The sequence below is a fragment of the Cupressus sempervirens genome, chromosome 10, assembly GCF_028749045.1.
Source record: "Cupressus sempervirens isolate cs-2001-9-10 chromosome 10, ASM2874904v1, whole genome shotgun sequence".
Taxonomy (NCBI): domain Eukaryota; kingdom Viridiplantae; phylum Streptophyta; class Pinopsida; order Cupressales; family Cupressaceae; genus Cupressus; species Cupressus sempervirens.
Genome location: NC_143127.1, coordinates 828,408,317 through 828,480,405, shown reverse-complemented (window position 1 = coordinate 828,480,405; position 72,089 = coordinate 828,408,317). Strand labels below are relative to the sequence as shown.

The window sequence follows — 72,089 nt, the reverse complement described above, 5'->3', positions numbered from 1 at the left end:
TCCTTCTAAAAGCATGTTGTGGGAATAGGTTTCCAAGGTTTGGGCACCTCAAGGTGTTCACCTTGAAAGCATTCAAAGCCTTACCAAAGGCTATTTCTTTTTTCGCTTTGGCACTTCAGGCCAAGTTGAACATGTTTTTGTGCAAGGTCCCTGGACTATCAAGTCCTCCCTTCTAGTTTTTCAGCATTGGTCACATGATTTTTTTGTTTCTAATGATCACAAGCTTAAAGTGAATATTTGGGTAGAGTTCCCTAAGCTTCTCATCCCTTGTTGGTCTTTTTTGACATTCATTGTGCAAATTGTTGCAAGGTTGTTTGCCTTGAACCGAACAAGTTTTTCAATGGTCAGCCCCAATGTTGGGTTTACATTGAGGTTGACCTTTCTAGGGACCTCAAAGATTTAGTGGATATCCAAATAGGTTGTACCACCTTCACTAGGAATGTGCTTTACCTAAACCTTTTGAATACCTATTATCGGTGCCAGTCTATTGAGCATAAGATTAGGGATTGTCCTTTGTTGGACATCAATTGTCCACCCATCTTGGAAGCCAAGCCAACTACGACCACCAAGAAATATGAATGGACTATGGTGGTGAAAAAAGGAAATGGTTTGGTTGTGGATAAGGTGAGCTCTTTTCTTGTGGATAATAGTAGACCTAGCTGAAGCTTGATACCACCAAAGCCTTCACTCTCTTTGCTCCCTCTACCTCATGTTTCAAACCTTGGAGTGCAGGGGACAATAGGAATTCATACCCTTGGTCCTCGTCCTTTATGGATTTGAGCACCACAAGGGGCATCGATGATTGCATAGAAAACCCTACATTAGTCTCACAACCCAAATGGCCATTATGAGTTTCTTGACAATGGGGAGAAGATTCGGAGGGTCATTTCTCTTGATGACTCCGCATTTGATGCTCCCACATTTTTGCACAACATCTTCTCCTCTCTTGGAGACAAGGATGACATGAAAATGGTTTACCATGAATTTCCTCTCATGGAATGTGTGGGGGCTGATAGAACTCCCTAGAAAATATTTTGTTCGTGACACCAAGTGTCGGCTCGGTAATCTTGATGTGTTGTGTCTTCAAGAAGATAAAGTTGTTGGGATTATTCTCACCTTAACTTGCCATTTTATTTGGTCGAACAGTGTCATATTTTCTTCCTAGCATGACGCTGGACGAGGTGGAGTTGTTACTCTTATGTCCCCTTGTTTACTTTCTTTTGTTATTTCTCATGGTTTTGACTTGTTGCATAGGGTGGATTGGATTTTGTTGTATTTTCAAAATCATTCTTTTGGTATAGTTAACATTTATGCCCCTAAAGATGTTGTTGAATGCTCACACCTATGGAATTGGTTGGCAAATCATTTCCCACCTGCGACTTGGTTTTTTTGTGGGGACTTCAACATGGTTGAGTTGGCCACTAACAAGGAATGACTTCTACCTTTTTTATAGGTAGCTAACAAAAGAGAGGCTTGGTTTTACATGCAGAACAAGCTAGGTCTTTTTTATCCCAATGCTAGCCATTACCGCCCAGATGGGGTTTGGCATACATGGTCCAATTTTTGAGTCGGGTCTGATAGAGTCTTAAAGAGACTTGACAGGGATATGATTTATGCACAGTCCTTTTTTTCCTTTTCTCACAAGTATTCCCTACCTATCATCCCTTTTCCAAATGTGATGTTGTTAGATCATTCCCCCATTCCCTTTTCTATCACTTGGAAAATAGCTCAACCTTGTCCTTGTAAAATTGAGTTTTATCTCAATACTTCTTTGTTGTCCCATCCACCAACTATTACCCACATTCTTTAAGTCTAGAATCTTGAGCCTTGGCCCCATACCCAGGTTGGGTGGATTCAATGGTGGAATGACATCATCCTCCATACTAAGATTTCTTTACATTTATGGTAGACAGTTGGCTATGTACCACTGAAGATCTTATAAAGCCACAACTAAAAATTTGTGTACAACCTCAGAAGCCCTCACCATTAATCCATTTGACATGGATCTCTAGGTTTAGCTTGCCAATCTTTGGCACCAAAAATAGGTTGCAGACAGTTATGTTGCTAGAAAAGCTCAGATCAAGGCCCATCGCCATTGATTGGAGGTTGGCGATTAGGCTTCTAAATAATTTTATAATGTTGTGTGGGCTCGCCACTCTACAATTGGCATCAAACACATCAGAGAAGACCAACAAGTTCTTACTAACATGTCAAACATTCTCTAGGCATTTGTGCACCATTATGAGTAGGGTTTTGTGGCTCAAGAGCCTTGTGTTGTGCATGACAAGCTTTAGAAGTCTTCCTTGTTGTTACTCCCAATAGGCATGCTCCTAAGCAATATGTCTTTTGTGAGAAAAAGTTAACTCTTGCAGACCTAAAGGAAGTTGTTATCTCCATGGTTGATGACAAGGCCCCTGGTTGTGATGGTTTCCCTTGTGAATTCTATAAAATCCTATGGGATGATATTGGCTCTGGTTTGCTTTAGGTATGTCATGAAGTTTACAACTCTAATTCCTTAGGCAGCATTATTAAATAGGGTAATATTAAGTTCATACCTAAAGCTGGTGATCTCGAGGAAATTTGCAACTGGAGGCCCATCACTTTGTTGAATGTCTCCTACAAGATCATTGTCAAAGCTCTCTCTCTCTCTCTCTCTCTCTTAAAATTTGACACTTGCTCCCTCAGATTGTTCGACCTGAACAAATTGGTTTCATCAATATTTTTGGAATAACATTATTGTTGTTTGGGAAGGTATGGAATGGTCCCAACAATCCAAGCAACAACTGTTATTTCTCAAGATTGGTTTTTCCAAAGCTTATGACCAGATTGAATGGCCTTTCATCTTGGTCATGCTTCAAGCTCTAGGTTTTGGTCCAATCTTTTTGTAGTCTGTGCAGATTCTTTTTGGTGATGTCTCTACTTGTATCACCATCAATGGGTAGCAGTATGAAGCTTTTGGGCTCTTCAAATCTATTCGTCAAGGTTTCCCTCTTGCACCTTCTCTCTATGTGCTAGTGGCTGAACGTTTTGGCTATCTTCTTAAAATTGCCTTCTCTCGGGGTCTCGTGCATGGAATTTCTCTTCCAGAGTCCTCCACATAACTTGTAAATGGCCATTTTGAAGACGATTCCTTCCTTACTTTTGTGGAAGATGAGGACAATATTGCCAATGCCTTGTAATGCTTGGATAATTTTTTCCTTGCCTCTAGATCTATTATTCAATCGCACAAAACCCTTTGTTACAGACAATTATTCTTTCTAGGCCCTCAATGGCTACAACAATATGGGTGGAAATGGGTCCAACATGGAGAAATTTTTAAGTTTTTGGGCATTCCTTTTTCTTTTCAAGCCTCCCCTGTAGAGTTGTGGAATGTTGTTATCATGCGGACTGAAAAGAAGTTGGAATATTGGATCACTAAGCCACTCTCTCTTGCAGGAAAGTTTCAAATTTATTCTAAAGTGCTTGTTGCTATGCATGTGTACTACTATTCCTCTTAGGCCCCTTCCAAAGCTTCATACCTCAAGCTCAAGAATCTCCTTTGAGACTTTCTCTAGGCCTCAGATACTATGCATCATGGCTTTCACAGAGTGTCCTAGGATTATTACTAATTTTCTAAAGACTCTTGTGGGCTTGGGCTACTTTCCATTCGCAAGTAGGGAATTTCCCTCTATGTCAAATCAATCATTTGGGTACTCACTAACGATGAGGCCAAGAAACTTTTGTTATAGCATTGCATTTCTTCAAGCTTTCTGGTTAACTGGCCTTCCTGGAAGGGAATTGGCTTTTAGACCCTTCTTGCGACTCTTGAACCTATTCAGATTCAAGGGACTTTTGTTGTTAAGAGCATTTAGAAACCTAGGAAGCCATCAAACCATGGCTTCGTTGGATTGGTAATGGGTTTAGAGATGGACTCCCAATGAACCAGCAAAACCTTTGGTGGTCTCCCTTGTTTGCTACTCAAGGTATTCCTTTAGCTAAGATTCAAGGAGCCAGTGCTCTGCACTTATTTCAAAGGGGTATCAAAACTCCCAAATATTTATTTTCTAGGGTTACTATGAGCCTTTGCTCATGGGAGGACTTGTAGGTATAGTTCAAGCTTATCCGTTCAGATTAGTAGACAGTTGACCTTCTAGCTTCTGCAGTGCCTCCCAATTTGTTACACAAGCTTGGTATTTACTCATCTCACCAATGGTGGAAAGATTGGAAGTGGTATCATGCCACTCCTATGACCAGTTACAAGCCCAAGTTGGGGTATCGGTGGCTAGTGCCCCATCTTCCAATGGTTGATACTCTCAATCAGCGTTGGCATTTGTATTCTTCTCATAAGACTTAGAGTTTTGATTTTCTACTGTCGAGCATACCATTACGGAGCCAAAGATTGCTCACTTTTCTTTGTGTCTCATTTTCTAGGGCTTGCCATTGGGTCCTCTGCTCCAATATCTAGGAGTCTTGGATCCTAGATGCCCTTTTGTGGTCAGCCTGAAAGCTTACTGCATATTTTTTGGTTTTGCAGATGAGCTTAGAACTATTGGCTCTGGATCCATGATTCTTTGAAGCCTTATCCAGAGGCTTTCACTTGGCATATAGTTGTTCTGTGAGATCCGCCTAGACTTCCTTTTAAATATGCCCTGATTTGGCATGCTTTCAGAATGGAGATTTTGTTTACTATTTGGAAGGACCACAATGTTGTTTTATTCTCTCACAGCTTTCTTGATATACATGTTGTTATGTACTCTAAAGCACGTATCCATAATAATGCCATGATGTAGATTTAAGTACAATATGACAAAGTTGTGCTAGAGGTGGTTCACCTATAGGAGTTATTAGCTCATCGGGGAACCGCACCTTGTACGATTGTTCGTGTGCCTCCAAATGCTTTGTCTGGTGATTGCACTCCTCGTGATTGTTGATGAGGCTAGAGCAAATCTATAAGCCACTCGCACACTACCCCGATCATAGCCTCATCGCCACTCTCCCAGTGGTAGTTTTGGTGGTCATTGTCACTTGGCCTCACCTCCACAAAGGATGGGTTCAGGCTAGTTCATAGTGGCTCCTCCTATTGCCCCTGATGCAGGTTGGTCGTCTGCGCAACGAGACCCCAAATGGGCTTTCCCTCGATTGGACTTAGTCATTTCTCCGCTTAGGTCGGAGGGAGATAAAGATCTTGATATTGTTGTTGATGATGGTTGGGCTCCCCGTGAGCCAACCAGCAACCCCAAGGACTTCTGGTGTTCTAATGATAAAGACCCTCCTTCGGTTGGCATTGCTCTTGCAACCTGAGGGCTTTCTGCTTATTGCTTAATATATTTTTTGAGAATAATTGTTATTCTGCTCTTGTCTCATTGGAACTCGCGAGGTGATCTTGTATTCTCGAGCCCCTTTTTTGAATATGTATCTTTAAATTATAACTAATGAAAAAGATCTATTCATCAAAAAAAAATTGATAAAATCATTTCTTCTCTCTTAAAATCTCGATATAAAACTAATAAAGAAAACATAATAACTTGAAAATAAATAATCAATATAAAATCAAATTATACTTTAAAATTGTATAAATAAAACATTAATATCTTATACATACGATATTACAAAATCTATCAACATATCTTCTATGCATATATATATACTATTATATTCTCCAGAATAGTATAATACTACTTGTGCATAATTAAGTATGGTCTAAAACTCAACATAATGATACAAAATTTAACCAAAAACTCACGCACATATATTTTTCCTAGTAAAGACCTCACAATTTGTGACATGTTAGCCTTCATTGTTCCTTCCAACATCTTCACCACTTCAGTCATGCTCGCTCTCACTCTCGTCTTGAATGCACATCCCGGCTACCACAGCGGCCCTTCTCACCTCATCAATATAGTCTTTTGTAAACGCGTGTATTGGATAAGTCATGTTCTTTGCACCATTGTCTTTGCAGGCCTCCCAGATAACTCATTTATTCGTTGTTTTTTGTGGTGGAGGATCAGCCTTTTGCACTATTGTCTATTTCTTTTTTCCAAGAATTGACATAACGAATGAGGTCACTCTAGTGTCTTTTCTGAATATATTTCATTATTTGATTCTTATTATTAGTTCATGTCTCTTCGATTGGATTTATTTTATTTGATTAAATTAATTAATAAATGAAAATGAAGTTATTTTAGCTGTTGGTAGACTAAATATATTTTTATGCTTGATTATTTTAGCTCATATCTATAAGAGAATATTTATGCATTCTTTTGATGAGGGTTGTTTTATTTGACTAAGTCAATCAACCAATGAGAATGAAGTCATTCAAGTTGCTCTTTGTAGACTCAATACATTTCAATGCTCGACTCTTATTAGCTCATGCCTAAAGATGTTTATGCATCTTTTTCATGCAATGTTTTTAATTTAGCTAAGTCAATCAACCAAAGAGAATGAAGTCATTCTAGTTGTTTTTACTAGACTACATACCTTTGATGCTTAACACTTATTGGTTCATACCTACTACAAAATATCTAGGCATTCCTTTGATGCAAATATGTTTAGTTGACCAAGTTAGTCAAACAATAAACATAATTATGCAAATTTAATAATCAATATAATAGTTAACATTTAACATTTTTTTTAATGGTTTAAAATAAAAAAATTTCTCATTTCTCATTAGTTTGAACTAAAAGAAAAATCATTCTTTTCCAAAATAACATACTTACTTTGTAAGCAATAACAAAAAAAAAACATCAAAAACACTTCTCTCCCCTAGAAGTTCTAGTGATTCTATGTTGAAGAAGATAGGCAGCCAATATAACGTCCCACCTGAGAACTCATGAGAAAGTGAACTATCTAGATGTAAATTTGATGCATTTTTTAAGCATTGGGTATGCATAAAATGAACATGGAAGCAAGGTAACATACATGTAAATAATATCCTTATCACATTTTGGAATTAAAAATATTTTACCTGTCTAACTTTTTCAAGAGTTCTCATGGTGTGGTTACTGTTTACAATATCCATTTACACTACTCAGGTAGACTAAAATCCAAATTCAATAATGCAATAACAAAGTAATCAACATCTTAAAACCCAATTGATTTATATCATAGAATTTGATAGGGTTAAAAGTATTATACTATTTAACATAGTCATAATAATAATCATTACATACCTCACCATCACTTTTTTTGCATTTTGAGCACTATGTCCAACACGTGTAGCAACTCTCAATAAATAGGTTCAAAAGTTAGATGCATGATCATGATTAAAAACTCTTGTGATATCTTCTCTAAGTGAATCATTCTAGAGATTAAGTAATACAAGTACATGTAAATTAAAAGACAAACCCTAAGGGATTGGACCTAAGCCTCAAGGGCACATGATTGATAGCCTTGCCTATGTTCACGCTCAGAGACTTCATAGTTTGACTCTTATGACTTTAAACTATCTATCTATAAACAAATGAAAGATGATATAGAAATCTCATTCGAGATGTGACATAGAAGTTCATCAAAACAACCAACAAATTGCCACAATATAATAATGAAAAAACATCCAATACCAAAGGAAAATCTAACACAACATGAGGGAACTCAAGATACACATTGAAGGGTGTCATCATCATGATCGCAAACTAGCAACACCTTGTAGCCTCTCTTGACCTAGTACCTAGATGGACATCAAATGGAAATGACAACCTTAGAAGTCCTAGTTGTCATATTGCTAGATCAACACCCCATGGGTGGCCAAGCCTTCTCCACCCAATCTCATAAAAGAGTGCATGCATACTCTAAGCATGGGCGAGGCACCATTATCTTTTAATAATGTGAAATACCAAACCCAGCTAATTTTATAAAGTTATCACTCAATTATACAATCAACAATGTGTTATCTAGGAATAGCCATTTCGGGCTCCGACCCCCATTATGAGCCACATTTCACACTATGTTCCCAGGAAGCCCCTCCTAAACTCCAAAATAAAATCAAAAGAGTGAAGAAAATAAAAACAACCTCAAATGGAACCTTATAAAATTCTCATAGTTAAACGATCACAAAATGCTACATTTAGAGAATAGACACAAAGTCATCAAGGATTATATGATGAAAGAATAGAAAAGGGACAACCAATCTATCACTCTGAAAATCAAATGATAACTCTCTAGGCTCCTAAAAATAACCATGATTTCAGGCCTGCAACATTTATAAGTCCTCTTCAAGATCCATACTAATAAACTGATTACACTAGATCATCTTAATCATTTGAAATATAATCAAGGTCCAAAAATATCAATAATTAAGAGCACCACTTGTCAAAGAATATCAAGGGAACCATGCTTATAAATATCCATAATGTCAAGATGTAAAGAATCATAACAAGGACCCTCATGTGACCTCAATAACACACTTTGTTCCAAAGCATATAACAACGAATCTCCTCAAAATACATTAATTGAGATAATAAACCAAGTCCATAAGATAATGACATCAAACCAAGAGATAAACTTAAACAGAGGCAAAAATAAAATCACCCCTAACCCTCTAGTCGAATAAAGAAAAGAAAACCCCAAATATCGACCATTATCACTTAGTACCAAATATAAATACAGATAACATAATTTGGTTATCTGAAATGAACTCAATAATTATAATCATCAAAAACTAAACAAAAAATGCAACACACCAATAAGGAGAGAGAGATCACAAAAATAAATAATATAGTTCAATGACAACACCTTTTTCTTACTCAAACACATTACCATAGAGTTGTGTAATCATACTTGAACATTCATGAACACAAGGAACATTATACAAGTACTTTAACATGAATTCAAAATAATAACTAAGAGGACCCCTAAGGTCTCAACTACCTCACATGACACACAAGAATGAAGACTTTCAATAATGATAACGAATTACCCCACACAAGAACATCAACCAAGTTATTTCATTACTAACAAGCTACATTTTCATCATAATTATGATATCACTATAACCATTTATATCTTCTATAATGTTAAGAGGGTCACCCAGATTAAAATATTCAATCCTATCAAATATATTGACAATGTAATAACTAGAGTCAAGCATATCTTACATTGCACATAAGATTTTATCTAATTACACAAATCAATGCAACCATTCTTTTAAATTAACTTATATTTATTATTATAATAATGTATATATCTTATCAATGTATTTTTAAAAAAAAGAAATATATTTTTCCTAACAAAATTGTCCTAATGACTAACCATCTAATATTATAGAGCACATTCAAATCATATAATAATCATAATATCTTAACATAACGAAATATTTTTATTGTATCTTAAAACTTTTACTAAAGCCTATTCTTTATTCAGTAATAAAGCTAAAATGCAACCAATTATAAACTAAAATAGTTATAACAATTATAAAATTATTTTATGAGAATAAATTGTACTTGAAACACTAACAAATATTGAATATTAAATTATTTACGAGTTATCCTATTTCTTTACCATTATATTTAATTAATTATATTATCCAAGATTAAGAATATTAACTAATTAGTTTAACTATATATATTAAATTTATCAATATAAAAATTTATAAAAGAAAATTCTCATACTATAACACTTAACTAATTTAAAATCAAAAGAATTTATGCCCTTTATTTCCTTGACAACTAAAACTAAAATGGAAACTTTATATTTTGATTTATCCAAAACCAAACTTAAGCATGTATTCCTATTTAGAAACAAGGGCTCTAGCAAAGCTCAAGGCCATGCCTTTTGAAGGGGTGGAACTAACAAGAGAGGTAAATATGAAGAGTGGGAAATGTGGTTTGAATAGATTATATTATTTGTAAGAGAACAAACACAAGGCTATGTAGAAATTGTAAAAAGTGAAGAGGTATAAGCATTAAATGGTTAACATATTTTATATAATATTTCATGATATTGGCAACTATAGAACATCAAATTCTTCGTCATATAATACAAAAAGCTAAAAGACAAAGTTTTAAATTTCCAAATTCAATACTATAAGAGAGAGCAATGACCAAAAACTTAATTATTTTATGTATGTTATTTGTTCTAGGAGTTTGGTAGGGAATTCTTTATATTAATTAATAACATAATAGGTATCCATTCTATCCACAATCCACTCTATGTAGAATAGCATATTTATGAAATATTCACTTTGTAAGCTAGAAGTGGAGACAAGTACTTGTAATGTGAGGCTTTGCCAAAAGATTAAATTTGTATGTTCAACAAAACACTTTTACCAGTTTTTCTATATACCTTTCTCAAAATGTACAAAACTTTTATATGCATTATCTACAAGGGACTTGTATAAATATGTCCTTGTAATTTTTATTCCCTAAAACACTAGTATTATGATAAAATTCCTATTAATTACTTTTAGAAAACTTAGAACTTTCACCTTTTTACATGAATATAGCTAGCCCTATCACAAGATTTACTAGAAATAAATTGAATCTCAAAGAAATAGGCGTGTTTGATGTTGTCAAGTGTATTATTGTACTATCAATTATAGCACATTTTTATTGGTCATAATTCTCTTTGGCATGCACTAACAAAGTTGCACTTCTATTTTGTCTATGATTTGGTGGAAACCTTGATTTGAGTGGCATTTGATCGAAGAGAAAGCCTTTATCTTCAACAAGATTGGATGCTTGTTATTATTCAAATTACTTCACACTCCATTATTTAATCTTTTTATTAGTAATCCAAATTCTTATACATTAGTCTATGCAGATTGATATTAGTTTTTGTGCAACTACAAATTTTGTGTTTCTTAGTCCTTGGTGGGCTATTTCTATTTTATTTTCATGTCTCATTGTGCTTAGATAGGATTGAGATGTTGTGGTTTTTCTTTTTCATCTCCTCTCACATCGTGCGTTGGATGTAGAGTTAGAAAATTTCATCACAAGATGTGATTTTATGCTAAGATCTATAGTAATGTAACAAACTATTTCGTTGTTTTGAATTTAGAAAGTGACGATTAAAATATTGTAATTTGATGATGTCTTTTTTTTCATTAAAACTTAACAATGAACTTATTTTCCAATTATCTCTGGTGCACTTTTTGATTGAATATTTGTCTTTTTTAATCTCAATGAATCTATAAATAATTGCCAGATCTCTCATTAATTTTCTATCCACAATTGCCTCCTCTGTTGAATATAATGTAATGCATTGCTAGGACTCTAATCCTAAGACATGTTTCTTTGTTGGAATAGATGGATTCAACACTCCACATTTACAGTTAGTTTCAACCAAACTATAGTCCCAACTGTATCCTCCTAGAAATATGAATATTAGAAATCCACATCTTCTTGTGGACTGAGTCCTATGCCTCGTGTAACCATCCACTTGTTAAAAGCCTAGAACCTTCCTCTACTGGTTTAGTTGTTGAGAGCCCCTATAAATTAGAGGCAATACCATAGTCGATGTATCGTATCAAAGAGATTTATAAATCAATAAAATATGTCTTACTTTCTCAAATTTATTTATGTTTAATTCTCTCTCTATTGTTCTACATCTCTAATTTTCATCATGGTATCAAAGCATAGTTTGATTTATAAGATTGTGATATGGTTTCTTGCTCTGATATATATGACTATATCAGAGCATCTACGATTCACGTTTGTTTGTGTGAAGTTATGTTGTTGTTTTCTTCTTATAGGTTATTTTTTGATTGAGTAGCTTCAAATAAATCTCTGAGTATTTTGGAGAAAGCAAAATGAAATGAATGAAGTGTTTATCAGAATCATTAGAGCAAGTGTTTTACTGCCAAGTTGAAGAAAGATCATAAAAGCGTTGAACATTGTAGAAAGAAAGGATATTGTTGTTTGTATAGCTTTTTTAAATTAAAAAAATTCTTGGGTAGTTTGGGTTTTATGTTAGTTGTTAAATTTGTGGTCTTTTATGGGAGTTGAGTGTCTAGGTATAGAAAATAATTGGGAGATAGTATGTTAAAGTTTTTTCTATCACACAATAAAGATTTTCTGAAATGTATTTCTAATGTGGGATGTAAGTATGGATTGGCAATAAGTGGATGTGCCTTTCTAACTATGAAGGCTATGTTGTTGTCAAGATATAGTCATGAAATAGAAGAATGTTGAATCAAATATCCCTCAAGTGAGTATTGTACCTAATATATTGAAAGGAGTGCATTATCAGTATTGTACAACACTCTTAAATATGTTTTTTTCTTTATTGATCAACCATGTATCTGAAAAGAAATTCTTAGAGAACTCACAAGCACAGCAGCTAGGTACCCATGTGTCTCGGTAGATGGACCATTTTTCATATGGGCTCAATAATTATCATACATGAGAAAACTTTAGATTTTTTTCCCCATCAATGGAACAATTTTTTTGCAAAGTCTAGTAAAGGGTTTGTGGTAAGCCAAAAACTACTTGTTTAGGTGAGAAACCTAAAGTCTATTGAAGGGTTTGTGGTAAGAAAAAACCACTTGTTTAGGTGAAAAACCTAAAGTCTAGTAAAGGGTTTGAGGTAAGCCAAAACCACTTGTTTAGGTGAAAAACCTAAAAGTCTTGAAGGGTTTGTGGTAAGCCAAAACCACTTGGTTTGGTGAAAAACCTAAAGGAAAAGAAATTGTATTCGTTGGAGGGGAATCCCAAATGGTTATGGGTCACATCATTATAACATGAGGAACAAACTAATAGTGATAAGGGGAACATAAATCTTATGTTGTAAATGGGTACCTAAGAAGGCTTAATGTCAGAACCCATCATATTTGAATTATTTCATTGTAATAATTTCTCCCACAAATAAAGTCTTTTGTGGCAGAAATTAAGGGAGGGTGTTGGAATAGATGAATTCAACACTCTAGATTTGGAGTCAGTTTCAACCAAACTACAATGCCAGTTGTATCTCCTAGAAATCTAAATATTAGAAATCCACATCTTCATGTGGACTAAGTCCTATACCTTATGCAACCATCCACTTGTTAAAAGCCTAGAACCATCTAGTGGTTTAGTTACTGGGAACCCCTATAAATTAGAGGCAATGCCACAATCAATGTATTGTATCAAAGAGATTTATAGATCAGTGAAATATGTCTTACTTTCTCATTTTTATTTTTGTTTAATTCTCTTTCTATTGTTCTACATCTCTAATTTTCATCATTCTTCTTCCCCTTTAGATTCATTACTTCATGACACCAAATCATTTCCCTCCTCCCTACTCTATGAATTCTCCTGTCTATATTCGTTCTCTCTCACATTCGTCAGTCCACAATAAATTTGCCAATATTTTTCTTTTCAAGTATAGATTACAAAATAGGAACAGCCAAAATAAGGAATTGTATAAAATTGTATTAATATTTTATTTTATATATACATATTTTTTATAGAAACATTTCAGCATACATAAATATCATTATAAAATACTTCTAATAATTAACTAATTAATATCTATAAATACTTTCAAATGAACATAAGACCTTCATAAAGAACAAGCTTAACTGAATCCTCCTCGTGCTTAGTTAGACTTTGGGTTAAAGATCTTTTCTAGAAGAATGGAAAAGAAATCTCAACACCATGATGGAAGTGATTTAAGAAATTCCATGATAAATTTTAACATTTCCCCCCATATAGATTTGAACTGATCCAATTCAAAGTAATTTCCTCTACCTTTAACTAATTTCTTTCTTTCCTTTGTAGAAACCAGAAAGTTAATATAAAGACTAGTAAAACACAAATAATTATAAAGTATCAAAATGGGATGTAAAAATATATTTTATAATTTAATTTACTTAATTTATTCATAGCTAACAAACACTAGTAAAGAAGATTTACACAATAAGAATTGAGGAAAACTAACACTAAATTTGATTTGTAAGATAGGAGTAAAATGTACATTTTGTACTTTGGAATGTGCTTCTCTCATTGTCAAATGCATATATTTGACATAAATGTGCAGCAAATAACAACACGAACAACTGATCAATGTTTTTCCAACTAGAAAGCATGTAATCTACTAAATAGCAAAATGAGAAGTAATAGCTTAGAAAATATAAAAGTACTTCAAATGTTCCCCATAAATATGCTCACAGAGAAATATACAGATTCTATCTGAGTGTGTAAATAGATAGATAGATAGATAGATAGATAGATAAAGAAAGAAAGCATATATATATTTATAACATATTACATTTTCAGAATTTATGTAAACTTGTTTGAATAATTTATGGAATAAAATCTAAAGTGGCCAACAGAAGTCAATTGTTGACATTGTTAGAGTAATTATTTGTTTACACTTATTAATTAAATCACTTTGATTTAATTAAATAAGTTGCCTATTACTCTAGTTTTCTTAAGCTATATCTTAGGTACATATAATTAATATTTTATATTAATTATAATGTGCAACCTAGATTTTTTAGGCCTTAGATTTCCCTTTTTGGGTTTCGATCTCCTTTTATAAGGATTGATCTCTTTGTCATTTTATTAATTCAGTTTTGATTATAGCAATCTCTTTTTTTGCTCATCGAGAATGTCTCATCTATGGATTTGGCAATTCTTGCCTCGTAGCTTTTTGCTTTTCTTTCTGTTATAGGTGTTTGCATGCAGGTGATTCTTAGGAGCTGTGGGGTTGATCTTTCATCAACTTCAACATGGTATCAGAGCTCTAGATCTTCATGTCCCTATTCAATTTATGAAAAAAAATTCTTGGCTTTGAATTCTGTGCCTTTTTATTTTAGAGGGTTTCAATTTTTAGAGTTATTTTACATTGGATTGGGGGGGGGGGGGGGGGGGGGGGGGGGGGGCGGGGTCACTTTTTTCTGCGCATTTTGAGCCCAAATGGACCTCATCATTGGATTCGTAGCACCCAAAAACCCCTATTTCCATATAAAATTTGTCCAATTTGGACACAGTTGTAATCTGAGGCAAAAAAAATTTGCCCCCAAAATTGAGCATGCTTCCCAAGGAGAGATGATTTATTTTTTCCAAAAAAAAGGTATTAAAAACAAAAGTGCTTTATTGTTAAAAAAAAAGGGCATTTCATTGTTTTTAAAAAAGTTCTAAAAACAAATCAATCAAAAAAATCTCGTTTTCTTTTTTTCTTTTTTTAGAAAAAATGCATGCACTTTTGGCATTTAAAGTGATGACATCAACAGGGTACATTTGCACAGTACTGACATCAGCAAGGTACTGATCCAGGCAAGTACATCTAACAACAACATAGGTCGTGACATGAGCTGAAATTTGACGGCCTTCAAACTGTCACCTTTTTAAATTTTTTTGTCATAAAAAGCACTTGGCGGTATTTTAGTTGTAACTTGAGCATACGAACGTATTTTTTTGATCTGAAGAATGTGTTGAAAAGTTGGTTCCGAGATGGAGACATTGGTGTAGGTGTTTTTGGATTTTGACGCAGTTTGGTTTCTTAGAGGCAAAAATCTATGGAGGCAGGAATTTGCATGTAGGTGATTCTTGGGAGCTGTGGGTTGATCGTTCATCAACTTCAACAGACATTTGACTTGTCCTCAAGTGAAAGTGATGAATTCGATGGGAAAGTAGGTAGCACGATATGCAAGTTTTAGCACTAAGGTTGTTAGATTTTGTTTTGTCTGTTTATGATAATAACAAATCATAGGTGATTTGAATTGTTTATAATGGATTTACAATGTGATCTGAATTGTATATTTTGTAGTCCTTTTCAAAAGTCAAAACCAAGTCCCCATTAAGATATTGGATCTGAGATTTTTTAAATTATTAAATTTATTGATATCTTTTATTATAAACCCTACAAAATAACTAAGAACTAAAAAAATCAAAAAATAATAATAATATAAGATTGATTTATAAAATTTTGAAAAATTTACAAAATATATAGTTTAAACAATTCCTAGAACCTTTGATAGACAACCCAAACCATCCACAATCAATTATCTTCAAAAACCTTAAGAAATCAAACTACCCTAAAAAATCTAGCAAATATTGGAAACCCGTCTGCCCTCTCATCAAACACAACACTTTCACACTAGGATAAGGCAAGTGGTAAAGCCTCCATTTAAGTGTTTAAGAAAAAAACAACATTGTAATAAAAAAATATTTATCAAAGCATTTGTTTCCCTTTTTAACCTCTCCATATCTGCCGCTACTAAAAAAACTCAGTAAGGCTACTCAAAAGAGTGCTTAAATAGGCATTTTCTACTTGCTATTTTTGGAGGTGGACGCAGAGATCGTCTCCAACACCATTATGTTTAGGGTGTTGTTTCCTTGCATTGAATCCATAGAAGAGGAAGTTTGTGGGCCAGATTAGGGAAAATCAAATGTAAAGATTGTCACCTCTTTCCCTCTTTTTCCTACAGAAAGGAACTATAGGATAGTGTCATGAGATAAATTTCACACTAAAATAATCCACCTGTCACTAAATCATAACATGCTAGACAAAAATTTACAACCCAAAATAAAAATCGAGAAGCAATTATTAAAGGAAATGGTGGGTATAACCATATCATACTAAACTTACTATTCCCCTTTCATCTAGAACAAAGTGATATTATCTATAATAGAGAAAAAAAAATTGTAGATCTAATGAAATCTTAAGATAATTTATGTTAGAATTCCATAGGATTAGTTCAAATTGTAGCGACTAGTAATGATGTTAAAACCAACATCGGTAATCCCAAATATACAAGCCTAATATAGTATCATTTCAATCTCCATGGAGAATAAAATTAGAAACCAACACAAAATGTGAGTGAATCGCAAAACACAACCTAGAGAATGGCATTTGTCACTCACCCATCTATAGAAGGAGTAGTATACTCTATTACAAAAAGAAATCAAATGATCTTTGATCTAATTAAATCTTGAGACACTTGATCTTCTGATTCCTAGAGGATAAATTAATTCAAATGCAGTCCTCGTAAAGGATCTTTAGTCTAGTTGGATTCAATTTTCTAAGTATTTGAGCACTCAAGAATCTACAAGTGTATTAGTTTCCATACAAGAGACTGTTTGAAACCCAAAATTAATAGATACAAGAGCTTCAAACTGCACATTTTAGCATCAATTCCATAGCTTGCATTGCTTGATTCTGAGGAGGAAGCCCATATGAGCCTGAGGTTGACCCTACTCCCCTCCTATTTTCCATTCCCATTACCCATATGCTCTAATTACAACTATTTCTTCCTCCCATTCACATGTCAGTATCTTCACAAATCATGGCTAGAGCAAGTAGTTTGCACAAAACAACAAAAAGTAGAAGATAGTTGTTAGTCACATGACCCATCATTGACACCTATCCTTGCAGGTGAAGAGCTTTTCATAATGCCAACTACAAGCTACATATTTTTCATCAATTTTTTTATTGATAAAAGAAAATACTATTAGAAAAAATAGTGTAAACCTATTAGAAAATAGAAATAACACAATAAAAATCAACTAATATAAATAAAACTCAGAAAACCATAGCTTCAATTTTTTTACATAGATTTCAAAGACAAATTAATTGGAAGAAATATAGATGAAAACTGTAGTCTTTTGTAGGGACTTTTAATTACCATTCTCTTAAAAGAATTTCCAAAAGCAAACAATATATTCCTAAGAAAAGCAAATAAATAGCAAGGAAAATGCTTAAGCTAGGCTTCAAATCTGAAATGCTATGTATGTCATGATGGCTTCTCATTTAAGTGGAAAGTAAAGAACCGTCGTGTCAAAGAGAATCAAGGAAAATATGTTATGAAGATAAATAAAGGTGTGAATAGAAATGAATACTATCTTATGCTGAAAATAGTCTAAATTCAAAATGACTAAGCTTAGGTTTCGTTTGGTTCATGGAAGATGACGGGAATCGGCTTTTTCATAATCTAAATTTGAAAAAAATTGCACTGGTTTCAAAATTGGCAAAATGGAATTACAATACCAAACTTCTAATTGTGTCTCAAAACCAAATTATCAAACTTTCCACTAGCAACTAGGAATTGGAAATTAAAACCCGATTACACTTTTTTAGGAGTGTAAACATAATAGATTGGACTATTTTTTGGAGTCTACCTATGTATAAAAATTGATCTTCTCACTCACCTTCTGAGTGAAACAAATGGTTCAAGTAAAATTCCAAAAATAAGAATGAAGATTTGCAAAATCTTGATTTGGCTAAATCAAGATTTGTAAAAATCTTTATTTCTACAATTCCACAAACCAAATGAACCCCCATTTGATTGCAGGCATAAGAATTGAAAATAGGAATGTGCATGGGAATGAGGAATGGGAATGGAAAATGTGTACTCCAATCCCATTTGGTTCACCTGAAATTTGTTTTAGAATATGTTAATCCCTTGTGTAGTTGTACAAAATTGGAATTGAAATAAGGTTAAGTTTATAATTTTTGTTTTCCTCTAATTTTATTTGTTTTAGTTTATTATTTTTTTGGTTATTTTTTTCAATAATTGTAAAGAAGGATGTATATCTTTTTTTTTTAATTCATTGTAGTTAATGAGGAATTTAAATTATTTCAACTTTTTTACAATAATTAGATAACATCGTGAAAATATTGGTCATTTATATACAAAATCATAAAACAAATAGTCTCCACGACCATAATTAAGTTCAACAAAACAAAATCGACATGTCATTACTAAAATTTGTCCACCAGCAGGTATACAAAGTCATAATATAATTTTATATCTCCAATATTTGTCTTTTAACCATATTTATGCATTTGGTCCCAAACCACCATAACCAATACTGCACTTATAACAATTAGAACACAAATAACACATTGTTAAAACATGATTTCCACTTTTGCCGTGGAAGCAATCTCCTTGGCAACAGTATCTCAAACATTGCACAACTTACAACTGTTCCTTCCATCTTTTGTATAGTTAGATGTGGTTGACGTAAATTCATCATCTCTAGCCCACTGAAAGAAATTAACGCCATTGTCTCCCTACATTCTCAAATTAGTACTCGCCAGAATAATTAGTACATAAAAAATAATGGGGTGATCTTATTTATGACCCAACTAAACCTACCACTAAACTCTGCTATGAAATTTTAAAAAATTAGTAACAACCTTTCGACTATTTGGACGACAATAAAATTTATGCCCAAGATTACGCTCTATGCATGAGGTCTTCATTAATACAATGTCAATGCCACAATCACACAATGGAAAACCAAAACCGTCCCCCCTATATAAATAATGAACAAATATAATGAAAGCAAATGAATAATTACAAATTATAAACAAAGTTTCCTATTGCTCAATGTAAACATAACTCTAAAGCATGCTAAAAGCATTCACCAGAAAATAACTAATTATAATTCATTCTTCATATGCAAGAATAATGCTTGAATAATTAAAAAGACAAGAAGAAAATATTATAAGAGACAGTCCAAAATGCAACACAATAACCCATCATGGTCTTCTAACTTTTCAAGGAAATACAGCTAGCAATATGCAACAAGTAGATGATATTTCGCAATGAAATCCATTTCCATTGTTGATGAAATCTATTGTCATTGTTGATGAATGTATAACTAACATAGATATCATAAGTATTTACACCTAAAATTTCAAGAAATAATAAATATGAATCCTATGGATAGATTTATGATGAGGACTGTTTGCTTGGATCAAGTTTGTAAATTGTATTATATAATGGATGGATGATTGAGATTTGCTCATTGTAGAGGATTCAGCTGACATATATGTATTTGTATGGCAGAGAAAATTTGATTTCTTCTTGTCATTTGGCAATGGTAAGGTAGAAAATGTTGACAAGATTGAGAATACAGATGTTCACAAGATTCAACCATTTATCAAGATCATTATATCTTGATAAACATTGAAACAACTATTGCAACTAAGTCATAAAGCATAATTCAGTGGAACTATAAAGAATTCTGTAGTAGAAAATCACCCCATCTTCATAAAAACAGCAACAATTCATCCAAGTAAGGAATGAAGCAATTCATAAGATCATTTAGCACCTATATACAAGAAATTATTATAGATTTAATGAATGTATAAAACAAGGTATTTCTATAATAAGGGATTAAAACTAGATATTAATGTGGTATAATACTATACACAAACTACAAAGCCTCTAAAGTCATATATCTCAAGTCTTGATTGAAGCTGAAAACAGTGCCATTGAAGCTGAAGCAAACAAAACAAAAAACTGACAAGATTGAGAATATGGATGTTGACAAATTTGAACCACTCAACAAGATCATTATATCTGTAAACGTAGAAACAACTAATGCAAGTAAGTCATAAAATATAAGTCATCAAGATTACAGATCTGGCTTCAAAAATATTTTATGTTCAGAAATAGTCTCAAAAAAATTGCAAGTTCATAAAGATTGTAATATATCAGAGAGTTCCTCCAAACTTATACCTCCACTTCAGTCATCCCCACGAACCCCTAAGCTTTTGTAGGTTTAGAAGTAAAAAAGTAATACGCCATAATCAAAGCCTCCCTACTTTGAGGGCAGCATAAGCTATTGATATATCTTGCTTGACTTCCCTTTTATCAACATTGATATTGTGAGCCTTAGTCATGCCCCAATCTATATTTTGTATACTCTCACATATGACATCCAAACAAATAGCCATGCTTGGCTTCTTCCTTTTTTACCTCCTTGCTATTGGTGTAGAAATGTAGTAGAATTGTTTGATTGAAGGAACTTTTCATCAAATTCAAGAGTATAGAAGTCCCTGTCCATAGGCATATTGAAGCCCCCATCATCGTCAAAAGCAACAGCCTCTTCAAATAGTTGCCCATTTTTGGTCTCTATAGTTGTTGCTGCTGCATTTCCTTCAGCTATGTCATTCCCAAAAATCATTGCTAACTCATTGAAGTAGACGAACGGTTGCCTCTTGTACACTCTAGCAATTTTTAAGTAAGTGCTCTATATGATGGAAAATTAAGGAATTAGATGTCTTTCATTACAATTGATTGAGAAATAATTTACTGACATAAAAATATTGTTTAGAGAACATTACCTTGAACAACTCAACTCATACACTATCCTCGGCATCCACAAATTGAGTCATCTCATTCCATGCGAAATTGCTTATGTTTCACAACTCTTTCATAATTCTGCAAATTTGCTTCCACATTTTTAACTAGTTTTTAAAGTTATCAATTCCAAGATTCATATGCATATTTTCGTTGAACTTCTTTTGTATTGTTGTCCAAGCTTCTTGTCTAAAGCCCCCATCACCATTTCTTCCTAATTGAATCTGCTCAAAAAGAAAATCTAAAAAATTTCGTTCCATCTCTCTTGTCCACACCACTTTGGCATTTTTGGCCAAAGTAGCAACCGCAGTCACATGTACCTCCTCATCCATTCTTGTTAAGAGATTGGTGAATGATATTTGCAGCTACCAAAACTTCCAAAAAAAACAATCAGCATCTAACATAACTCTTTTAGCAACAATCACATCAGATATAATGGTTGACATAACAAACTATGGTGTCAGCAAAAGTTTTACAAAGCCTTCAGTTGAAACAAAACTTTCTCAGCTATCTAGGCATATACAAGAATCATCGTGCATATAAAGGAGTCATTATGGGTTCATGTTATGAATGTTAGATAATAAAATCAACAGACCAATGGTATATGAATTAGAAATTACCTCAAGTAATAAATCAGAAGAGTCACCATTTGAACCAAGAGTCAAAACATGCAATTCAGATGTATTATCACGTGAGTAAACAAGACAAATAATAACATTGATGCATTTGAGAAAAGACAACGATGGATATATTGTGTTTTCAGGCAAGTGACTATAATTAATCAAGGATCAAATGGGGAAGATAATGAAGTCAACAATCGCAAGATAGAAAAAGAATGTTGAGGTAACCTGAATAGATCAAGTGATAAGACAACTGGAAGTATATGACTCTAGTGTATTTGCATCACTGTTCCAACAACTGAGATCTAGTATTTACAGTGGCGAAGGACTGTAGAAAATAAAGGACTCCAAGTCAGCACTGAGTCGAGGAAATTTATATTCCAAGCAACAATAAAGGTCACTGATGAAAAATGGTACTGAAGAAGCCATATAGTGTTGAAACTATCTGATAGAGTACACTCAAAGTGTGTAGTAGACTCAGCTCTATAAGAATATTCAATAATATAGGGCACTTAAGATGAATTAGTGCTAGACAGGAAGACCAATGCTTTACCTCAACAAATCAAACATAATACCAAGCTAATTAGAGATTCAAGGCACACACAAATTGAAGTTCTACTGGGTGAAAGTGCTTGAATACCAAGCTAAGTAAATTCAGGGCACTTGTATTGAAGTTCTACTTCTGATGCTCATAACTATTCATTGTTAATAGAATTAATGACTGGTTCTGAAGAATCAGTAATCAATGAATTGATTCTTCAATGAATTTGTTGAATGCATTATTCATTCTTCACTCCCATGACGGAACAACCAATCCCATTTCTAGTACTGACGTGACATCATAGTAATTTATGCATGCTGATAGGAAAATTTTAAACATGTACCCTTATGGCCAGTTAAAAAGCAGTGGCAAGTTGAAGGTCATAATTAGACCATGGACTAAAAAATTGATATTTTGATAATCCTAACAACTTAATTCTAACCAGGCCACCTGTATCCCCACAATATTTGTAATTAGCAGCTTTCTGTTCGGATGAAGGTTTTAATTCTTAAATTTATTTCCTCGAGACTTATCTGCATGATTGTTATTGCCGCAAAAAATTTACTTTTATTCTGAAGTGATGCCCCTTCTAGACTATATCGGGCTGCTCGGTGATCAAGCTAAATCATCATGTGAAGTTCACCGTCGTTATGTGAGATATTAAGATATAGTTGTTCTGTCACTATTAGCTCCATATTAATAGTTGTTGCTGGCTCTGTTCATTTGATATTGTTCTTCCTTATCCAAACCACTACAATCTTGTATTAAAAAGACCATTCCTTATAATCTTCGCTTCATATAGAAATTGTTTGATGTTTTCACACTCATATCAGCGTTGGAGTGTTTGACTAGGTATAGGATTGCTTTACTTTTTCACATCAGGCTATTTCAGATGTCACATATAGATCCCCTCAGTTACGTTTATTTGATCATTAGCTCAGTGCTGAAGATTGTCTCTGGCTCTTCATGCTTTTCCCACTGAATATTCAATTCTCTACATTATATATATCACATTCTTGACCAATATATTAATGCATGACTCATCACTGTGATCTCTATTAGATGTCACTGCTGCTCCAAGTTGAATTTATTTCTTTGTTCATTTATCATTGCATAAATGATTTCTTCAAACGATTAATAGTTTACCAATGTGGACTCCAAACTGGGTCTTGCTGCTCCAAACAGTGACTTGTCAATGACATGTGCTTTCTTTTTCTAATCACGTCCTTCTCCTGGCGTGCTTATATAGGTTGGTATCTCCTATATAGTCATCTTTGTGCTTTCATGATGGTCTCCTAATCAATGGTATGCCACCTCTCATTGTAGATCCAAGACTCTCCCAAATATGGCTTCTTCTAATTATTTATATCCTTCCATCTAGTATGTATATCACAGACAGACAATTTGATTCCTATCTTCAGTACACTGGTTTTATTCATTCTCATCAAATCCTTCAAATTCTCAATAAAATGGTATCAAAGAAGTAACATAATGTTGAAAGTATCAAATAGAGTAGACTCAAAGTGTGCAGTAGACTCAGCTCTCTAAGCATATTCAATAACATACTGCACTTCAGATGAAGCCAGGAAGACCAATGCTTTACCTCAACAAATCAAACATACTACCAAGCTAAGTAGAGATTCAAGGCACACACAAATTGAAGTTCTATTGGGTGAAAGTGCTTGAATACCAAGCTAAATAAATTCAGGACACTTGTATAGAAGATCTACTTCTGATGCTCACAACTATTCATCATTAATAGAATTAATGACTGGTTCTGAACAATCAGTAATCAATGAATTGATCCTTCAATGAATATGTTGAATGCATTATTTATTCTTCACTCCCATGACGGAACAACCAATCCCATGTCTAGTACTGATGTGACATCATAGTAATTTATGCATGCTGTTAGGAAAAATTTAAACTTGTACCCTTATGGCCAGTTAAAAAGCAGTGGCAAATTGAAGGTCATAGTTAGACCGTGGACCCAAAAAATTGATAGTTTGATAATCCTAACAACTTAATTCTAACCAGGGCACCTATATCCCCATCTATTTAGAGTCATTCTCGTGCACCTTCTGATAATAATATCAAGCCATCAAACTTTTTATATATTGAACCCTGCAGCTGTTGAATAGTATGTTCATCTTAAGAAAGTTCTGTAAGTGTTTCCATGATCTTTGTACGCTGTCAATGAACTTCTACAAATGTCTATAGTTTCCATTTTACCTATGTGTTTGGGGATGAGGGAGGATAGGGATTATCATGAATTACATTATCTACTTTGCAAAGTAGCATGTATAACTGCTATGCAAACACTACTGCAAAAGCTGAGCACGACATGAATCAAGCTTTGAAAAGAGTGATCAGTCCCATTCTGATGATAACTGGAAAATGTTTCATACTGTGATCATCTGGGTCCTATTACAAACTCTGTATAACTGAATTACATTATCTACTTTGCAAAGTAGCATGTATAACTGCTATATAAACACTGCTCCAAAAGCTGAGCATGACATGAATCAAGCTTTGAAAAGAGTGATCAGTCCCATTCTGATGATAACTGGATAATGTTTCATACTGTGATCATCTGGGTCCTATTACAAACTCTGAATATGACATCATTATCTTAAATACATTATAAATCATCTGAAATATTCACCACTTTATAGTCATTGTAGACTATTTAATAGAAATACTGGAAGGAATTTTGATTAAATATCAATTATATAATAGGGGTTTTACAATTTTCACTCACCTATTCTAAAAACAGAAATGTAGATATATTTACATAAGTGATGATTATTGGTATTGTACAACAATATTGTTGTACAAATGGAAATAAAGATATAGTCAAAATAGAGCATAAAAGTTTTGATTTAATATAATGACAATATAATCATATCAAATATGAATTAATATACTAGGAGGAACCACAAGTGGATCTGCTCTAGACAGAGCTGAAGCAAGCACCTAACTATCTACTGCAAACCCTTTCCAACCAACAAGAATGTATTGAAACTTATAGTCGAACGAACAAACACCCAAGACATTTTGTGACAATTTGTCTTTTCTATCACAATATTTTTCTTAAATGTCCACATCGACAATAATTGGCATATGGGTTCCATCAATTGCACCAATACAATCCTATAACAAGCAATATTAATATCAAATATAAATTAATATAAATAACTCTCTAGCAATGAAATATATGCCACTAGGATATTTACCTTGAAATACAAATCAAAACAGTCCTTCCTAGCTATTTCTGGAGGAGTAGTTGCAATAGGCCGTAAAAGGTAATCGCTATGATAGCCTTTAGGACCTTGTGGAAGTGTCGACTCACTATCTCTTGAGTGACCAAAGTTATGGCCAAGGGTGTGGAGAAACATCACTAATTGTTCTTCCAATGTTATGTTTGTCGTATCTTGAATGCTCCCTTTTTGCCTTAGAATATTGGCCAAGCAAAAGAAGACTACTCTACTGATGCATATTTGGTCATGGAAATTTTTGTTATTGGAATGGATGATACGCTTATAAAAAAGACATGCAACTCTTTTTCGCTTACGCCTATGTCTTCTAGCCTCTTGTGAAGATGCTACTATGAATACTGCAAGTGTTGCAAGCAAAACAACAAGTATTCACATGATCTTAATCTTCCTAACTATGGCTCCATGAACCTCAATATCATCAATAGGATCCATTGAATAACCTACAACCACATAAAGGAGTTAATATTTGTTGAGGTTGGTTTTGTGCCAGTACGTAACATATAGCGATTAAATACTTGACATTGAATGTCAAACACTTAATCCCTCTCTTGAAAAGTAATACTCATGAAGACATGAGAAAATCTTCAATGTTCCTTACACTTGTGGATACTAACTCAGTTATATCAATGTGATTTGCTAATAATCATGTAAGCGGCCTTACATTGTTCATTCAAGGATAACTTGGACTTTTGGTATAATGGTGATTAATCTACCTTTGTGAAGTATATGAGCGCCAAATGATGTCGATGGTGGTGATGATGGGGTGTGTCTACCAAAGGTGTTTCCCTTTTCTAACTTTCTAAGAATGAACTCCAATTATTAAATTACTTGCTGCTCTATTCCTACTCCTATGAATGGAAAGAAAAGCAAATGGACGGGGATCGAATCTAATGAAAGCTTACTAGTGGCTCTACCTCCATACATGCAATGATTCAAGGGAAAAAGACTAGATTACCACGCAAGGCTTCCTAACAAGCCGCTAGGATGCTAGTGGCCTAGTAATAGATCCCTATCATACATCCACTAATATCACCATGCAACTATCCATCTACTCTTACTCTTACTTAACAACTTTTTTGAAATGAAATCTACTTTAACAACTTCAAAGAGTCTAACTTTAACTATTGGAAGTAGAAACCATGCAATAACACCAAGTGTTCTTAATCACCATGCAAGTCACAACAATGATAAAGAGAAGCAACTTTGGTATTATCTTAGCAACAATTTTCTTCAACCCTTTACAAATGAGAGCAAATGGCCTTATATAGAGGCCAAAATTACAACCAACGGTAGAGATTAAGAGGCAAAATCAAAGATCCAGATTGGATCTTAGAAACCTTAATTAAGATTGCCACCCCATTGGCCAATAAGAAGTTGCCACCTCATCAATGGACCAATGGAAAAAAAAAAGTGTCAACCAATGAGAAGGCACCAAAATGGTAGCCAATCAAAATTAGACACCTATACTACCCAAGAAGAAAGAGAATTTGCCACTTGGGCTTACGTCAAATGATCTTCTAATATCGCTCAACATGGTTGAAATGGAAGTGTCAATGCCTAGGTTGTGTTGTGCAATCTCATTCTGTATCTCTTAAAGTATCCTCAATCTAATAGTCAAGGAAAAAAACCAAAACTCCACCATACTCATTCCTCCTTCATCTACCAACTTGGCCCTTTCCAAATATTTCTCCGATAGCTCGATGAATGTCTGTAGCCTAGAAATGGCTAAGTACTTGACTAAAAGGAAATCCTTCCACTCACCTTCAAATGTTTTGAATTTATCTCTAATAGCCACTATTGACTTGAATTTCGAGACAAAGGAAGGCAAGAAATTTTGCCTATCTTGAATTGTATCATAGATCCAATTCTTGACTTCATGCAACTGAGCCAATATCTCTTTTGTATTGCTCCCACTATCTTAACGAAGGGCTGCCTTGTGCAACTATTAGATTGGCTAGCAATCTCTCCAATACCTATTTTCGGCCTCCAACTTTACAATCCTTTTATTTGCCTTCCTCAACCTTTCTCTATTTGAAACCATGCCTTCCTGGATCTCCTCACATTCCATGTCATTTGTGATTCTTCCCAAGTTATGCTCAAGTATCTCATACTCCTAAGCTACAATCTCATCTACTGCCTTACTAACCTTTGGTATAACAATCTAAACTTTTTGGTGACCGTCATTGTTGCTCCCGATTACCTTTGCCACCATTTTTGCAATTTGTTTCTATTTCTTGCTATCACCCTTTTCCACTAACCCTTGAATATCGTCAACTATTCGAGCAGTCACTACCTCGCCTCTTGGCATATGCATTTGCCTTAATCATAGCGGTGCAATGTATCTCCCCAAATCTAGATTCAGTTCGACTAGCAAAGCATCACCAATGGCCTTGGGCACCTGGCTTATTTCTTCAATATCAATTGGCCTATCTTCTTCTTCACTAGTGACTATTACATCACCTCCATGTTGGTTCTCCGAGAGAGGAGAGTACTTGGTACTGTCAATGTAACCACTTGATTCTGAATTAGAGCTCACCTCTACTACACCCCCTTGTCCACTTGTATTATCCTCTTGGCTTCTAGCCTTAATTATGCTCTCCCTACATTCTATTTCTTTGTTGGAGGCCCCTAGTGTTCTTTACTTTTCTCAACCTCCAAACTTCTCTTCTTGCTCTTAACTACTCTTTGTTGCTGACTACTGCCCTCACCTTTCTATTTGACTGACTCTACTGGACCTTCTTCCTCGAGTTTCATCTTCTCATAAGTAAGGCGTACCTTCTAACTTTTTAATTGCCTTAACTTCTCATTATAACATGAATCAGTGTTTAGATCAACTCCTTGTAACTACCTCTAAGGAAGGATCCTAATGATCATCCTAATCTACTGGACTCAACTCCATTCCATTCACTGTATCATAATCTCCTCTTAGCACATTTTCATCATCTTCCAGTTGATCGGGAATATCAAAGCCTCTCCATCTAATTGCCTTCATCATGCCCACTGACAATCTTGAGAAAGCTAGCTTTCTCACATGAAAGTCACCCTATGCATTGGCCCCAAAATCTTCTATAGCAGGAATATGTTTAAATATATTTCCATGAGATGCCTTGATAAGACCATTAGGATCAAATCCTTGTTTTGCTCCATACCATCCTAGATGATACCATTCTAACTCCTCCATGGCTGCAAAGGTGACAAGATTGGGGCTAGTATCATTGCCTATTCCAAATGAGAAGGTGATCCCTGTCTCACCTTTAAGTTTCATAATTTTGTCATATGCTCAAGTTGCCTAGCCAACTCCATCAAAACTACCTTGTCGTGTGGGTACCTTGGAAGTCTCTAAGGACAAATTATACTTCCTGCTACTCTAATATATTTGAATTGTGGAAATTGGATGAAGCAACTCCCATACTTCTTCACTTTTTCTTCCGCTTATGATGAGAGCCTCCTAGCAAGTGTCCCTTGTAATATCCTTATTATCTTCATGGCAAAGGCATCATAAAACATTTTATAATCTTTGGTGTTGTGCAAATGAAGTTGTAGATAGCACTCATGTACCAAACATTGCCCTGGCCCATTGCCAATCACTCCTAAGGCCTTAAGTCCAGGATTTTCATATAGTCTTGCAATCAAATAGAAAAGATAGGGCCCCATATAGAATTGCTTTTGATTTTGCACTATCCTAAGTTGCAACTCTAAATTTTCACTTATAATCCTAGCCCAATCAAATCTTCTCTTTCCATTTTCAATTTCATCAATAAAATAATACATCCAGTTCTCAAATTGCATACCTTGAATCATGCACATGATTCAACTAAGAAGCACAATTAGATCGCCATACTCTAATTTGAAATCTAACCTCGTGAGCTCTGACGCCTTGGTAACTCCCTTCTTTCCTTCGTGTAACCAATTCTGCTTTAGATGAATGAAATAAGCCTCATGAGTATTCTAAAATAACTTAACCGCTTGATCCATCATTATCACTGTCATGCTTTTATACTAAGAAATATTAAATGCTTCTTCGACCACTTGTCTGTTGATGTTGGCTAACTCTCTTCCCTTGATTGAAAATGATGGACTTAGTAACAATATCAAACTGGGATGCACACTCAATTACCAATTCTGGACAAGGTAAGGTAGGAGGAAAAGCTTGTGTGTACAATTCTGCTCTTGTAGATCTTTTTCACCATGGGGGAATGTCCTTTCTTCAATCTTTCCTTCAACTGTATCATGTTCATTGTACCGATATTGGTGTCACTTATTCACCTTACTTTCGAGAAGAAGGTGGTCTTAGGCATCATGTCTTCTTTGTCCTTTATGGTATTTGTTTCCTTTGGGTTCTTGCTTCAACTAACATCTACCATTCTGAACACTTATTTTTGCCCCCTTCGTTCTAAATGATATGGACTACACTTATCAATCTCCAACCTTCTTTCTATCGATAGAATCTAGCTTATTTTTGCCTCTCCAAGACCTATCTCTACACTTATCAATCTCCAACCTTCAACCTAGGTGTGGGACTACCACTTATTTCTGCCTCTTCGTTACCTTAGGATGGACTACACTTATATCTTCCAACTTCAATCCTAGGGTGGTCTAACTTATTTTTGCCTCTCCAGATGTCCTATCATAAAATCTACACTTGTATCTCCCAACTTTAGCCTATCAATGAAGTGGTGAATGATGAGTACAAGAAGAAAATAAGAGAAATGAACCAAGTAAGAACAAGGAATAGAATCTACCTTTAAACCAATCTTCACCTCTAAAACTGAGTAAAATTTTACCTTAAATCTGCCTTTACCAATAATCTAGCCCTCCTCAAATTCAGATTAGATTTTGGAAATTTCAACCTTCCTTGCAAATAATGATGCCCTAGCAAAAGTCAGAATTTTGACTTCCTTGAAATCGCCCACACATGCCAAAAAAAATCAGACCTTGGACCATATAGCCTCTTCACCAAATATAATCACCCAATTTGGAAATTCACTACCAAGAAAATGGAAAAATCTGCCTTAACAAAATTGCCCTAGTTGGAAAAAATTAGCATTGCACCAAAAATTGCCCTAGGGAAAAAATTCACCCAAGCAAGGAGAAGAAAATGCTGCCAAAAAAGGAGAAAATCTGCTCCAAGAAGAAATCACCCAAGCTAGAAATTGCCTTTAGAAGAAAATCACTCACCCAATGAGGAGGAAGAAGGAATGAGGAAATAAGAGTGGGGGGGAACTCCACTTATACCAAACCTTTTGCCTCTCCAAGTGGGCCAACTTGCATGGAGGGAAAACAAAATTAAATTAGCTCCTTTATTAATGACCCAAATTTAAATGCAACATTAAAACTACTTAGCCCATAGTGAAATTGGCCCATTTAATTGTCAGTTTTGATCAAAAATTGCAAAATAAAACAAAGTAAGTCTAAGAGATGTCAAAATTTTCATTTAATAGCATTTTGGCAATTAAAATATCATTAAAATTGAATTTAACTAGCTAAAATCGATTTTCAATTTCAATTTATCAATTTTCTTTAACATTTTTAAAAATCTTCTAGGCAATATTTCAACCAAATTAATACGATTCTACAATTTAATTCAGTTTTGATTTTGCAATAAAATTTCAAATTTTTCTAGCAATCAAAATTGATTTTCCAATTTCAATTTCACTATCAAAAAATTTCTCTTTTCACCCAAAAATTCAAGATTTTCCAAAACAATTAAATCTAAAATTCATTCTAAAAATGTTCAAGCTTAAACAATTATTTCAAATTTTCAAAAATTTGTCTAAGTCAAAAAATTTCCAAATTTATCCTATTGAATATTGTTCTAACCATCAGAAAAAAAAATGTTGTTTTTTGAAACTTGTTTGGCCTAATGATAAAATTACATGCTCTAGAAAATCAAGTTAACACTGGGTGAAAAACACAAATCACATCCCTCCTGGCCTAAAGGTGTCCAAGGTGTAAAAATTTTCAAATCGAAAACCTTTGGACAACTCTAAAAAATTTGTCAAGGCAACCGAAAAAAGGGGGTCCCCAAAATTTTGGGGCGGTGATGTGAAAACCTCACAACAATATTGAGCATAATCACTAAAAAAATGTAAATATAATTATTGGAGTTAATGTAGTACAACAACTATTATTGAAAATGGAAACACATGGATCTATTGGTATTTAAAACACTGATACAAAACAAATCCTACACATAGTGTGTTTGGTCATGGAGGATCTCGATGCTCACCTCTGTAAGCATCACGTAAATCCAATGAGTTCTCAATGTTCCATTTATTCTCATGAGATATGGATTCATTACTCACGATACATGGGTCAATGAGTTTGACTCAAAATATACACTGTTAAATTCTGATAACAATATCACAAAACCTATACATTTAGATATGCAGATTGTATATACAAATAACCAACTTCAACTCTATAACTTTTAGTTTGCCTCAGTGGATTCATAATAGAAATGTTGATCACCCCAGTTTTGTATTGTGATGTGGATCATAGAATATGTTGGAAACATTGACCACCCCAACTCTTTATATATATATATATATATATATATATATATATATATATATATATATATATATATATATATATATATATATATATATATATACTACCCTTAAAAATGAAACAGTCCATCAACCTTGTCACATGAAAAAAGAAAGACATTTACACAACATGAACAAGGATAAATAACAAGCCTACAAATTTATAATATTTGAAAACATACATTTCGTAACATGCTGAAAATTTACAAAGATATATCTATTGTAATAATATTGCACAGATTATGATTTAGGATTTTCTTTGCTTATTTTTGGAAATAGAGGGGTAAAATTTTATTGAGAGAGAAAAATATACAACAAGGAGAGCTCAACAAGGAGCTCTATCCTGAGCAACAAGTTCATCAAATTCTTGCACCATCTCAAAGGGAAGTTGCCCCCTATCCATAATATTCCAACCTGGAGCATGACTAGAAGCCCATTTGGCTAAACAATCAACAGCTCTATTCCATTCGTGAGGAATGTAAGTAAACCTAATGAACTCAAAAGAGGTACAAAAGAGAATAATTTGATTAACAATAGTGGCCAACTACCAACTAACATCCTCAAGATCCTACGAGGAAAGCAAGTTCACCACCACTTGGGAATTAGACTCACAGATAATCTTGCTCCATCCCCGCAAGCAACATTGTTCCACAACATATAAAATAGCCCGAGCCTCCATGAGATTGTTAGTGTAATCACCCTTATGTACTGAGAAAAAGAATTTAAAATCACCAAAACTACAATGAGCCACTCCCCCAATACCAGCAAGACCTGGATTCCCATGGGAAGAACCATTAGTGTTAATTTTAAGAACTCTATGAGGAGGAGTCCAATGCTCATCCCAATTCACCCAACCTTTCCTTTGATGCTGAGGCTACCTGATCACTCTTGGATACCTTTGAGCTGCAACCCCATCCTAAAGATGAAAATTGAGACAATTGCATATAGCAAGATCAACTGGATCTATACCCCCATCTAGTACACACTTTGCTTGAATAGTTTCCTGAAGAGAACATGTGAGATCTTCCACCAAAGATGCATAACACCAAGCCGAACATCTTGAAAGATTTGACGATTCCTCTTTAGCCAAATATGCCAGAGCATAAACGATGGGCCAACAATATAAGCAACATGGAGATGAGAAGACTTGGAGGGAGCACTACCCAAGCGGGCCCAGAACTCAAGCAAAGAGGAAGTATGCCTACAAGAGCAACCCCAAGCACTCCACCAAAGGTGCCATAGCTGATTAGAAAAGGAGCAATGGAAGAACAAATGGGAGATAGACTCCTCCCCATTACCACACAAAACACAATAAGAGGGGCCTTGAAATCCACATTTACAAAGATTATCCTATGTAAGATAGCGGTTGTGAGCCACTAGCCAGATGAAAAAATTGCGCTTCGACCAAGAAACTTTATTCCAGACTTGCTTCCACCAAGGAACTTCAACATCCCCAAATAATTGTCTAGCTATCTCTTGATACCCAGTAGAGACATGATATTTACCAGACAAGGTACCTCCCCAAGCCAAAACAGCTGGACCTAATGAAGAGGAACACTCTCTAGAGGCCAAAATTTGAAAAAGCTCCTGACAATCCATGTTTGTGCCTCCACAAGGCCAATTAGAAGAGTGCTTCCATCTGTAACCAACAACAAGTCCCAATTGATAAGGAGTCTTGTAATGAGCCACTTTATCTCATCCAATAGTATGAAAAGAATCATAGAGTCTAAAGATGAGGGTACATGGATAATATGGATGGGAATCCATCCCAAGCATCAAACCAAAACAAATCCTTAGAACCTCCCTTACATATCTAGAACAGACCTCTCTTGACTAACACAACACCAATCTTCAAAGTATGCCAGACCATTGAGCCATGACCTTCAAGAGGAAGTGCAAAAATAGAGCAACGATCAGCACCATGAAAATATTTATGGGTGATAATACGAGCCCAAAGTTGATGTTGTACAGAGCACCATTGCCAATAAAGCTTATCAACCAATGCTTGACTACTCAAGAGAGTTGATCGAAGACCAAGACCACCCTCCTTTTCAGGCCTACAAATAGTCTCCTAGCTAATCAAGCTCCATTTAGTGCTACGCAAATTACCAATCCAAAGGAATTGTCGAGAGAGAGCATCAAACTCCTTGAGAAAGAAAATAGGAGCAGCCTGAACCATGCTTCTATAAGTAGGAAGATAGATTAAAGAAGAGTAACCCGAGCAGTAGTAGAAAGCCATCTATGAGTCCAATGATTTACCTTATCTTGAAGTTTGGTAATCAATTTTTTCTAGAGGAGACGTGGCTGCCTAGAAACAACAATAGGGATGCCAAGATAAGTCAAAGGAAGCGACCCAGTCTGAAACCATAGGATACCAGCAATCCTATGCTAAATAGAATCAGGAGTGTTAAAAAGGTAAATGGAAGATTTGTGCTCATTAACTTTTTGGCCTAAAGTTGCCAAATAAATATCTAGAGTATGTCAAAAGGCTTCAGCTTCCTTGATCCTAGCAAGATCCACAAGAGCAAAATCATCAACAAATTGAAAGTGGGAAAGAGTAGGTAAACCATTACCCCATCGCTACCCCTGAATAGAATTCTGGAACACCTGATACTTAATAAATAAGCCCAAGCCCTCAGCCATTATTATGAATAGATATGGGGAGAGAGGGTCACCCTAGCAGAGGCCTCTAGAGGCATCAAATAGCTGAGAAGGTTGACCATTAAGAACAGAAAAAGAGGTAAAAGTAACACAACTCATAGTCCAACTCAACCAGTCAAAGCTATAGCCAAAGGTAAGAAAAATACTCCTTAGAAAACTCCATTTAACTCTATGGTAGGCCTTAGCCATATCCAACTTAACAAACATTACTCTCTCCCTTGAAGTAACCATAGAATGAATAGCCTTAGTAGCAATAACCACCCTATCCAAAATTTGTCTTCCAGCAACAAAACCACCTTGTACTTTTGAGATAATAATGGGGAGCCACTTTTTAATTATCTCAACAATCAACTTAGTAATAACTTTGTAAACCACATTACATAAGGCAATTGGTCTAAAAAACTCCAATTGATTAGCACCCTCTCGTTTTGGAATAAGAGTCAAGAAAGTAGAATTCAATGCCTTAAGCATATGCTTGCTAGAATAGGATTCCTTAACCACCTCTAACAAATCATAACTAATGATGTCCCAAAACTCTTGAAAGAACTCAACTAGAAAGCCATCAGGCCTAGGAGCCTTCCCCTTAGGCATGCCAAAGACCACCTCCTCCGGCTTTTCCAAAGATATTGGTCACATGAGATAATCATTCATTTCCTGAGTGATAAGGGAAGGAATACAAGACAAAATAATATTTTCTTCATTATCAACAGGAGGAGAGTCCTCAAAGAAGAGGGCAAAAAAGTACTGAGTAGCCTCCTGGAACAAAGCTGGTAAGGAAGTCAGTTAGATACCTTGAGAATTAACCAAAGAAGAGATATTGCTCGGATTCCAACAAGATTATACCATTTTATGAAAAAAGGTAGTGTTCCGATCACCATCTTGGAGCCAATCAACTCTAGGCTTTGCTTCCAAAAAAATTCCTCTCGAAGTTCCCATTCTTCTAGAGCTCTAGATGCAAGGGATTCAGCCCTTCCAAGATCCTCCAAGAAACCTTGATCTCTAATCTACCTTGTGATAACATCAAGATCTTCCTGAGCAAGCCTCTTCATAAAGTGAAGGTTCCCAAAACATTGTCTATTCCATATCTTGAGCTTCCTTTTAATCTATTGAAGCCTTTTAGAAAATGAGAACATAGCAGTACCATATGCAGGAGCGCCATCTTTCCACCAACATAAAAAAAATCACAAAGAGAGGAGTCACGAAGCCAAATTGATTGGAACTTAAAAGGAGGACGCTTTGGAATACAAGCCCCAATAGAAGAAAATTTGATTGGCCAATGATCAGAACCCCTCTAATCTAAGATTTTCAAAGAGAGAGTAAGGGTGCTGCTAACCCAGAAACAAGAAACAAGAAATCTGTCTAGCCATTCTGAGATAGCATCAACCCCAGTCCTTCGATTATTCAAAGTATAGAGACCATTAGAAGGCTTAATATCAAAGAGATACAAAAGTGATATGTGTTGCCGAAAAAGAGCAGAAGAAGGCCCCAATCTAGCCAAACCACCTTGCTTCTCCTCTAGACTTAAAATTGAATTGAAGTCCCCTGCTAACACCCAAGGATGAAAAGGGTGACAATTTCTAACATATTGGATATGACTCCAAAGTTTCTCCTTTCGCACAAAATAAATAGGCACATGCACATTAGTAATCATGATTACCTCTCTTGAGTCTAAAGCAGAAGCTACCATAGAGAGAGCTGAGCAAGAAGACACCCAGGCAAGGGGGGAAATTTTCTGTGGATCCCAAAAGATAGTTAAACCACCAGCACTGCCCATAGCCCCAACACATTAGCATTGCCCACGAGTCCAAATACTAGAGGCATGTTGGACTATAGACTCCTCAGAGAGCTTAGTCTCTTGGATACAAAAAATATCAGGAGAATGATCAACCACTATATTCTGAAAAGTCTTTTGTCTAGGGATGCTATTCAACCCTCTAACATTCCATGAGAGAATAATCATCATTGAGTAGAATGGGGAAAATGAGCATCCAATGGTTTCACTAACCTAGACTCTATCAGTATATCTCCTGTGAATTTAATCTTCTCTTGATCTATTTTGCACCCCCTCCTTAGAGGAGGAGTAAAGGAAACCCACTTAAAAGGTCTATGCATCAACCCTAAGGGGAGAGGAGACCCATTACCCTTACCTGTTGCTAGCACATCCTTAACCAAGTTGGCCAAAACAATGTCATTATCCTCTAACACCATAGGTATCACCAAAGCACACTAGTACATTTGGGCTCATTTTTCAACCATTATTGGTCGAAATTTCAACCCAGGTTGGTTGAAATTTGGACCAACCAATTGGTCAAAATTTTCGCGTCGAAATTTTGACCAACATACTGGTTGGTTGAAATTTTGACCAATCCATTGGTCAAAAAATTTCCAGAGCCCTAGTGCAATTTCCACCAAGCATTGGTCAAAATTTTGACCAATGCTTGGTCAAGTATTGGTCGAAATTTGGTTGAAAACCACCAGGCGTTGGTCGAAATTTCGACCAAAGCCTGGTGAAAAACACCCAGGCATTGGTCAAAATTTTGACCAATGATTGTGGAAAACACCCAGGCGTTGGTCGAAATTTCGACCAATGCTAGTAGAACACTACCAGGCATTGGTCAAAATTTCAACCAATGCTTGGGTGTAAATTTTTTTCGAGCATTCTATAAAACAATTCACATCACTTGCATATGATTTGACATTTTGCATGCATCTTGCACTCTCATCTGGCTGGTGATGGATTATAGAGAGTGATTTGAAACAATGATGCTAAAAAACACACACAATCAGATCCAAAATGAACTTGCATTACAAATGGATTGTGGAAATCTAATATTGTTAATTTTGCATGCATGTCTACTAGCACAATCACAACTTAAACATATATAAAAAAAAATTCAGGCATTCCATAAAACAGTTCACATGCCTTGCGTATGATTTGACATTTTGCATGCATCCTGCACTCTCATCCGGCTGGTGATGGATTATAGAGAGTGATCTGAAATGATGATGCTAAAAAACACACACAGTCCGATCCAAAACGAACTTGCATTACAAATGGATTGTGGAAATCTGATATTGTTAATTTTGCATGCATGTCTACCAGCACAATCACAACTTACATATATATATATATATATATATATATAAACACCAACAGTAACTAATCAAATCACTTTCCATACAAACAAAGACATGATTACCATCTGCCATAGGTAAAAGAAGGTCTGCATCCCGCTGGTTTATAGCCCTTGCTTCCTTTTCATCAAAAACTTCTTCAATCCCATTGTCAAAGGTGAAAGTAGCATTAGCATTTTCAGGGTCACTTCCCATGTATAGAAACAAATCAGGAAGATAAATCACAAGGCCTCTATTCTATGCAAAAGAAACTATAAACAAAAGATTAATATGTATTGTAGAGCATCACTGTTTCCCACATATAGATCTACAACTCACCTTAGTCTTTACTGATTTTTCCTTGAGCTGCCTGTTTAGAGACTTAACTATTTTTGGGACTTCTTGCTTCAACATCAACAATGGGCTACCAAGACACTGAATGATATAAGCCATTTTGAAGATTTATTATATTAGAAGACATGATAGTTGCATTTAGTTTAACGAACAGTTGCTATAAAATATTAACAAAAAAATGCCAATCTTCCATTACGATGATTCATGTGCTATGATTTTATTAGGCAGACCAGTAACCAAACAATTTGAGAAAAATAACTACGATATCCATGAACACTCCTTTCAATCATGACAAAAAAGCACTACATCTTCAAAGATTATTATAGAGAATGCAATTACAGAGAAAATGGGAAAACATCAAGCCATTCTCATTTGATTCTTCCTATTAGTGAAATGTGGAAGATCTAACACAACTTCCCACACGTTCACTATGACCAGTCAACTGATGATGTCATTTCCCATATCAAGCCTTGTTCATTGTTCCACAATGTCAACTCAAGACCAAATCATGAGCTAGTACCAATATCTTGTTGGTATAATAAAAGAAAATTCATATGATATAATTATACAAGCTTTATCACAAACTAAATGAATCATCTTTGCCAAGCTACTTAGAGTTCAAGAAACGAGTCTCCAAAACAATTTTTTTCAATTTTCAAGAAAGATCAAGATGGCTCTTGTCTCAATATCTACACTTTTACACTGCACCAAAAGTTTTACCTCAACATGGTTTTTGTCAATGGACCCTTGGTCTTCTAGTGAAGTTTAATTGTTCTAAATGAGCCCGCCAGGGATAAAGTCTTACCAACTGCAAAGCCCCAATTGTTCTAAATAAGCCTGCCAGGGATCAAGTCTCACTAAGTACAAAGCCCAAACATCACAATGGATGAGTCTAGGCTCACACCTCCGACAACTTTGATGGACTGGATAGCCATCAGCCCTTTGCTCTTAGCTAGAGAGGTTTCAGCCTAAAGGGCTCCTGCTCCCATATCAGGCAACTAAAAGTTCTTTGTGGATGATATCAAATCATAAATTGAAAATTTGTCTAAGTCAGTTTAAGGTTTTCTCCCACTAGTTACATATTAATAATTATCCCATTTTTCTAGAAAGGGGGAACCGACTAAGCTACAGAGAAATCTATATTGCCAATTTATAGATCTTATTAGAGCTTTATAAATGGTATCCACCTTATTCTTCTAGAGATTTTTACAATTGTCTTGATTTTGTATTATTCCTCTTGTATTGAGATGGCTATGAACTTTCCATAACATGTGCGTTAATGCAAATGGTTATTTTGATGTCAAAGCAGACAGATGGGGGTTTCCTCCTTTCATTCCCTTTTGTATATAATCCCAGTGAGCTAACATCATTATTTCTTGCTAGAGCTTTTGAAAAGGTAACCAAAGTATCAGCTTTATCAAGATTATACAAAGATTAATAATGTCATTAATTCTCTGTCATTTCATCTAATGTTCTCCACAACTTACAAAGGCCTCGATAACTAATAGCATAAAACTAGAGATAGCGTCAACAGACATTTCTCAGTAAATAGTACGTCTGTCTTTAAAATAACACAGTTGGAAGTCAAACTACCATGCACAAGGCAGCCAACAAACCTTTAATAGGATACCATCTCAAAAAAATCTGTAGCATTACAAAACATCCTGGCTACATATTTCATCAACTACTTGCCTTGAATGTCAGGCATCCCTTGATCCTTTAGTCACATTCCTAGTCTGGTAACTCGATGAAGGCATTGAACACATCCATCTGCAACAATATTAACAAGAGGTTGAAATCATAAAGTGCAAAATAATGGTATCATTCACCTGAACAAAAATGAAAGAAAAATGTTAATACTTTCACATTTTCTTTTCTCTTTGAACCTCTCTATCAGCCTTGGGCAAGCCTGCAAAACAGATTCCATGCAACCTTAGAACTCATTCGCATGCCAAATGAGACTATTAATCTCTCTGAGAAATTAATGAATGAAAAAGATTCACCTCAATACTATTAACATATTCACAAGGATATCACAAAATTGTTGCATTCAATAATTGAAGCAAAGAAAAATTTGGTGTATTGTGCAAGTCTAAATAATTCTATCATTTTATATTTATAAAAACACTTACTTGGAAAAATAACTAAGTGTTCTCCCCTTAGATTACTTCCCATTTAACAAACCAAGGAAAATGCAATAGATATATTTATCAACAAAGAAATAACATCAACGAGAGTAATCATGCCATCTCTTAGCATTCTCAGTATTGCCATTAGCACATAAAGAACTGGGCTACACTTCACAATGCCAAAACCTTGAGCAGAATTCACTGTGGGAAGAAGCAAGTTATGTTTCCTTGGCAGGTGTTAGCTAGCAATCATTTCATATAACATCTTATAAAAGAATTCCTAAAGCTAACCACATTTTGAAATGAGATAACAATTGATATATATCATTTCAAACTCAATTTATTCCTATTTGTGTGTAACATTAGCAGGTTAGTGTTATGCCAAGAGAATGGAATTTATGTATCCTCTTGACTCTAACAAAGAAAAAGGGCCATTCTTGTTACTCTTTGGAGGTAAACCATAAACTCTGAAGAGACACTAAGCCAAAATTATTGGGCACACAAAGGTCAAAAAAATGGCAAATGTATAGGAAAAATAGAGTCAACTTTTATGAAAATTATAAATATCTCCCAGCAACAATTGAGAAAGGTTCAAAGCACATGCCTCCTCACACAGCTTTAATAGCATTTATGGACGAGATGTTATCACAGCAGACAAACACTTAGCTGCTGCCCTCTGAACCTTCCAGTTGATATCCTCATCATCGCTATATTCATTAGCACTCTCTCTACATCAACAAAATAGTATTGACATGTTGGTAATAAAATTCATAATTACATGAAAATAAAAGACACCATTGTGCAAAAATTAAATTTTCTCAAGCAAATAATTCTCTTAAGCAATTTTAACATACTCATCCTCCTCCTCTCCATTACTCTCTTTTGTATCTTCTTCCATATTATCAGTGTAGTTTGGATCATAGCTTATGTACTCCAGAGCAAGTTCCAAAATCGTATCACAATAAACAGCCACATCTCTCACACAACATAGGACAAAACTCTCCAATGCCTGCAAATTGCATCTTTAAGGTGATTATTTACAGATTTTTGAATAATCAGGGTTTTCTATTTGAAGAATGAAATCTGAAGATGCATTTCACCAAAACATACATATACTTTCAATATAGATGATATGAACTTTTAAAATGGAACCAATAATGTTAACAAATAGTGTGAGATGAAAATACATAATTTCTCTACAACCAAACTCTTTTTAACACCTGCAAGCTATATTCTCTTAGCTCTTCATCAGCTTCATATGCACTATTATAATAGTTAATAAGCAAACTTTTGATATCACATTTGATATCAGGCAACTCTGTATAGTGCTGTAACCAAACTTATAATATTAGTGATGCATAAATATTTCCTAAGAAACCATTTGACATAAGGAAAAATGGAGTAAACCTAAATAAGATTTCCACAAAAATTCATATAGACAATATTTCATACAAAATATTCAATCTATATTAAAGCTCAAGTGTACTCCCAATGAATCACCTACCCAAAGTGTGTGCATATATAAACCAGCTTTCTCACACAACTGTGCTCTACGAGGATGGTCATAGTGACTAAAAATTCCATTTGCCAAGATAGCATCAACAACATTAGGGAAAGTGACCAAATTAATCTCAAGAACCTGCAAGGAAAATAAAATTAGAAAAGACAAAACCACAGTAATTTCTACAATCAACAATGTATAAATAGTTACATTTTCACTCTTTCCAGACTTTGCACATTAGTGTACTTTTAAACTAGGTTTAAAAGCTAGTTGATTCATGATCATATTAACAACTTGCCTTAGTTTGAAGATCCACATGTTCTGGCAAATTAGGCTTCAAAACATCCAACAAAAATGATGTTGCTTCACGGATCATATTACGCTGCATATAGATTTAAATTGGAAATAAAAGTACAGTAAGTTACAAAGAAGTTTCCTTATGGTCTCCACAGTCTACCAAACCTTTTAAACATTTTTGAACCATCTTGTAAGATACTATCACCCCAGCTAACACCTTTCAAGGCTAATTATCTTTTTGGATTGAATTGATGAATTTTGCAGGTGCCAAGCCTGGACACCACCATTAATGATGGCATTCATTGGGATGAGAGAATCACCCTCCAAATGAAATTTTGGAGTTCCTATCTTCTACCAAGCTTAACCACATGAAGAGCATACATTGCCTCAAAAATGTTATTAATCTCATCTATAATCCTCTTCACCCCATATAAAGAATATTGTCACTCTAATCCCAAGCAAGAAATATAATAACAGATGCCTTAGATGGCTTTTACAAGAGTTGTCTAAGTTTACCTTAATCCAACCTCCCAAGGGTCAATCCCATTTCACATCTACACTAGTTTGAGATGTTGGATTGACCCAGCTATGCCCAACAGTTAAGCAACTTATATAAAGAGATCAGCAAGTATACTATATGATCTCCTATAATTTATAGAGAAAAATTAAATAGAAAATTTATGAAATCAACAAGTAGAAGAAGATTTATGAAATCAACAATTGGCAGCCGTGGGTAAAATACTATTTGGAGATGTTTCGATGACTTGTAGATTCTACCCTTCATGATCAGACAACTGCCAAGTTATTGGAATAAGTACATGCAAATCTTTGGCCATATACAAGAATACACATTTATAAAATTCTAGTTTTTCACATGATATACAAAATTGTGTGTGTTTATGTTATTATATATATAAAACCTGGCACACATTTGAAACAGGAAAGCATTTGTCAGAAAGTAGCTCCCTACATGCTTGACAATTTAATTGTCAACCCTGTTCCTTGAGAGAGTTTACTGGACTGATATTCCAAGTTCATATTCCAAACAATAACCACATATCTCCTATAAAAATTCCCACCTTCAAAACTTTTACTATTATGCCACAAAAGAAAGGAATCCTGGATGTCAATTTAGAAGTCTCAAAAATAGCTTGCAATTAAAAGAAAAAAGTAATATCATGTGTAGTTCAACCATACCATAGATGGAGGATACGATGCCATTCAATTTTAGGTTCCTTTGGATAGGATGGAAAATGAATCCAAAATATGATGGCAAGCATCACCACAATCACACAAATTCTAAATTCAGCTCCCTTTGAAAGCCATTCAGCACTTACATTGAGTTCCTGTCATGATAATCAATTTCCACTCAAAGTAATTCATTAAACATGAAAACAAAATATTTCTCTTTGAGAGGGCATCATAGAAAAACATATCCAATCCATAAAAAGCTACCTTTACCAAAAATAATAATTCTTGCAACCCATCTTTTTCCTTGTAAGGAAGATTTCGTTCTGCTCGCTGCAAGGACCTTCCTAACATATCTAGTACTAACATGTCTATAACCAGATCATGCTCATCTACATTCTAGAAAGTGACTTCAATGATAATCTTTAGAAAAAATGATTACATATGCAGGAACACCATTTCCCTTTACATGCAACAACAAATTTGCACAAACAAATGTCTTTCCTTCCTACAATCTCACCTGATATATCATAAACTTGATCAACATCAGAGACACCTAATAACTGTCCTAGAAAAATATGGGCTCTAACATGATCAGAATCATTGAGTTCATCTCCATGTGTCATGACAACTATAGGTTTATCGTATGCACATCCACTCATGTTAAGAAAGAAATCAACAAGAATAAAAACATTGCAAGGTCATTAGCTGATAGTTAAAAATATTGTATCATTATCCATAGACAAGAAATTTGAAGCAAGCATGCATTCTAAACATGTAAGATAATAATTGTTGTTTTGTTTGAGTCTGCTTGCAGTGCTCCAGTATGTGACTACCCAGGAATCAAATGTATAGTTCTCAAGACAAATTTTAAAACTACAAGGCTGATTCCATAAGACACAAATATCCTCCTTTATTTTTTTGGCATTCACGAACTAGTATTAGATTTGTGTTGAAAGATGTTGAGTATCCTATTTGACTAATCTCAAACAAATATCGGTTTGTATAGAAAACTCTTAATTAATCAATGCTAGCCATGGTCAAGTTAAGAAATTTAGAATTCATTCAAAACATCATTGAAACCTGTTGATCATCAAATCCCTCAACTTATTATAGCAGTTGAAAGGGTTTTCAACAATTATTAATCTGATTTTTAAATCTGCAGCTACTCTAATTCTCAGTACAAAGTTACATGTAGTAATTACATAACATTTCATCCCATTACAGGCTTTGAATTAATAAACTCTCTGAATCAGCTGTAGACTTCACGCTGGCTGCATGTACAGACACCTCTGCTGATGGAGTGTGTCTGGAAAGGCAGCGACTATTCTACTCGCACTGGCATTTTGGTTTAGACTGTAACTCGCAACCAGAATTATTGCAAACCACCTCTGACTTTTAAACTGGTTCAGATAAAGCATCAGTTGCCCTTAAATTTGCACCCAGCCAAGTCATAAATGATGCGATGGATGTCCTTGAATTGCTGGAATAATTTAACCTGGAGTTCTGTCCAGAAGATGATCTCTCAAGGTTGTCTGAAAAAAACATACAATGCAATTTCTTGCAGAGAGGTGAAAAATCATAACAAGTTGATAGCATAGCATGCATGGCTCCTCAACCTCACTATTCCTTTATAAAAAATCTCCACACAGAAAAGTAGCTGACCCCTTCATTTTCTCTTGCCTTTGAACTTGCATTTATTTAATATTTACCCACTATTTAGCTAAATTGCCAACATGGCTAAGGAAAGATAAATAACATAAGTTGGGCCCACTGTTAGACATAAATGATAGTTAAAATAAAGATGCTGGGACTTAATATTTTTTGGGCTAATTATTAACTTATTTCATTTCACCCACTTTATTCTAATTATAGCCATGCCAGGCAGAAAGGGACATTGCAGTCCTCCCTAACTTGAATTGTGTCCCCAAGAAGCCACCAGGCAATCTGCTGCTCCACTCTTAAATGTCCAAACACCACAAATAATGAAGCAACATAATAGGGTATATAAATGACAATGGATCCAACAAACCACTATCCGGATTCCACACCAAAATATAGAGCTTGACATAATAGAGGAAGACGTTTGGGGACAATCACCCTGAAGTAACCAATGTCAATCAAAGAAAAACAAATACCCCTCAACATTCCCAAACTAAGTTGCTGATGTAGTCAATGCAAAATCCAAAAAGGTTTTATGTTTCCAACAAGGAAAGCCACTAGTCCATAAGGAATCAAAGAGAATGTAGTCGCTAATCAAAAAGGATGTTTTGTCTATATCAAGAAGAATAGGTGACAAACTAAAAAATGAGGTATGTATGCCATCACTGCTCCACACAGACAACTCTAGAGTGACTGGCCCACTAAACGAGTCATCAACCAAATTACTATCGCCATCATGAGAATGATCAACTATCTCAATTGGAAACTTTTGATTGGAAAATTCATATCACTCATCACCAAAAGAATGGTTAATATCACAAACATATTGAAGATGAAATTTGACATGTTGAGGCACAATTGTTGAACTGTCATTATTGGTAGCCTTCAACACAAATTGTTTACTTTCATGAGTAAATTTAAGCTCCATACCATTTATGTCCTCGATGCATCTTTCAATGGACTTCAATCATGGTACTCTCAATACTACTTTTGTTCAACCAAAACCAACCACATAGTACTCAACATCAAATGTATGATCGTCTAATTGTATGCCCAACCTTGGTTTTTTCCTTCTACAACCGATTTTGGATCCATTTGCTGACATGATGTTAAACCTAGGAAATGTTGTGACATTCTGCCACACACCGCCGATTCATGGGACCCCGCACTGAACGAAACACTCCATTGCATTTTCTCAAGCTATGTGTTCTTTTCAGTAGTGGATAGCTAGAATGGTATATCAAACATTCAGATACTAGAATTATTGGAGAATGGTATTTATCTAATAGACAACTAGCTATGAAGAAACTAAACCATTTTTATTGCTGCAAGTACAGCAAGGAGTTTATAATCTAGATAATATCAGTAGCCTCTTTCTCATTTCTAATATTGGCAAATGACAATTCCTCGATTGGGATACTAGTTAGTAGAATATCATAATCTTGTAAATACTTAAAATTATATATTATCAGGCTTGTAATATGGAAAGGAGTGACATTGCCTGCCATTTGGTGTGTCATTCCTCCTTGCAATCTAATAAAGTTTGTATCTCAGTTTAGTTCTCTATGCCTTGCAAGGCATGCTATAGTGAGAAAATGCAATTGTCAACGTTGGGATGTCAGCACATTATAGGAAAGTGGAGGCACATTATAGATTTCCAACCATTCTTTGAGAAGTTTCAATTATTTTTCAATTACAAACATCATAGATGTTACAAGAGAAACTTACCAATGATATATGCCTAAGTCACAATCCAGATTTACAGGCATAATAAAAGAGACCTTTGGGAATACCACAGACCTGCAGATTTTCCACCCCTCTTCATAAGAATTCCACCAACCAGAGTTGCCCAGTAGTCTCCAACAGTTGACCAAACAATGGTCTAAATGAATGGGAAAATTTTGTTAGTATCCCATGAAAATAAAGGCCAAATAACCACGTGCAAATCTACCTTTTACTTTGGCTCGCCAGTGTTGAGGACTGAAATCAAACATAGCCGAGATGTTAGAATTCACTCTATATCTATGGTTAGCCTTGAGGAATTATTTCCCTAAAACAATCTTAACAACATGAATCACCAACCATTGACTAGTCTTAAAATCTTCGAGCATCCTCTTTTTTGTCACCGCTCCAAAGAATGTCATCTGCCTCTTGCTATTGGTGAGTCTTAAAGGATCATCCATTGTGCCCAATTCCCCAGAGGTTCCATGTGATATATGGCAAGCAACTTGGGCCTTCATATAGCTATAGGCATTAATTCCACAACTGTTAATGTTGAACCACTTAATGCCTCCAATACCTATTCATTAAAGCTTTTGTCTCATCAAAACTTGCTCACAAATTTCCATGATGTCCTTGCCATCCTACACTTGCCCTTTTTAATGGACGTAAGCATCAAATCCCTACGTGCAAGCAAGAAGGGAATCACCTTCAAGATATATGTTTCTTACTTCCTCCTCAGGCAAATTGTGGAACCATGAGAGCCACTTGGAATTCAGCCTCATTGTTTGCCCTCTGGTTCAAGCACTTAGATTTTGGTGCAATAATCTTGCTTTAGAATATTTGATCATAGTTTGCAAATTATTTTTGACTGCTACCTACATTTGAAACCATAGGTATGCAGACTTGATGCACAATCTACATATAATGTCAAAATGCTACAAAGAAAATAACCAATAATTTAAAGAGGAGCTCCAAATTAAAGAAATCAAAGCAGGGATGGACTTGTGATATTGCTGCTCTTTTCTGTATGTTAGCACCAAATGGCTGGGCCCTTGAGAAAAACAAAATGGTGAAAATATGATTTCTGAGAAAATCCTAGCAACTCAAAAAACAAACCATCATACATCTCTGATTCAAAAGCTGAACCTGTAAGCTCACCACTAAGGCTGTTGGTTAGGTGGTGGTGGTGGTCCTGTAACCACTAAGGTTAAAACCGGAATTCTACATGCATAGATCGACCATTCTGACAGGGGAACAGATCAACCATTCGGCCCCCCTCTACTGTACTGTATATAGGATAGAGCCTCCAGTGCCAGATATTATGATATTACTAGACCATTGTGATTACATGCTTGTGCCTTCGCTGATCCAATATGCTCACAGGTCTAAACCTCAGTTTTGTTAAATAGAGACGAGGTCTCCCATTTATGGCCTTGTTGGTTCATGTATCCAGGTCAAAAGTGTTTCACGTGGGAACAAAGGGTATATCATGCTAGCATCACCAGTCATGTTTAAAAGTTTACAAGCCACTTATTAAAAAAAACATTAATTCTAAAAAAAAACCCAAGAGATTTGGACTTCTAGCAGTCTTGAATTTAAATTTTAAAATAATAGGGCATCAGATTGAATTGATTCACAAACAGCATTAAGTGATAAATGGATTAAAAAACACAACATAGTATGAGTATCAAATTACCTCCTTACTATGAGGATCTAGAGCATTTAGCATCTCCATCAATTCATCAGATATACCTCGTGCATTCTAAATCTCTGTCAAGCTGTAAAAAATGGTTTTTAGAAATGAGATAAACTCTTTTCCTTTGAAAGGAGGCTTCAATTTTCTCAACATCAAATGATCCTTCAATATAATTAAAAGCTCTTAAAACACTATATTGTTAAATGCACAACATTAATTTCAAATTTCAGTCTTCATCCATCAACGTTTCAATTGTACAAGCTGCAAGAAAGTAATAACTATTCTACTAGCATATAAAATAAGATAAGAAATCCTGCAACAAAGATTCAGCATTCAGGATACTAGAGATTTGTTATGCTTCCAGAAATGAGTCTGTGATGCTTCTAGAGATGAGTCAATTTTTCATTTTATTTTTGTTAATCAAAATGCTACTTTTAGTTCTAGATGGAACTTAAGGTGTATACAAGTCTCCTTATCTCATTGATATTCTTGATAAAATGGACACATGCATTAACATTTATGAATTGAACTGTGTTTTTGGAATAAGTGGCTAGGCACTTTGGATTTATTAATGTCATGATTGGCAATGATATTTCACTAAAGTGAAAGGTGTGGTAGGCATAAAATAGAAAACATGGGAAAAATAATCAAATAGCATGTTGACTAGAACTAAAGGCACCATTGTTAGAAGACAAAAATCAAAATATTGAAGATGCTAAAACCTCTCTTGACATGCAGACTCCTGTAAAATACCTAACTTAGACCAGAAACCTCAGAAGCCATAGATGCCTCAAGTTCAACTCCATCCTCAAAACCTAAAGGTACATGGCTTTGAGTTGAAAAAGAAGTTATTGGCTGCATCTGAGGCGGAGTAAATATTGGAGCAGAGCTCTCCAGACGTGGTGGATATTCTACTCCTACACATTGTGGTGAAGATAGGATGTCACATCTTGTTTGATTAAAACAGATATCATAGACAACACCAAACACCACTTGTACGCACACCATTCCAATGAGACATTTACACAACAATGATTAGCCTGTTGAGACAAGAAGAGCCAAAGAATGGAGATTACTGATGCAATCGTTGAAAATGTGCCTATTTTTGGAAAGTCATCAACCACCAATAATGGGAAGTAAATTGAATGTATTATGAACAATGTAGCATACACCACTCTATTCCCCAACCCTTGCCCAAAATATAGAAACCTGAGATGCTTTGCCTAGATCATTGTATAATTCCCATATCAATGCTCCAAGAAATCTTGAGATTTCTCTCAAGGGTAGCACCTAATTTCATTAGAGGTCAATTTATAACAAGGACTTGCAAAATGTACCACATATCCTAACATTCCATAACTGTGGCATTTATTATTCTCTGAATGTTCGCAAGCAATTTTCTGCTTGTGTTAGCCTGCACTACCAGCTCTCATAGTAACAAGCTTAAAAATTATTTGTAGATTTGAGAAAGGAGAAGTTTTGCCAAAGTTGGAAATTTCAAGGTGGTGAGAAAATATTTGAAGTTATATTAAATGCAAATCATGCATAATCACAGTAATACAATGTAAAATAATGTTAGTTCAATGACAAATGGTCATAGCTTTCAAATTTTGATATACCACATTATCATAAAAAATTAAAAGTGTTGCACTCTCTCAGGTTACCATACTCAAGGCCATAGAGCCACTGGGCTCTAAAATGACAAATAAAACTTCAAACTAAGAACATGCAGCATGATATTAATTACTAACTAATGTCATTATGCCAACATCACTGCTGCAATGCATACTGGAATAGTTTAACAATATACACTACTTCCAAATGGCATTTAAAGTATGCGAGGTAGAAAGAAAATCTAGGTAACAAAAATGAGGGTCAATATCAAGGTCAATGTTTTACCCTGCCATTTGGCAGAGTCAGTCAAATATATTTAACCTGCCCTTGAAAAACATGAGATTTGTTGAACATCCTTAAGATTCTTTTTTTTTTTTCCTTACCTGTAACTCGTGGTATGCAGAATAATATGGTGGATATCTTCCATTTGGCCCCCCCGAATGCTTCCTGCCATGTATCTAGCAGGACCAAGATCTTTTCTCTAACATCTAAATCAGGCTGCAAAATAAAATACAAATAAAACCCACATAAAGGACTGCTGGAAATACTGGCCCTATATGTTCCATTTTATACAAATCTGCTAACAAAAGAGGGAAGATTGAAAATATAATAGAGACCAACAGAAAATGTGATTACAAGACTCTTAAGATAACAAATGAACAACCTGTATCATCCTAGGATGATCTCGAGTATTATTTCCAGGCCAAGGAGTCCCATCTTGCATAATCTAGCCTTCTTCAGTAACCTTCTGAGCTTTTGCAACAAGTGTATTGACTCAAACCTTGAATTCTTCATATTCTCTCTGGAAATGATTAGTAAACATAAAGTCAGCATAGTTGTGCACTGAAAGAGGAGAAAGGCCAACATTGAAGCGACCTAAACTGGCTTTAATTTAACAATATGGTGCCTATTACCTTCATTGCTCTGCACTCTTTTACAATGCTGGGCTGCACTTTATCCTTCAAATAATCTATCTTTTGAGTGAAGTACCATTCTGGAGTCCAAGGTTCAATTTAACAAAAAGACACCCATTTCCTTGCAAATTCTAAAGTTTCAGAAAGAGCCTCAAAGGTCAACATTGCAGCTCCATCATCAGAGACATAACATGAAACTTTATCCACTTGATAATCCACAGAAAGAATCGACAAAATAGTATTTTCTATGACTAAAGGAGGCTCCTTTAAAGGGTCAACTATGCTCACAAATATATCGATGCCAGCTAACTAAGATATCTCCCCTTCTCTATCATGTCTGTTTTTACAAACGTGTAAGTTAAGCACTTGCATACAAACTCATAGAAACATGATTGTTGTTTTCAAAAAAAGATTACACTGGAAGTCCTGTAGAAAATTGAACAACACTAGCAACTTAGTGGGAAAATATATTATTGCACATGATAGCCTCACCTCAGACAAAGTCTTTCTAGATATTTTTCCCTGGTGATAGGTAGCCATTTAGGAAACTGATCAAGAATCCATGATATGGCAAACCAAATCTCACAGATCACTGAAATGAACCAGAGTGCATAAGCATTGCGAACAGGATTCAATATCCAGTAGCAGAAGAAAAAACACAACACCACAAGTCGTATGATAATGATCATCCTATCCGGATTAATCTTGGCAGAAGGGATAGGTATCTTTCTCGAGATAGGCTGTTGTGCTTCCTCTAGCATGGAAAAATCAACATGGAAATAAGATAAAAAGTTTAATAAAATGAAACAGGTGAGAAATGGCAAGCAGCCTGGCAAGAACTGCACCGCCACCGCCACACCCGTCTCCACGCACCCCCTATACAAAGACGCCCCTTTCTCAAAAACCTTCGCCTTTGCTTCCTCCAGCCTGTGAAACCTTTCCTCCATTTTCGCCCTCAGCAACAATGAAATGAGTTTTTCCCACCTTTTTTTAAATTTTAACATATGAAGCCTGTGTTGATCGAAATTTCAACCAAGACGGGCATGGATATTTAAAAAAAGATACTTTTTCTTGCATATTCTGACCAACCTAAAACATTTTAATAGATGGTCAAAAATTTTAATCTAAAAATGGGGTCAAATGTACTAGTGGCATTTGACACATGAGCTATAGGGACCTCACAGTTCTAATATGCTACAACTTGGGATGCCCCACTAGCATCAATAGGTACAAGTCCCTCATCTGGGCAAACTGGGTTAGAAGAGACAATAGGAGGAATACCCTCCTCTAGAACCATACTATCCAGTACCTCAAAGCAATTAAAATCTGAATCAGATATTCTATCTTTCAAAGGCCTCTTTTGACCATGCCCCTTAGCTCGTGGGTGAGCAGGGGTAAATCCATCCTTATCCTACATTTGAGCCTTTCTCTTTCCTGTAGCATCTTGCTAATTCTTCCCCTTGGTTGTATTATCCATCAAAGGTTGTCCTTTCCTTATATTAGCTGCCAAATCACCAGCATTGCTAGCAGTAGAACCATCCACTCCTTTAGAAGTCAAGTTACAAGGACACTAACGTTGTAAATGACCATACTCATGACAAATCCGACATCAGAAAGGGAGGGATTCATAATCTAAGTGCTACACCCAAGAAGAAAGCCCAAGACAACTTTCCAAAGAATCTAGTAATGGGTTATTCAAATTAATTTCAATACAAATTTTAGCATAAAAAAATAAGCTTTTTATCGAGGGATTGATGTGCAATTGCAATCAACTTTCCTAACAAAGTAGCAATTTGTCGGAGGATGTCTTGTCACTAGAACTCTAGGGGAAGGCGAGGCAAGCGAAGGGAGATCCTCAGCAGAACTAAATCTTGAATGCTAGGGTTTGACAAATAACCTCACATGGTTGTAGAAATAAGGGCCTCCTTCAAAAACACGATAACAATCAGACATGCAAGAGAATACAACAAAAAAATAGCTATTCTCTGTCAGCATGATCTCCATATCACCTTCCACCTGCCATGAGCGATGGATCCATGCCTCAAAAGCAAATAGGGAAATCCGAATTCCAAGAAATTTGCATATCAAAGCATGCTTGGTCCAATATTCAATGTCCTCCATCATAACCACTGGAGGAATGACCAGAACAGGGCAATCATGGCTACGCGGAAAACAACTATGAACTTTTTTCATCTTGAAGCTCTCCCCTGAATAAAATGATTCAGATCTCATTGCATGCACAATTGGAGAAGAAACATCTGTCCTCACCAACACAGAAGAAATCCCAAGCCCTGCCATGCTAACAATAAAAAACCCCAATCTAGAATTGTCTGCAAAAGATTTCCAAAAACCAAAACCCACACAAACTTTGTCCAGCAACCAGCAATCCACAAAGAACAGTGAAGAATATCAATAAAGGGCAAACAACAATCACAGGCTAGGGATTGTGCCCTAGCCCAGCCAATAGCCACCGCTTCTCATCACTCTCTGAAGTCCCTGAATAAGCTTTAATCTAATTTTATATGAAATATAGTTATATAAAACATTGACCACCCCAGCTCTTGATCATATTATCCAAACATCCATATTTGAATCTAAAAATCATATATACAAAATAATCCTAGCTAGTATATAGGAACACATACATCAAGAGGTAATAATGCTTGAAGTATAATTGGTTTGGGTCATTCTTCATCTATTATAGTCCATGATTTATAGTACCAACCATGTAGGAAGCATAATTGAGAACATGGGCATCTTAAAATTATATATCAATAGCCAAGTCCATGGTAGTTATATTAATCAAAGGAGGGGCTTCTATCCTATCTTTCTGTAGAATAGCACACACTTTATATATGGATGAAACAAATTTACATTATATGCAGGCTTATCCATATCTTCAAACACAAAGAAAACCATATCAATAAGGCCCAACAGAGGAGGTTTAGTTAGGGGAATTAAAGATAGGGTACACGGTGTTGAGCCCTAACTGATGCCTTCCTTGAGGAATGATCATCTAGCTGCTCAAGATTTCTACAGTAGGCAGCTTGTAGGCAGCTTGCTCAGCCTCCTTTTGATGTGAATTGATTTGGGCCACTATGAGATAAAGAGATCTCTCATCATTTCTATCGCGACGTTCTTGTAAAATCAGTTATCAGTGTCTTATTTTAAATAGGGTAACAGGCTATCTACTGTAAGTCTTTTTATGCATAGGACACTGGTGATTTGGCCTAAAACCTATGTAGAGAATGTATTAGTACATTTCACCAAAAACTAGCCTTTCAACATTTCACCCTTGATGCTTTGAGTTTGATTACATATAGTGTCCATGCATAATAAACTGCTCTATAATTCTCTTAATTTGTGATTGGGTTTGTGTTAGGTTGTCCAAAAATGGGCCTTCATGAGTTTTTTCTTTAGTCCTGGCTTGCCAGGCTGTGTTTCCTATTGATCAGATTCTTAAATGTTTTATACTAAGAATCAATACTCCTAGTTCTATATACTTTTATAAGGTTACCCTCATCTTGTCTACGCTAGCAAACATCCGTGGAATTTTTGGGTAATCCATTTTCAAAATGAATATGATAGGCAGATGGATATCAGTAAAATACACGGTTGTTATGTGAAGAAGGATAGAGCTTTGATGGTAATGTAGATAGCTTAGGGAGCTTTGATTTGTATGTCTAGTGTGGAGCGAAGCATATATGATTTTCATTTGTCCTTTTCTCCGCACTAAAATATTGTATCATGTCCTGTAGATTAGGATACACCAACAACACTCCCTTTCACTGAATTGACAAACTTTTACCCATTAAATAATGCATCTACTATTTTGTCATTTATGACATGTTTCTTTACCATGGTTGAAGACTTTCAGCTAATGTTTGCCACATTTTTTTATTGATTTCTTATTCCATCTATTGGGTTTGGGAATATAGTAGCCCAATAACTTAATGGGTGAAAACAAAATTGTTTAGATGATTTGTGAAAACTATTATGTTAACTTCAATATACTAACTTTTGTTTGCTAATTCTAATTTTATTTGTCTAAGCTTATTTGACACTGCTTATTCTAATTCTTGTTTGTTTTACATCTGCTTGTTTTTTAAAATAGAGAATTGAGAAAATTGAGAATAGTTTTTTTTATTAAATTTTCATTTGTCCCATGCACCTGTGCCTGATACTTCATCAAAACGTTGATGTGTGCATGCTTCACAAAGCATATAATTTTTGTACAGAACCTAGTAGAAGATTTTAAAACAAGCTTAATGCCCCGGATCAACTATTGCAATAAAATTGATATTCTGGTCAATAACATCCAAGTAGTGGATCAATTAAGCACACGAACATTTTATCAAAAGAAGGTTTTACCCTTGTGATGCCTTGCAATGCAATGAAATTTATGACAAATCACATGAGTTCATTTTCTTTGGTGTGCTCTTGTAATATTACACACTAGATTTTTTAAAGAAAAAACCAGTATTAAAAATATCCGAACCTGTCTAGCTCTAGCAGAAACAAAATAGGGCCCACTTGGTCATGTTATGAGCAAAAATTATATATTTTTCTCAAATAAAATTTGTGTTTACCACCTTCCTTGGCCCATTTAAGAAGCAAACAAGAGAACACAAGAATGAGAATCAAAAAATAAAAGCACTTTGCAGAGGGCATGAAACCGAAGATTGAAAAGGGCAGATGAGAAGAACAAGATGTGGTTTTGAAGGGCGGAAAAATGAAATGCTGGCAAAAATATATGTTTTGAGGAATCAGAAACTAGAAGCAGTGACCCAAGCATATGATTTGCACATCAGTGGATGTTGCAACTGGGAAATTGTCTCGAGTTATGCAAAGAAGGAAAAGGAAAAATGGAAGTTGTAAAAGGGTGTACTTGCAGCATCCCTTTGCCATTGAAAACACATGCCAAACACACACTTGGAATGGCTTTACTACCTCTAATTCTCCACCCAACGTTGGTTACAGGCAGAACACATATTTCTTTTCACTTCACTCTAACCCAAGAGAGAATAACTCTAACACATCTTTCTTTGGACGAGAACCCATCACGGGCGTAGTGTAGCCCATCCCAACGTGACCTCCTCTCACACACTGGGAGAAGATGCCCTTGCTCAAGCTGTGACAAGTGGACTATTGATTTGAGTATGGTCAATATGGGCCCTGCCTTTGCACACTGAGCATTTGGGGGAAATGCAGGAAATACAACCTATATTCTATATTCCCAAACAATGAAATACAATCTATATTTGGGGAAAATGGAGGAAAAAAAACATTGTGACATACCTTTCTCTAGGTGTAAGCAACAGACTATACTATCTTAGATCAACCGCTAAGCATATAATCCTACAACCGGAAGAAATATGGCAGAGATAAGGCAAAGATTAACAACCAAAGATTGAATAGGAAAAACAAAAAGATTCACCATGTACCAGAGGGAAATCACTACCAAGCAAAGAAATCGAAGACAATATGAAATCGCTCTCGTCAAACGCAGAGCAGTGCGAATCGCTGCACCTTAAATAATGAGCGGGAATTCAACTGTCGACCCCAAAACATACCCGCGCCTACCATGGACCTGAGGAAATCGTAAAATTTGATTGAGATTGAGAATAGGAAGGGGCCATTCCAAATACTAGTATTTTTGGGATTAGAGAAAAGTTCATTTTGGACTATAATGGGAATATGTAATCTTATTATCCATTCCAATTCCATCAACCAAAAAACAAAGAATAAAAATTGTATTCTAATTTTTTATTTCTATTCTCATGATATTCAAGCAACCAAATAGATCATTTTCTTTCTAAGTGTCTATAAACTAAATTATCCTAACAAAAGAGTAGTATGGGATATAAATAGGGGAAGACCATCGAGCCCTTCTAGACTTAGAGTTTGATTTGTCATTACATTCTCAAATTTAAAACTAAATGATCTGGTTATGAAATTAAATGTATTATTTTCAAGTTCAATAGAATGATCTAACAACCAATTTTGGGAAAAGATTGCTTAACCTGAAGCTTCCTTGTTCCAAATCTATTTGTATTGAAAACTTATTTATAGCGACGATGTTTTTCAAAGGATTGTGCTTGTTTGTTCATTCAAATAAGTAATGTGTTTACTTTAGAATATTGTGTGGATTACTTGAAGCTCAAATGATTTTCTAATGGACACTTGATGCTCTTTCTATAGGTGATTCTTTGTATGACTCTTGGTTTTTCTTTTTGAATATCATTGATCAATTGTTTCTTATGTAGTTCTGCCATCTGGCACACTCTTGTGGATAAATAGAATATTCATCTCCAACTGTGATGACACTGTAAACCTCAACAACCTCATGATGCCACATAATATATGAGTGAACACTGATAGCAGAAGACGTTGTTGATTATGATGTAGTATAAATGAAAAAACTCAATCGTCTTGACCATAAGCTAGCTTACCTTCTAGCATGGGTACTCTCTTCAGTTGTATTTGTCTCAATTGTCCATTATATTTGTGAATAATAGAGTGAATTCAACCTTAAATGCCACACTTATTAGGACAACTAAAATATTCAAGTCCGACATGGATGATATAATAAACCTCAAGAACATCAAGGACCTAAACACAAACACAATAATAATGAAAAGAATGTATCTTATCCCTTTTCTAATAGGTGTGTTAGGATGATTTCCTTTTTAGTAGCATCCTTTATTGTTTTTTTTTACAATATGAGAAATGCAAAATTTCCACCTTAACCCAGCTCGCCTCTTAACAAATGTACTCTTTTTGAGCTATACTTTGGTTGATTGTTTGTTCTATTTCCAATTAGCAGGCTAAAATCTTTGGGACTTACTATTGATAAGATTAAAAAAAGTCAACTCTCAATCCTCATAAACATGTTTATTTAATGCATTTCATTCTCACTTATTATTGGAATTTAGAAAAGCCTACAATCAATTGAAAAAACTTGAATGACTACTTAGTTTAATACTGATGGAATGAATTGGTAAGCCTCCAACTAGCTATATTTATCTTAATTTCATTAGTCTAACATAATTTATACATTGTATTTGGTGTCAAAAATAGGCTAAACCAAATAAAAGCTTTGTAGAGTTTCCAAATTCCTCATTTCACTAAAATTGTTACAAATATCTAATTAAAAATTTATTTTGTCATATGACATTGTTGGTCTTTTACTCACTAAAATTCTTTCAATTATCTAATAAGAATTTTATCTTGTAATATGACATTGTTGGTCTTTTACTTGATGGTGATAATGAAATGGTAAGAGTCAAAAGACTCCTTTTATGTTATTAAAATTATCCATCATATAGTTGTCACCTTCATAATGTCTTTTAGAAGGTGAAGGTTCTATTTAGGGCTATCAATTACAAAGACTTACAAGAATCTATTGTTTTCAAATAATCATTATTGATATGTGAAGACAAAATAGAAGGTTGCTAGTGAGCAATCTAAAGGAAGAAAATAAAAAGATACTGTTCAAGGCTAAAATAATCCAAGAAGAAAAAAATGTAAAGATGGTGCTCGAGCCCAAAGCCTATATTTTATAAATAAAATTTCAATAAATTATCTGTGTGACAAAAAAAAATTCAATTATTCATCATAGTGGTATATTTTAATAGATAAATTTGATTTTTATCATGGTAAAGGAAAAAGAAAAGGATGTTGGAAGAAAACTATACATTTCATGAAACTTGATCATTCAAAGTAATAAATTGAAAAAGAAAAAATCATAGAGTAGATTTGGAATTATGATGCAAAAATTGATATGTTATCAAATTTCTACTATTCATAATAATATCATTCATTTGTTTCTAGATTTTCATTGTCAATGTTTTGAATTATAATGTTTCATCTATCATCAAAATATTAAGTGTGAAAAATTAGAAAATAACAAGCTTTTGAATCCAAAAATATATTTTTTAAATTTTTTTCTAGTGTATAACAATGGATAAAAAATAGAAAATAACAAACTTTTGAATCTAATAATATAGATTTTTAAAAAATTATAGATCTAAATATATTATAGATCTGCACTCAAACCATAACGAAATCTCTTCCTATGTCTTTCTCATCCAACTTGTCTATATGAAACATCCTGTACAAAAATATTGAAGTAAGTATGAGAGTGGGAAATTGGTGAGGTTTGCCTTTGTTGGGATCTAAAATAAAATGGTTTACTCTTGTTAGGGATCTAATATATAACAGTTTACACTTGTCAAAGATTTTCAAGCAACTTTAAAATGTTGTAGCCTATCAATTATTGTCAAAAAAAAACTGTGCATTTCTGGTAAGATTTATGAAATGATTCAAAATTAGATCAAATGTGTCACATAATCAGAAATGTTTCACATCGGAAATCAAATAATTTTTATGTACTTTTATTTCATTTGAAGATGAAAACTAATTTTCCTCTATTCAAATCTACTTTCCATAACTTTCAACACAATTTATCTTAAATAAATTGTTATAGTTGTTATACTTTCTTTGATTAGATTAATTGTTATAGTTCTTTGATTAGATTTATTTTGTTATTATTGATTTATTTATATACTACCAATTAAGTTAAAACATAAGAAAAATTATATAAATTAGTGTAAGAATAATATTTTCAAAATAAATTATATCGAAAAAAAATGTATTTGAAAAAATTAAAAAGATATGTATTAAATCTTTATAAGATATTCTTTTCAAACTCAAATTAATTAACCAAGTATGAGATTTCTATTTCTAGAATTATGATATTTAATACATTAAAAATTAAAGTCATTAATATAAAATATAAAGAAATCTATGTTTCAAGCCACATAACATATTGAATTAATTTATTAAGATATTACATTTTTACTTTAATATGTTGATAATGTTTTCTTTTGTTGAATTATGATATTTACTACATTTTAAAAAATATATAATTATTGAAATAAAAAATAGGATGTCAAATCTAATTAATAAAAAAAATATGTAGCTACAAATCTAGGTAAAATTTATTGATTATTAATTTAGTAATCATAAATGATGATGGCTATCATGTTGTAACACCATTTATATATATACAATACACATCATTATTACAAATACATAGATATAATTAAATAAAATTATTATGCCCACAAAATAGTTATATAATATGTCAAATGTCACAAGGCTAGGGTCGTCCTTAAACATCACACACTGAGGAAGAAAATAAGGTTGAAAAAACAAGTCAACTTTGACTATTTAGCACTTTTAGCCTAGGAATCAAGTCCTAGTGTGTGATGTTTAAGTTGTCCACAAGGGTAGATATAGTTTTATAACACTAACTAATGATATTTTTATGTGTGTGTGTGTGTGAACATGCATATACAAGTATAGGTAGATATAGGATGGTATCCTTATATTAACACATTGAGAGTAAAGTTATTATTTCCAACAATTGGCTATTTTTGAATAATATCATTTCATGTCATCGGCCTCTTTATTTTTCCAGCAATCTATTTGATATTTTGTTTCTTTCTAAATTAGCCACATGTGCTATCGACCATTTTAGAGGCTCTTCAACATAACTCATGACGTTGCCACCTTTCTTATCTTGGTTGTAGTCAAGGATACTCGTGAGAGAGAGAAGACAATCTCTTTTATGTGATTCATTATATATCAGGGGGGGCATTTGTATATGCTAGCTTTTGGCGATTTCTTTTACCATCTATAGAATTTATTCATAGTTGTGTGCTCCATATTTGCAATAGAATTTTCATATTACTCTGTTGCAAATTTTCACATGCGATGTCATGCAGCATATTTTCTATAGCATTTTTCATATTACACAAGCTCTGTTACAAACTACATATTCAGTGTCATGTTCCACATTGGTATTAGCATTCATATTTCATTGACTCTTTTTAGAGATTTCACCTATAGTGTCATGGGTCCGTACGTATGATTCCTTACATAATCAGCTTTCTCCTCAACCATGATTCATTTGTACAAGTATTGCTAGAATCTATAGGCAAGGAGAAATACCAAGAATTCCAATTTTCATTAGCAATTGAGGGTGATAATATCTCTATTAGGTCATCCATTCTTTCTATAATTTCCTTTGCCATTTTTGTGTTATATTAAAAGGCTCAAAAAACTCTAGATTGGAATTCTAAAAGAAACATTGATATGCTAGATAGAGCCAAACGTACTAACTCTGAATTGAATGCCTCATTTACATAAGTTTTATTTCATAAAACATGCATAAGGATCAAAGTTATCTATTGCATATTGTTATGATTGTTCTTTCAAAACTAAAATTTACATTGGAAGGATCTTCAACCTCATCCAATACTTATATTGGGGCATCTTTAATATGCCTCTGAGATAAGAGAAGGCACTCTTAGTGAGTTAAGGAACTGATAAGAAATAACATATCATCATTATGTAAATATCATTCATAAGCCTAGGCTGAGCAAAAAGTAATTGACTGTGATAAACAATGATTGTTCAAGGATATAGCCACACTGAGATTCATCAAGGATGACTAGCAAGGTCGAGATGAAGAGTGTGGTTTGATAGTAATTGAACAATGAGTTAGACTTGCAAGATAAGAGGAATTAATCAAAAATAAAATAAATAGTTAATAAATTTAAACAAATATTATAGAATGAGTAATCTCATGGTGATCAAGTGGTATTAATCTTGTTGTCAAGTTAAGTAGCGAGTGATCAGGTACATTGTGTCCATTAAAATCCTTGGTCAAGATAGCTTTAGTGACATGCTTGTTGTTGTGATTAGTAGAGGTCAAGGTTGCTAGTAGTTGGATAGATGGGTTGATGGGAAGAACTCCATAGCCTAGCTGGTTTCCTAGCGAACACTCTCACACCAGGATGCTTAGTGGCAGGGTAGGGTTATCCCATGCCTAAACTTGGGCAAGGAGAGACTTTCTCAGTTGAGATTGTGTGGGGATACTTAAGGGTCTACGGTTTGGAGGTTAAGCCCCTAACAATGCTTCTCCTCTCCACTAGATGCCAATACTCGCACATGACAAAGATATGATTTGGATTCAAGTTATCTTATTTTTAATGCATACTTCATATGTATGCATGTACATTCTTAGTTGAATATGTAGAACTTGGTGAAAGCCAACTTCATAGCTCACCAATATCACTTGCATGCAAATAACTTGCTGAAGAGAAATCGAAGAAGGAAGAAACAAGAGCTTGGAGTAACAAAGTGAGAAAATATATTGCAACAATGAGAAAATAATTTTTTTGTACAATATGAGATGGGAGAGCCTATTTATAAAGGCCTCTAGGAAGCTTGTAGAACAAGCTAGAAAGAGCTAGGAGATAAAGTTGACAACTAAGCATACATCCACAAAGGGTGGATTATCCTCCATGTAGGTGAGAAGATAAGTATGACTAAGTAGAAACAAAGTCTTGAGTTGTCAACAACTCCTAGATGAAAACTAATAACTAAATGCATTAACCTAAGTAAACTTAAGTAAAGTGTAAATAATAATTAGTTACTCTAACACACCCCCTTAAGTGCAACTTAGGGGAATGCACTTAAGCTTACAAAAAAGCTAAGATGAAATGCATAATAAGTCCCAACAACAAGGCCATGTTAGGTACCCATGTACAAATGCAAATAAATGCAACCTCTAAATATAGGGAAAGAGGGAAAACCTCATGGGTAAAACCTTCCCCCAAAAATAGGTAAGTATAAACATGCTGAAAAAAACAAGGAAGGCCTCAACAAGACCCCCCAAGGACAACTTCCACTGGAAATGTTTCAAGAGACTTTCTCAAAACCATAAGTACAACTAGCCCCCCCATGAGAGATAGAAAATATATCAAAGCCCCCCTAGAATAATTGAGCCCCTGGAGAAAGAACCGAACCAATGAAATTCCAATGTGGAGGAAACAAGGGAACAAAACAAGGGAACCCCTGAATGAGAGGGAAAACTGGAAGGCCTAGCTGATGGTCAAAGAAGAAAATATGAGGATCCTGAAAAGGAATCCCCAAGGGAGGTGTGATGATATTGTCTAGAATGTCCACTATAGAATCCACAACAGGTGCACCTAGAGGCTCGATGAATGGCACTGGAGGATTAGGCAGAGCAGAAGAAGAATCATACTAAAGAGAAAAGACCTCAATTGGATGTGGTGTGGAAGTCAAAATAAGGATCTCAGGAACAATACAAAGGTTCAAGTATCCTAACTGCACCACATGATGCTCCTGTGAAAGAGAAGAAGTGTGCTTCGACAATGGAGATGGTGGACCAAAGTGTGAGAAGGTGTAGAGACGAGTGGAAGGATCAACTACCCCTGTAGAAATAAGACCTCCTATTGCACAATCCCAAATGAAGACTAAACTTGTAGTGAACTTAACTGTCTTCCCTGATCCACTGTGTGTAATTTGAGAAATCGAGAGAAGGTTTGAAGATAGAGATGGAACATACTATACATCATTGAAGATACCATCCTGGATATGAACTAAACCTTTCCCACAGATTAGTAGGGAAGTGTTATTCCCCATGAGAATATGAGAAATGGGAGAAGCCTCAATAGTGGATAAGACACCTTGAGAAGACATCGTATGGTGAGAAGCACTTGAATTCAGTATCCAAGGGACTTGTGAAGGGGATGCAATGGAAGCCCGTAATGCATGACTCTTTCCAAGATCTAGTGTAGATATCAAAGAGGTGGAAGAAGCTTGAAAAGAAGACCCTTATGAGGTAGAAGAGGATGGAGAGGAAACAATGCTCTTTTGAAGGAGAGCTTGGAAATCAGCAATCTATTTCTCATAGCCATCAAATCTCTTCTAAAAACACCATGACTCATCATGAGATCCTTTTTGACAATAGGAATAGGTAGGAGTCTTAGTCTTCTTTTTCTCCTTCTTACAAGAAGAGGATGAACCAATAGAGTGCTGAGAGGAGGAATTAGATATATGCTTCAGCTTATGCTCCTATATATCCTTGGCAAGTAATGCTTGTGACTATGAATATGAAACTAAATCTATTTGAGTGATCTTGGACTATTCCCATGTCAATCAATCACAAAATGTCTCTCAAAAGAAGGCATTTGATGTTTAGTACACAAGGCATCGAGCGAACCCACAATAGTGGGTTACACTTTTTTAGAGGAAGAAATCCCTCCAAAAAAGTGCACATGGGAAAAATTGTCGGAAGAGTTTTGATAGAAACAAAAATTAAAAGTTTCTATCGAAACAAACTATTGCCTTAGTTTCGATCGAAACTATAATATTATAATAGTTTCGATCAAAACTAAGCAAGAAGTTTCGATTGAAACTTTTTCTTAGTTTCGATCAAAACTAAGAAAAACGCTGTGCCAAACCCTAGGCCACGCAACATAAAAGGGGCCCCAGAGTTTTGTCCACTCGTTATTTTGATCGAAACAAAGAAAGTGACTGGCATCTGCCCCATCAACCATCCGAAAAAGGTACGAAATACTTGTTTTTTCCCTTCTTATGTTGTTTTAGTTAAAATTTATGTGTTTTTGATATTTAAATATATGTTTCTTTGTATATTTTATTATTTTTTATGTATGCACTTTATGTGTGTGTGTGTGTGTGTGTGTGTGTGTGTGTGTGTGTGTGTGTGTGTGTGTGTGCGTGTGTGTGTGTGTGTGTGTGTGTGTGTGTGTGTGTGTGTGTAAATGCATATATATATATATATATATGTACTTATACACATGATATGTGCATATGTACTTATACACATGATATGTACATATATATGCATATACACATGATATGTATATTTGCACATATCATGTGTGTATGCATATATATGTATATATCCTAATGCTATCATTCACCATAATTCCAACCATAACACTAAATCATTTTCCTAATCGTAACATTAATTTTAACCATATCCTAAAACCTAAACCTAACCTAGGTAACTATAACTATATCTCTAACCTAAGGATGACCCTATATATACCTATATCTTCAACCAAAAATCTAATTTTAACATTAAGTATGAAACAAATCCTAACCTCAACTCTAGACCCTTACTATAATATTTATCCTAACCCTTAGGCTAACCTTAACCATAAATAAACCCATATACATTGTGAATTTTAGATGTGTTAGATTGAGAGTTTTGATCTTATTACCATGATGTTTGATCTTTTCTCAACTTATCAAATATTTATAGATAGATATAGACATTTTCATGATAAACATTGCATGTACTACGAATCTTGGCTTCATTAATAAGTATGATTACATTAAGATGTCCTCTTGATTCAATCATCACCACTATATTTTTAATATGTTTGATATGAAATAAAATTCTATGAAATAATAGATAATATATTAATATTACTTTCTTTTATTGCTTTAATATGTATCTTCTGCATTTTGTATGTCTTATTAGATGAGCCAATGATGTGCTTGCCTCTTTGGATACTTATTGATTGGGAGGGAGTTCAAATTTATGAAATGATATCATTACATTAATGTTTGAGAGTATATATACCACTTTACACCAATTTCATTACTCTTGTCATATTATCTTGTTAGTCTTCCTCACACTAGATTGGATGACTTTTACATCATGAAAGATTTTGGGTTCAAGCATAAAGTTTCTTTGTGGTAGGGTGGAAATGTATTTTGGCAATACTCTCATTCTTATTGTGTTTAGTGAAACAAGTGTCTAGAGGTCCTATCTAGATGGTCTTCTTTGATAAATTTTGATTTCAATATATTCAACCCATTGATCTATTATATAAATATGTATATATGCATACTTATGTTAGCCTAGTTGAAGGCTCTTGTAGTATTCTTTATGTAGAATGTGATTCAATTTATCTCTTGTTTGGTCTATTTTTCACTTGTAAAAATTGATGTATTCGATAAGATAATCAAAATCTTCTAACAATTTTTTAACTATTGTATTCAACAGGTTGGTTGATTTTTTTATTGATTATTGATGTATCATATCTTATTTGAATATGTAGTCTATTATTGATTTTACTTAATTGTGCTTATTTATTGTTGACTTGCAACTTTGTATGCAACTTGTGTTTGTGTTGGAATTTTAAATCTTGTGTCATGTTAGATCTTATAGTGGGACAAGTAAATGACTGGGTCTTGCCTCCTAGTACCATCCTTGCTCAAGTCTTTTATGTCACTCTACTCATATGTGAGATAGGTGGATGACTACTTGTCACTTTTCTCTTCTTATAGTTCTTGCTTAGACCTTTGATCTCACTATGAGCCCAATGATGCATGGAGTAAGTAGATGATCTAGGATCTCCTCTTCTTTCTATTATTGTTCTTTCCAAGGCCCGCTATATCACTCTGGATCCCATGATGTATAGAGAAAGTAGATGACCAAACTCTCCTCCTTCAATTCCTATTCTTGCTTAGGCCTCTAATGTCATTATGGATCTCTTAATGCACAAAGCAAGTAGATACAACCACCTCCTCCAATTATAGTTATTTCTTAGGCCCATAATGTCACTCTAGACTCCATGGTGTATGAAGTAAGTGAGTGATATGATAATCTCCTCTCATTATTATTCTCACTTGATCTTGATGTTATTTTTTATGTTGCTGATAAATGAGGCAAGTTGGGCAACATGACTCCCTCCTCCTTCAACTAGTATTCTTGTTGTAGTCTTAACCTTTTGTCTCTCTGTATTGTTCTAAATCCTTCTCTATTTAGATTTTAAAGATATTTTTTCATCCATATTATCTAAATATATAATATTATCTTTTAATAAAGTTTATTTAAGTATACTCTAACTATTTTACCTAATCTAAACTCTAAAACTAGCCATAAACATGACCTTTAAAAAAAATTCTAACACTAATTCTAACTTCAACTATAAGCTTTACTCCAATTTTAATCATAACTGAAATGCTAACCCTAATTTTTTAAAACTCCAATCTAATTATTTCTCTAACCGAAGATGATGCTAAAATTAACTATATATCACTAATCCAAACCCTTACCATGGTGTAAAACCTCAACCATAAAGCCTAACGTTGACCCTAGCCATAACCCAAACATAAAACCTAGGTATGTCATTTTAACCCAAACCCTATTCATGACCAACCATGATGTAAACCCTAACCTTAACCTCAAATAATATTTTCAAACTATATCTAAACCTCAACCCAACCAAATTCTAATTCTCTCCCTAACCAAGAGATAATATAAACACTAATCGTAACCCTATCCCTAATCAAAGCCATAACTCTAACCCTACATGGTGCATTATATGAATCCTAACACTAGCCTTTATTATAGCCTTAACGATAAACCTTGACCTTAACTACAATCTTAATCATAACCAAAGTTACGCTAACAATAATCCTAAGAAAAGTATTTCTCTAACCTAAGAATAATTCTAAACCTAACTATATCGCTAATACAAAACCTAACCCAAACCTTAATCATGATGTTAAACCTGACCTTGACCCTAAAGCTTAATATTAGTAGTAAAACTTATGCTAGCCATCCCCAAACCCCAAACCTAACTATATTTTTATTCCAACTTTTAACTCTAATTTGCTAACCATGATTTAAACAACCACACCATAACCTCAATGCAAAACCCTAAACCTAAACTTTATCCTAGTATGCATATGTGTGTGTGTGTGTGTGTGTGTGTGTGTGTGTGTGTGTGTGTGTGTGTGTGTGTGTGTGTGTGTGTGTGTGTGTGTGTGTGTGTGCATATGCCCATATATATACACACACACACACATGATATATGTGCAAATATACATATCATGTGTATATGCATATATCTATATATACATATATATGCATATATCTATATATACATATATATGCATATTTACTTCGTGGACCTAAATTACACTTGACAAGTTTATGTGCACACGTATGTCTAAAACCTTTGAACATTCAATCTAACTTAGATAGAAATATAACTTGCACATGTGCATAGTTCTTAAAAGGTCCTTGAGTTACAAACATTATATATAACAATATGTGTGTTTTAAAATTTAGTTTTTTTAACGTACATGTTCATTTATGTTTTAGGACTTCTATATATATGTACACATGTACACATGTTTAATTTTATTAAAACAATTTAGATTGTTTTTTAATTTTGTCAAATTGTACATGTATGTTAATATAAATTTCAAGTTTATTAAATGTTGTACATTTTAATTTAAATTTTTAGGTTTACACATTATACACGCACCTACATACATTGACACATGGCGGATCAACAACCAAGAGATAATATAAACACTAATCGTAACCCTATCCCTAATCAAAGCCATAACTCTAACCCTACATGGTGCATTATATGAATCCTAACACTAGCCTTTATTATAGCCTTAACGATAAACCTTGACCTTAACTACAATCTTAATCATAACCAAAGTTACGCTAACAATAATCCTAAGAAAATTATTTCTCTAACCTAAGAATAATTCTAAACCTAACTATATCGCTAATACAAAACCTAACCCAAACCTTAATCATGATGTTAAACCTGACCTTGACCCTAAAGCTTAATATTAGTAGTAAAACTTATGCTAGCCATCCCCAAACCCCAAACCTAACTATATTTTTATTCCAACTTTTAACTCTAATTTGCTAACCATGATTTAAACAACCACACCATAACCTCAATGCAAAACCCTAAACCTAAACTTTATCCTAGTATGCATATATGTGTGTGTGTGTGTGTGTATATGTGCATATGCCCATATATACACACACACACACACATGATATATGTGCAAATATACATATCATGTGTATATGCATATATCTATATATACATATATATGCATATATCTATATATACATATATATGCATATTTACTTCGTGGACCTAAATTACACTTGACAAGTTTATGTGCACACGTATGTCTAAAACCTTTGAACATTCAATCTAACTTAGATAGAAATATAACTTGCACATGTGCATAGTTCTTAAAAGGTCCTTGAGTTACAAACATTATATATAACAATATGTGTGTTTTAAAATTTAGTTTTTTTAACGTACATGTTCATTTATGTTTTAGGACTTCTATATATATGTACACATGTACACATGTTTAATTTTATTAAAACAATTTAGATTGTTTTTTAATTTTGTCAAATTGTACATGTATGTTAATATAAATTTCAAGTTTATTAAATGTCGTACATTTAAATTTAAATTTTTAGGTTTACACATTATACACGCACCTACATACATTGACACATGGCGGATCAACAACCTTCTATCCCCCCCCCCAGCAGCCCGTCCCCCTCAAGTAGCCTATACTCAGGCCCGAGTAGCCTATCCCGGGCCCTAAGCAACAGCCTATACCCAAGCCCGAGCAGCCTATCCTGAGCCCTAAGCAGCAACCTATCCCTCCTAAGCAGCATCATGTCCCCCATGACTAGCTACCTATCCCACCTCAGGAGCTCTATGATCGAACTAACCAAGAGATTCATAGACTTTAGGAATCCCTGACTAGTGGCACATGCTCTAGTGTCTATAGTGGTACATGCCAAAGTATCTTATGTAGCTTGACATTTATTTGAGATGAGATTCATGGCGCTACCCCATATTTTACCTAGACTATACAGATTGTCCTTGACAATAAGAGACGAGAGGTCTCCTCTGGTCTTTCACTCTAGCAAGTGTAGGGCTTGGTTCCCAAAGATGTCCTAAAGAGGGAATGTTTCCCTCATTATCTTACACAAAAGTATGTGAAGGGGTATTCTCCCCTTAAGTGTACAGATCCATAGATGGCTGCATTGATATACCCATGCTTCCTTGCTGCCCATGGTCGTTATCCAAATAACGGCCAAATTCCACTCTATTTTGCCCGGTAGCTTTATGTAGAGGTTCACTTACGTAGGGCAGTGAACTACATAGATTTACCAGGACATTTAGGATAGGGGTGTGGTAGACTAGCTAATAGGCAGCTAGGTCGTCCCCCACTAGCACGTAGATTGATTGTCGGAGAGAGGGCGCCTGCTATTTCCCCTATGTTAGGTCCATCGGCTAATGAGGCCATGCGTAGCACTCAGTTACGTGGGGTCATTCAAGGAGTTGGAGAGATTGCAACAACTGTCAGATCTATTTCGAGTGATGAGGTTGGTCAGTATTTGATGTCTCATTGACATTCCAGATCATCATCCTATGCTTCATCTTTAGGAGACTTGTACAGTCCACCAAGCATCCCTTTAGTGGCTAGCTTAGAGGGTCTCACTAGAGTGTAGGCATGAGATACTATGATTGGTCTGGCTAAGGATCTATTAGATACATATAGATTTGTATCAGAGCATCTTGGCATACCCATATCAGATGTTTGAGATCGTGTCCATGGTAGTACTAGGACACATCCTCGGCCATATTCCTCTCATCGATCAGGTAGTGGTCATGGTGGTAGTGCACATGATGATCCACCTACTGACCACTCTTTTGCTCCAGAGAGACATATACATACCACAGACCCTTCAGCCAGTGTTACAGGGCAGGCTCAGAGTTCAGATGTGGGCCTTAATGATGTTGATTTGAGCTTGTCGACCATAGGATGGATGGACTTGTTGACATGTGATGATTCTACTTCTATGCCATCTCATCTAAATAGTCCACTTGGCTCATCATTATTAGGACGTGTGCCAGTCACTAGTCATTGGGCTCGCGTAGATGTAGAGATGGACCTTGATGCGACGTAGTGAAATCTAGATGCATTAGTGGACACAATCGATGCTAGGCAGTTTGAGTATTATCAGATGCCACCATCTACACAGGTAAAAAAAATTTGTGTTCATGTTAAAATTTCAATTGATTTGAAACTAATTTAATTTACACATGTGCATGCGTGCACATGTATCTATATCATGCACATAGATTTGTAATCATAGAGAAATTTTAATTTGATGTGTTGCACATGCACATGTACAATGTTGGGGGACATGCCTCTTTTTACTCCAACTTTGATGCTAGATCATGTACGTCATCGAGACTCATTGGATGATGTCAGTAGTGGACAGGTAATGTTTATTTATGTGTACATGTATTTCAATGTCACTTTCTCTTGATTAAATGTATGTATGTAATGATATCACTTTCTCTTGAATTTATATATAGGGGTCAGCACATCCTAGTGAGCACCTTAATAGTCAGTCTTCAGACCGTATTGTGAGGAGGCATGGAAATGATAGTCCTACACCTGATGATCTATAGTTTTTTTTATCTAGATGATTTGTTCTAGAATTTCATCCAAAGAGACATTCATATATTAGATAGACACTTTATATACACACATGCATGTTATATTTATATTTGATTTGATATAGATGTACCTAGATCTGCATGTCTACATGTGTGCACACTATTTATATTTGATATTATCTTCTGGTAGATCTCTAGATAGATACATGTTTTTGTTATTTGTTCTCGAGATGATTGATACATGTTACATTATGTTGTGGAATCTAATACATTATAGATCTAGATCTAGTATATTATAAATTCTTTCTAGAAGATATGTAAGTAATTTATTTAGATATGTACACATGTAATACACACACACACACACACACACACACACACACACACATATAGTTCATGTAATTTAAATGTCTGGTAATATATCATGTATTAAATCTTCAAGTATCAGGTAATTAGTTGTACATAATTCCTAACTTGAGTAAATCTATAGAACTCATCCCTTTTATTTGTACACATATCCTAGAATTTTATCCCCTTAAGCCCAATGTTCTAATTCAAGTCCAAATTAAAACATGTACATGTTCAAAATTTAGTTAAACAAATTGCAATTTGAACTTGAAAGCTCACATGTCAAGTAATTAGTTAAATTGAAAGTTCACATGTCCTAAAATTGAAAGCACATGTACTAATTAGTTAAATTGAAAGCGTACATGTGTTCTAAAATTGACAAGTTAAATGAAATAGAAAGTTCAATATAATAGAAAGTTAAATGAATTCAAGACATTGAGTTAAAAATGAAAGAGTAAAAGTTCAATTTAGAAAATTAGTTATTCCACCAAATTTCAAATTGATCAAATGATTGTTCAACCAAATTTCAAATAGTTTGAACCAAATTTCAAATTGTTCTTGAGTTACATTTCAAATTTTAATCATAGTGAAATTTTAATTTGTACACATCCTAGAATTTTATCCCCTTAAGCCCAATGTTCTAATTCAAGTCCAACTTAAAACATGTATATGTTCAAAATTTAGTTAAACAAATCACAATTTGAACTTGAAAGCTCACATGTCAAGTAATTAG

The 72,089-nt window shown here is 34.5% G+C and overlaps 2 protein-coding genes and 1 long non-coding RNA gene across 5 annotated transcripts; all 3 read right to left on the bottom strand.

The window, feature by feature from the left end:
- Positions 1-20,164: 20,164 nt before the first annotated feature.
- On the bottom strand, positions 20,165-22,818 carry LOC149536511 (uncharacterized). Its single transcript, XR_016356952.1, has 2 exons — positions 20,974-22,818; positions 20,165-20,879 (listed from the first exon to the last, which is right to left on the bottom strand). It is a non-coding gene; the product is annotated as an uncharacterized LOC149536511 (long non-coding RNA).
- A 16,713-nt stretch (positions 22,819-39,531) lies between these two features.
- LOC149536510 (cullin-associated NEDD8-dissociated protein 1-like) lies at positions 39,532-50,998 on the bottom strand. 3 transcript variants are annotated; one of them, XM_089804384.1, is made up of 11 exons: positions 50,832-50,998; positions 50,582-50,719; positions 50,301-50,415; positions 48,304-48,385; positions 43,233-43,381; positions 42,037-42,120; positions 41,742-41,876; positions 41,092-41,246; positions 40,842-40,965; positions 39,969-40,017; positions 39,532-39,878 (listed from the first exon to the last, which is right to left on the bottom strand). In XM_089804384.1, the coding sequence occupies exons 5-9, from the start codon at positions 43,254-43,256 to the stop codon at positions 40,866-40,868; spliced, it is 498 nt and encodes a 165-aa protein (XP_089660510.1). In that variant the 5' UTR covers positions 43,257-43,381; positions 48,304-48,385; positions 50,301-50,415; positions 50,582-50,719; positions 50,832-50,998; the 3' UTR covers positions 39,532-39,878; positions 39,969-40,017; positions 40,842-40,865. The 3 variants fall into 3 exon arrangements, with proteins under 3 accessions (XP_089660510.1, XP_089660511.1, XP_089660512.1); XM_089804385.1 differs by having other exon boundaries at positions 39,975-40,017; XM_089804386.1 differs by lacking the exons at positions 42,037-42,120; positions 48,304-48,385; positions 50,301-50,415; positions 50,582-50,719; positions 50,832-50,998 and having other exon boundaries at positions 43,233-43,383.
- A 142-nt stretch (positions 50,999-51,140) lies between these two features.
- Positions 51,141-51,835, bottom strand: LOC149536509 (cellulose synthase A catalytic subunit 6 [UDP-forming]-like). The gene is made up of 2 exons (XM_089804383.1): positions 51,324-51,835; positions 51,141-51,168 (listed from the first exon to the last, which is right to left on the bottom strand). The coding sequence occupies exons 1-2, from the start codon at positions 51,833-51,835 to the stop codon at positions 51,141-51,143; spliced, it is 540 nt and encodes a 179-aa protein (XP_089660509.1).
- Positions 51,836-72,089: the final 20,254 nt, after the last annotated feature.

Excerpts from the sequence above, each read along its gene's own strand:
- LOC149536510 (XM_089804384.1), bottom strand. The coding sequence starts at position 43,256 with ATGGCATCGTATCCTCCATCTATG. Across the intron at positions 41,877-42,036 it reads ATGTGGATCTTCAAACTAAG|GTTCTTGAGATTAATTTGGT; the intron begins GCAAGTTGTTAA and ends TTTTCCTTGCAG. Across the intron at positions 41,247-41,741 it reads TATATATGCACACACTTTGG|GCATTGGAGAGTTTTGTCCT; the intron begins GTAGGTGATTCA and ends TGCAATTTGCAG.
- LOC149536509 (XM_089804383.1), bottom strand. The coding sequence starts at position 51,835 with ATGTTAAAATTTAAAAAAAGGTGGGAAAAACTCATTTCATTGTTGCTG. Across the intron at positions 51,169-51,323 it reads CTAGAAAGACTTTGTCTGAG|ACATGATAGAGAAGGGGAGA; the intron begins GTGAGGCTATCA and ends TTGTAAAAACAG.